We start from the raw sequence: 72,089 nt of genomic DNA on the forward strand, positions 1-72,089 counted from the left end.
CAGCGATATAAGCGGGAGATGCTCCGCAGTGCAAGATCTACTCGACGATCGTAGTTTTTTTGAAGGAAAATTCTATTTGATTCAATATCTTATGTATTTGTTAACGTCGAATCTCTATTGTAGATGTCGTATGACTTTTAATTAATGAAATATTTTTGCTATTAAAAAAAAAAAATTGTAAAAGTGTTTGATCTTATTTGGTTTCCGTTTTATACAATTTTTTTTTTTATAAAAATTTGAATTTAAATCTCATTATATTAGCTCATATGTAGTAACAGTATCATATTAGCTCATAGTAACAATATTATTAGAGCAAGATTAGCCCTGTCTTGTCTTAAGATTTTTTTCCCATGCCACATCAGATTTTAATAATTTTTAATATTTTATAATTATGTTAAGACTCTATAAGATTCAACTAAATTTAGATCTTCATTCCTCAGACCTATTTAAGATTACTCAAATATACATTCTATTTTTATTTTGTATAATTTTCAATGGTGTCGTAAATTACGTATCTTACATAGGCACATATTTGAAAAATAATATCAAACCACTAATAGATAAAATTATAAATAATAATGAAATAACTTGAATATTGTGATCGATATATATATACATATACCATAGCCAAAAAATTTACATTTTTTTATAATTTATTTGTTGATAAAAATAATAGCAAATATTAGAATACATTAGATTAAAATACGTATATGGACAAAATACAGTGTATAAAGTATGAACTGAGTCTTAAGTTGGGTCTTGAATTTTCAAGACTCCATTTAATTAAGACTTTGATAAGACTTTGCTTCATAAATGCATAAATTTTGTGAAGTCTTGTCTTAAGACAATTTAAAAGTGATTTGCTGATGTCATGTATAGTCTTAAGACCTAGGGCTAATCTTGCTCTTAGCTCATTACATTTTGCTAGTCCTGGTAAGTTTAACCCATTCAAATTGATTTATTTGAGGGGGTGTCTAATGTTCATCAAATTGGCTAATATATATCGAATTTAGGAATCTTAATTTACTTTGTCAGTCCATCAGCCATGAAAATGGATACTTGTTCACTTTAGACGATAATTGCAGTGGTGAATTTTCAATAACAATTGTTTGATGACTGACTTCAATCAACATGCATGGACATGAATATATATGAGAATTTTATACCAAAGATACATTCATTTCCACAAATATTTATTACTGTCTATATTTTCTAAAGACATTTTTACATGAAATAACATATTTATTGGGTTGATTCAAGCAAAAGTCTATCTTCCTCCAAAAAAAAGGCAAAAGTCCATCTTACATTTTTGAAAGTTTTTTTTTTTTTTTTGAAAGCATTATATATCATCAATATAATATCTAAACAGATGCCTTCATAAAAAAAAATGTATAAAATAAAATCTAAACAGATTTCATACTCAATAAATACATAGAAAAAAGACAAATATAAATAAATGACTATAGTTTCTAAGAAAAAGGCTTAGCCCATAAGGACTTGTGTCCTTATTTCACACATGCAAATCATATCAGTGTCTAACCAGTGCATTTTTTTTTTATTAAACTTAAATTTAGAATAAAAAAAGTTTACACTCATAAAAAATAAACGCAAACCATTATTGACTAGTCAAACCTCTACGATACACAATTTCCGTAGCTTTTAATTATAGTTATTAACTCATTGACCCCTATAAGTAGCACAAAAAATGAGCTTTAAACATGTAAAACAAGTAAATTAAAGAAAAGCAATCTAGAGATATTGCTTCTTACAAAGTTTATACCAAACACCAAAAAAAAAATGTTGAAGTTTTTACTAATCTTACTATTAACTTCAATTAGCATTAATCAACCCTTGGTGATGGGTTGGAGCTTCCTTAAAGCGCGCTATGTGGTACAAATTGATAATGGGTTAAGCAATGATACTCTTATGGCTCATTGCGGGGGTGGTGATAAATATGAAGATCTTGGAGTTCAAAACATTCCAAAAGGTGGTAATTTCAATTGGACATTCGAAAGTGTTATGTTGAAACAAATAAAATATAAATGTAATTTGACAAAGTCAAACCATGGTCATATTAATTTTATAGCTTTTGTTGACACCCCAATTTTTGTCGATGATGGTTGTGGCGGGCGTCACTGTTTTTGGAAAGCAGATGATGGTGCGTTATACTTGTATAATGTTAAAACTAAATATTCTAAGCGTGTGGGAACTTGGGATTATTAAACCCTCCCCTCTTATAATTGTTTCTCTATGAATCAAACTTAATTTAATAAGGGTATTTGTTACAAATTTATTTGTTGTTTCCTTTGTCTCTTTTATTGCACTCTAGCTCAACAAAATATGTTACGTACGTTTTCATCATAAATTGTGTATAGCTATTTTGATGATGAACATTGAAATAGAAAAGCAATTAGCTAGTCTTCTAGTTTTCAGACGTGAAGTCAGAGGTCGAATCTCACCAACCTCATTGTAGGATAGGTTCCCTATATAACCTCCCTCATAGGGTGGACCTTCTCCTTAATTGCCACAAAATAAAAGTTAAAATATATTGACTACAATAGTTGTTTTTCATATGAGTGTGATCTTAGCAATTTTATCACCACTTTATGGTTTTGATGTTTTTTTTTTTTTTAAAAAAAAATTATTGTTATTTATATATATATATTTTTTTATGGAACTTTTTTCATCTATTAATTTTTTCACTCTTTACCGTGATATGTTCTATTTAACTTTTAGATTTAGTTCTATTTAATCATATGGAAGAAAGCCCCAAATTCACTGGAGATTTAGAGAGATATAACTCTATTTGCAATTTATGTACAAATGTTGAATGATTAGATAGATACTTAAAAAAAAAACAAAAATAATCCCACTCTTGATTCAAGAATTCAGGAAGATACAATAGTTTGATGCGATATAATCTAAATGGAGTAGCAAATTACATGAATGCAATGTACTATAGTTTCAATGGGACACATACAACAATTTCCACACAAACACTCTGTTCTCTCTCCTTTAAAACAAAAACCCCTCCCCTTTGAAACCTAGAACTCACCGGAGAACCATGGTCGATTCTCTGGTGGGTTCCCCTTCCCTGTGTCTACTTTTTTTTAGTTCCTATACTAGCGGTGAAGTCGAATTGGAACCAGGCTCCTAAAAGGGCTTCTATCTCCGAAAAGTTGTGAAGGTGTTCTTATGAGTTTTTCAAAGTTTTTAAGTAGTAGTAGTGTTGTGGTTTGGGAACTAGGGTTGTACATCGGTCCAAACCCGAACCGGACTTGACCCGAATCTGAATCAGTGAATTTTGAGGACTGGGGACCGGACCTGATTCAACAGGTCCAGTTCCGGGTCAGACCAGAATAATCAGGTCCGGTCTGAGCTTGGACCTGAATAGACCTGATTCATGATTTTTTATTTTTTTATTTTTTTATTTTTTTCTTCTAATGAAAAACCTGTTGGACCTATTTGGACCGCATAGGATATTTTAGATCTGTTTCATAATTTAATAATTACATAGAATCTCAAATTCTCTATCACAAATTAAAACAACATAAATTTTATAAAATCCAAGTTTAAAAAAAAAAATTATGTAGATCCCAAACATTGTAAAACACATGACCGACTGACCAGAGCAAGGGTTGTCGCGCGGCAATGACTGAACCAGCGGTTGTCGTGAGGAGTGAGTGACTTCATGAGGGGGTTCGTTGGCTCGCGGTGCTGCGACTCAGGTAAGAGCAGGAGGCCACGAGTTGTCGCGTTGGTGGCATGGTGTAGGGGGGTTTTTGCGCTGGTGGGCAGTGGATGGTGTCTGGTACCTTGGTGAACGGTGGTCGCGTGGCTGAGGAGGCATGAGGGAGGTGAAGGTGAGGGGTGACTAGGTGAGGCCGTGAGGGAGTAATGGAGTCAGGGTTTCAAATGAAAACTAACTGATTTTCTGTTTTGATCTTTGAATAAAAGCTTTTTTTTTCTTCTGATTTTCTTTTTTTTTTTTAATTTAAAAAAACGCATTTTTACCGGGTTTCAGGTCTAGACCTGAAAACCCCGGGTTTGGACTAATCCGGACCGGGATCGGACTTGAATCTACAGCTCCGGGCCCGGTCGGTTTTCGTTGACAAAACAAGATTCCACGGCTAGCTCTAACGCCACCGACTATGGGTGATTGGAAAGATCGAGTTGGTAAAGTTAAAGTTAGGGTTAGGGTTTGTCAATTTCTTGTGTTGGGCTTTATTCTCGTGCCTTTCCTCCGTATTCTGTTTCGTATAAATCGGACCGACTTCGTTCCTCTTGGTTGCCGTGGCTGTGTTGAAGTTAGTCGAGTATTGGCCTTCAGGGTAAAGGCTGCAATAATCGGAGGTCAGTGTAAGTTGGTTGTTTTCTTGCTTATTTTATGGCCTTACTTATTTTTAACGGTTTGATTTAGTTTTCCATGCTTTTATGGGTCTTTGCTCTTAGTTTCATGGTCTTGGATGCGTTTCTCTTTGTTCTAATTGAGATTTGTCAAGTTTTTGGGGGATTTAAATGGGCGTGTTATGCTCTGAGTGCATCTCAGTGCATCGCTCCTATATATTTACAAAACATATAGGAGGGCAAAAATGTAAATTTGGCAAGCTTTTGGAAAAAGCTAACTCTATAGTGGTACATTATAATGTACCATTATACATGTATAATGTACTATTAAAGTATAATTTGTCTGAATAGTACTTTTTGTGTACTATTAATCTATTATGCATGTAGTGGCCAATCCCATGCTAATAATAAAAACGAGCTATTGCTAACAGTATGGACAGTTAAAGGCCGCAGCGGGACTACTTTTTACCATCCTATAGCTTAAATATTTTTCCCCAAAATACTTACTACCTGTCACCTATTATATATGTAATGGTATTTTCCAACCTATATATATGTTGGCTAAACCAATAGGAGCTATGCGCTAGGGGTTAATTGTTATGCTCCTGTTGATAAGAATTTTGGATATGCGAGTTTTTGTTTTGTGGGGAATTTGCCATCGTTGTGGTATGATTTGGTTGACAAGGTTGGTCAGGGCTTGTAGTTTGTTTGTAGTTTCCTCTTACAATTTTTTCGGTCGAAGGAGTTTTAGAAGGATGTCCCTTGATGTTCTTTGTTTGAACTTAGTAGTGGATTTTCAATCTATTACTTTGAAAAATACCTATCTTACCACTGCTCCCAAAATGAAATGTTTGGGGGCCTCCAAAAGACAATTTTGGAGGTTTATAGTATGTCAATGGTCTCTTCCTCTAAGAAGAGATCAATGGTACCCTTAGTTAAAGGTATCAAATCACTTGAATTGATGACTCGGTTTTTGTTGTGAGCTTTGACCGCTTTTTTTTTCCTACCCCATTTACTTAATGTCATAGGTGCTTGGTGTCTTTTTCTGCTTGTTAATATGTATGCCAGAATTTGTTTGTTCATCGTCGTCCTCCAAAGCATGCTCTAGTTCAATGGAAAGTGGAATACATAAATGAAATGGTGTGTTCCTCGTCACATGCTCGAAGACAAGTGATAGATTATTCAAAATGGCAAGATCAAACATGGAAGTACTTTGATTTAATATTTTCTCTTTGTAATAGAAGAGCTAGCAAGGCTCGTAGTTTTTAATTTTTTTTATGTCTATTTAAACCGTTGTCAAAATATATACTTCGTATATATATATATTGTGACAGATTATTAGAGCATATTTGTTAACCATTGTTTAAATTTAGTTGTTTATTTTAATGAAATAAATTTCTTATCTTCTACTCTTGTTATCTTCTATTCTTGTAGGCAGAAGATATAGATTATTGTTTGTGGGTGATCAAATAAAAGCAAAAATTGAATTTCTTAGATGTTAATTAAGTCATTTAATTGTAAATGAGTGATTTGTTACTCATTACACAATATTGGTAGAATCGCATTTTCTTTAGTTTGTTACATGTTTGTAAGCGACGCGTGTATGGCATGGTAACATACGTTGTCATTAAATGTAAAAAAATATAAAAATATAATTTTCTTTATAATATTCCTCCTGATTTTGAATACTTTCGACATTTGACTTTGCAATTATAATAAGATTCTGGTAGTACATGAAAAATGAATGGGAAAAATATTTTTAAGCTTATTTCATTTCTAAATAATCTATCCCCAATAGCTAGCTATGAATTCCTAAGTCAATAAGTAGTTGTATACCATTTTTTTTCTTTTCATTAAGCAAATCAGATATTCCTAAGTTAGATATCATGGCAAAGCTAATATCCTTGTTTGACAATTGATTATTTAACTTAATTGGTTTATTGATTGGCTGGTGTTAGCATTGGTCATTGGTCATAACTATGCAAAATGACCTTTAAAGACATTATTTTATGTACTTTTTTCAAGAAAAGTTATTATGTACAATTATTCATCTATATATTGGAATATTAGTAATTAATATAAAAATTTAATTAGGAAAGAATAATAATACTTAATTTCTTATTACTTATCAATTAATTTAAACCAAGACAAATTAATAAACCATTTATTGTTGTTAATTTATGATTTCTAATGATTTATATGGAGTTTTAATAAATTATTACTGTATATAAAAAGTAATTATTAATAAGAGTAAATTATTATAGTTATTAACTAATGATTATTAATTATTATTTTGATTAGATATATAAATTCAATAATAAAATAACAATTAATTTTTAATAACCAATTATTAATTAACGCTTAGTAAATATTAATAATTGCTAGTTAATTATTGATTATTGATTATTAATGAAAACTAATTTGAAAGGGGAAAAGCCAAAACCAATACTTCTTCTGTTTCGTGATAATCGTAAGAATTTCCATTTACATATGTTTCATGATAATTGCAACATTTTCTTATTTGATAAGGATCAACTACTGTTGTACTCCATATTATTAATCTCTCTTACAACTCCACATATATTACTTTTTTATTACTATAATTTTTCTCTCCAACTAACAATTAAATATATCTTACTAACTATACTTTATATTATGAAATTCTCCTTTTGGTCCTCACCTTATAGATATCCTACAACTTTGTGCAACACCAAATGTTACAAATGTTAAGAAATGGAGGGAGTACCAAATAGCTCGTAAGGTTGAGTTTTCGTTTTGGCGAAAAGGATTACTTTTCAGTAAGCAAAAAAGCTATTTGCCAATTAAACACTTTTTTAGCTGTTTGCAAAGATAAAAAATTTAAAACTGATGGTGAAAAATCAACTCAAAGACCATTTGCCAAACACCCCCAATATCTGATTCTAACTCCAATGGTTGAGACTTTTTATTAATTGTAAGCAAATTCGTACCTACCAATAATAGATAATTTGCAAATGGAGCTAACAAATAATTAATACTCCCTTCGTTTTTAAAATGCTACACTTGCCTTATTCAGCTGTATTTTTTTTTACACTTCCTCTTTTGGAAATCCCTTACATTTTAAGAATACTTCATTCGTGTTTTTTTTTTATTTTTTATTTTTATAATTATTACACCATATGTCTTTCACGGAAGTTTTTCAAATATTGCACTAAAACGATTTTCGAAAATAGAATATGGAAGTACATAACTTTACCCAACTATGGTCCCCACTCTCTCCTTTAATGCTCCCTACTCCCTTGCTCTCACCTCCTTTTACTTTTCAATAAAATAATAACCTACTATCTTTTCTTTCAAGTTTTTATTATATTTTACTCCACTTACATATGACTCGTAATTTATTATATCCTTTTTTATTCAACGGTTGAACATTAGTTAATGAAAGGAAGAGAAAGGAAAGAAAGAGAAGGGAAAGGAAAATGATTCTATTTTTTTGATGTTTGATCATTGTTAGGAAATGAGTGGAAGAGAAAGGAAACATCCTTTATTTTTCTCTTTCCTCTCAAATTCCTCCAATTTTGGGAGGAAAGGAAAGTGAAAATTTTGTAAAGTCTCTTTCTTTCCACTTCCTTTCCTTTATCATTTATCATACTAAGCATGGGAAAATAATAAAACTTACTTCCATTCTTTTCTAATCTGGCCAAATCCCATCAACCAAACAAAGCCTTAAAGTCAATAAGAACCCCTAAAACTACGTACATTCACAACTCTAGCATATTTGTTTTTTAAAAGGAGGGAGTGGTTTTTTTTCCCCTCTTATAAGTAATTTATACCTATTATATGAAAACACATCTATACCTTTTATATGAATATGAAAAAACAAATCGTATACACCACATGTTCTTCTTTTCTTCACCCTTTGAGTTTATTTTATTATTGAAAATTGTTATAATTCCTCTTGCCTTAACACTTCATTTTCTCCGTCCATCTCCAGAATTTAAATCCCTTGATCAACAGTCTTCAAATTGGATTTTTATATTAGTGTGAAACCTAATAACTCCACTAAAGAAGAACTAAATGTACAGTGAGATCTCTTACGTAAGTTTTTAAGTGCTTACTTATCTAAATGTATAATTAAACAAAAACATAAATTTTGAAATTTACACATCCCAACTCATAACTTTAACCATTAAACAATAATAAAAATCATAAACAGTCTTTTGTTTGAAATTGCACATCAAGATAAATCTAACATGCAGATGTTACCCACATAAATATGATTTTTCATAATTGTAGACCACTTAAATCATACTCAAAATAGAAAATACGTGTTTAAAGTTAGTTTTGATATTTTTTTTGAACAACTTAAACCAAACAGAAAAAATTAGAAATGAGATGAAAGAAAACACCCATATATAAAGGTGAAAGCTTTATTATTTTAATTCATGTTATTTAGTAAAAACATACGGACTCCAATATTGGTTTAATTAGGACTCTCCCAACTATAAACATGGTTATATATTTTCTTCTTATGATCATACAAAGAAACTCCCTCTTCATCTGCTTTCCAAATACATTCAGAACTCCCACAAAGCCCATCGACATAATGTGCATCATCAACAAATGCTTCATAGTCTAGATGGCCATGTAACCATGCTAAATGACAACCATAATGCGTGGATGTCCTAGCTTCATCTACGAATGTCCAATTAAAATTTTGGTGCTCCTCTATGTGTTGCAACCCCAGATCTTTTATATCTGGAGAATTTTTCCTACAATGAACATCGAGAGTTTGTGAATTTAATTCATTTTCTATTGTAACCCAAAAACGGCTTGGGTAGAGCCCCATACCGATTACACATGGTTGCTTTATGATTCCTTGAATGAAAATTATTATAGCTAGTAAAAGTTTCATCATTTTGAATTATGTTTGAAATTTTTTTTGGAAAAAGATAATTGCTAGGAGGACTATCTTGCTAGCTCCTTTTTCTCTTTCCTTACTCTAGCTTTTCTTTCTAAAGGTTTTAATTTATATTATTAGTACTCTGTAGTAAAAACTTGAATAAGAATGTAATTATCACCACATTTATGACAGTTCATAAATATAATGTTGAATGGTATCACGATGACATCATCACTCACAAGATTATTGTTGCAAAAACCATAATACTTTAATTACTATTATATCATGCTGATGGCATCATACTACTTAATTTATAGCTATTAACTTTTAAATTATGTGTGTATATACTTCTTTCGTTCTACGTACTATTGTTGCGACAATTGAACTTTAATTTGTAATATTCATTATTGTTGTTTAACCACACATTACATTGAGAAAAAACTAGTCATTTGGGGTCTTCTTAGATTCGCCTTGTAATATGCTTTTATAATATCAACTGCTTATGTACACCAAAAAAAAATTGATATCAATGGCTTATAATTTAAACTATTATATAATTATAGGTATTTAATATATGAATTTGGTTGGGGACGCGTAATTTTCTCCTTGCTGCAATATTAATGGAATATAGGAAGTATATGTTAATGTTATCACATTCACATGCTCTGTAAACAGTACTCAGATCAAAAATAAAATTAAAACTACTTTGGACATTTAATATTCAAACTTATTTCTTAAAATCATAAAGGATCTCAAAATTAATGTTAATAGCTAACAAACATTTTCAAGAAAAGTGGTTGAATGTGGGTTACTAACTACACATACATTTAATGTATGTGGACCCAATACACTCAATACATGTGATCTCAACATACATTATGAGTTGTCAATGCTTAATTAAGGTGTTGTTTGGTTGGAAGTCAATTTCCTCAGAAGTACTAAAATAAAATTGTGTTTGGCTAGAGAGAAATAAGGTAAGCATGGGAAATAGCAATCCAAATACAAATTCCAAGAAACCAATGAAAATTTACTCACCAACAATCGATCTCCTTGGTGAGTTGAATTTATAGGAAATGCAATTTCCCATAGTGGCAACCAAACAATTTTGCTTAATTTCTAGAAAAATGATAAGGGAAAAAATTTCCCATGAAGTATAAACTCTCATGGGAAGTAACTTTAATTTCCATAGCTTCAATTTCCATGTGAATTTAACAAGGCCTAAATGTAAAAGTGGTTCCTTATTTCTACTAAGTATAATTTCATTTGAAATTCAAATGAAATTTCGAACCGTTACAACTCAAATTTCAATTCCTTTTGTGGAACCCTATTCACAACTACTATGATAAACATTTTATAAAAATAATTTTTTTTGTTATACCCCTTTTTTCTTCTTATCTTCATTTTCTTATTAGCAAATAATTTTTTCACCTCTAATTTTCTATCATCTTAGTTGAGTATATATATTTTTTAAAATTAGTTTTAAACTTTTTTTGATTCAATATTTGTCAAGCTCGTCTTCTTACCCTAAATAATGAGAAAAGAGTTTGGCACGCAAAAAATTGAATTATTTTTTGTATGAATTATTTGTGCTAAAAATTCGATTTCGCGACATAAGGTTTGGATCAGTGCATTCGAAGTGAAAGTATATATGTTAGATACTTATAAGTTATTTATGATACTATACATCAAACATACAAGCGGGACAATATTAGTAGGCAATGCAAGACACAAAGTAGTGCATAACGTTTATTTATCAGAATTTTGATTTAGCGGCGTAACTAATAAACAACAAAACGTTATATATCGATTTAGGGAGAAAAAAAACTCATGATTAACATTCTTTTGACTGTAGAATGATATAAGTGAGTTTTATACTCATATTGAGAAACGTTTGGTGTTTCTCTAATAGCATTTAGTGGCAAAAGTTGTAAATGGTAGAAAAAATTTCAAGTATTTTATCATTCTTTTGGTTGCTGATACACAAAGACATTTAATGCTTTTTTGGCGTGAGCTTCCGTCTTCTTCTACATCTTTTTTTCTTTCTCCCTTCTCATTCTTCCTTTGTTATCAACAATGGTGGACAAACCACCAACTCAACAAAAATCATGTCAAACACCACGACAAACCCCAACCCCAACACTACGACAAAACACCACATTTTCTATTTAAAGAAAAATATAGAGATTAAGGACATGGTTAATTAACCTCTAGAGAGTAGGTGTTTTCTCGACCTCCATCTCTTTATAAAACCTCCATTGTTGCATAATTGATTATTCTTCAAATTCATATCTTTAGTCTTACCTTCAATTAACAACGTTTGCCCAACACTATTGACTAACTCATGGAATTACAATACTACCCCCACTTTCCTGCTTATTTGTATATTTTAATTACTACCTCCATTTGCAACTAATATTTTCTTTCCTTTTTAGATTGTCATCAATCTCTATCCCTCTCTCCATCACATGCATTCCTATTTTTCTCTCTCTATATTACACTCACAAACAAATTTTGTCTAGAAGTCTGTGCATCCTTCAAAGTTGCAAAAAATGTGAATTAGAGGTAGTATATTATCGTCTTGTATGTGTTGGTTTCTTTATTTTTGTTGTTTGGAGGAATGCTTCCCCATATGTTGGTTTGAAGTTACGAGGAGCGAGCTATGAAAGTGAAAAGGAGAAGGAGGTTTAGGTCTAGAGTGAGGAAGAGGATGGAAAGATTTGAAAGGAACCATCATCAATCTCACAAGAAGATTAAAATGAAAGAAGAAGAGGGAAGAAGCTAATAAGTCATCTTAGTTCCCTTACAGTCTAAATGGAGAATCGTAAAAGATTACTTACTCTAACATTACGTTTAAAAAAAGAGAAATGGAGAAAAGGAAGAGAAGAGGAAAGGAAGGATGCATTATCCTTTTATTTGGATATCTCTTGGAAGGAGGGAAGGGGAGGAAAAGGAAGATTCCACTTTCCTCCCCTTTCAATAAGATAATAATGGAAGTTCACATTCTCCCTTCCCTCTTTTCTGATCTCTTCCCCTCCTTTTCCATCCGTGACCATAGCCATGCCATGACCAATGACAAACATAGAAATTTCCATGATCATGTTTTTCAATGTAAGCAAAGAACTTATGATCTTCTTCGGGAGTCAATGGTCCTTTCTATAGACCAAGTTTATCATAGCAGGCTAGGGAGATCTTCTCATATTGGCATGTTTATCAAATAAAACCCCATGAAATCATACCCGTGAAACCTTCAAACACAACTAGCTAGGTGTCTTGCTTCCTTTCTTTCCGTAAACCAACCACCATAGCCACAAAGTTGCTGCTATTGCTAGATGAAGTCGACACCGAATTGAGTAGTTTTGATTATAATCGCTTAGATCTGAATGAGGTGGTAGGGGGTGAGAGTAAGCAAATCTAAAAGAGGAGAGAAAAAGATATGGGGAAAGATAAAGATGAAGATGGATTAGGGTTATTGATTTGGGAAGTGGTAGGGTAGAAGGATTAGATTAGGCGAATTATTTTGGGTTGGAATTATTAGTTTCGTTAAATTCTAATATAGAGTTGTAATTTAAATTAAGAAGTTTAAAGTAAGGACATTTTGGAGACTTTATTTTTAAAAATTTACTATAAATGAAAATTTTTGGAAAGGTTGCTCATAATAGGAAGCATCCCTATTTAGTAGAAGTTGCAGATAATACTATATCAGTTTTTAAAAAATATATTGGACTTTTTTTTCACTATTCATATATTAACTTTAACTGTAGTTAATACTAACATAATAAAAACATATTTTATCATAAATATATATTGTTAGATAGTATTAATCTAAAGTTTCTTAACATAACTTTTTTTTTTAAAAAAAAAAATTTCATTCATATTTAATTATATAAAAATAAGATCAAACTAGTGCATCGACATGCATGTGTGCAAATTCTATTTGACAAAAATTCTAGAACAGAGGTAAGAGGGAGTAAAATAAAGGAAATAGTTTGTACATAACTCTAATTACAAATTGTAAATAAGTGCAACACTTTTTGGTATAACCGCTAGTCCGCTACCGGAGAGGGTGAGATAGTGCTTTAGGGGTAAACCACTACTTGAGATAGCAATTTAGTGGTAAAACCACTAATGGGGATTTATCCTCTAATATACAATTTTGGACACCAAGTGGGAAACACCTAGATTTTCAAAATCCCAATGGAAGATTCGAAAAAACCAGGTATTCATTACAAACGCTTGGAATTTTTGGATCTTTCAAAGGGATTCGAAAAATCCAAGTGCTTCCCCCTTGGAGTTCCAAAATTTTCAAGCGTTTTTCTCGTAAAAAAAAAAATTACGATGTTAGGCTCGTACAATATGGTCCGACGAATTTTCATATGGTGTTGCAAAATCGTTGTCTTCCATCGTTCGATAACCGTGAAGAGAAATTACAGAATTTTTAAAAATATTTGAAATTTGCGATGTTTGTGGTGGGTCGGGACGATACGGTTGCACGTGGTAAAATATACTTCGTATGTGAATTGATAATTTTAAAGGAGATCATAAGGGAACATTTTATAAAGAGGGCAACTTCGTACATACATGTCAAAAAGGGAGCGTTATTTGTAAACGGGAGTGTGTTTTAGCGATTCACAATCCTTTAATGAACTAGCTTTGTCATAAGCAAGATTTTCCTCCCTCGTTGCTCACCCTCTCTCTCGTTCTCCTTTTTTCTCGCCGGAAAACAACCGCCGAACAACACTCACCCACCAGGTAAATGCCGTTCTTCCTCTTCCCTCCGACGACTCATTTCAATTAGAATTCATATAAAATACTGCTTCCGCCGCCGTCAGCTCGCCGGCGATGTAGCTTCCCATTGATTGATTAGCCTTCCTATAAAACCCTAATTATAAAACTTGACTTATGTATATATTTAGTTTTTACTTATCTATGTTTGCCAAGCAATTAAAAGAATTATTAATTATGATGTTTGTTTTTAGAATTTTAGATTCATGAGTTAGAGTTTATTTTCATTTTGAATTGCACTGTTTTGGGGTATATTAGCTGTATTTCCTTTCAATGCTTTGAAGGAGTAGTTGATTATAATATTGGAAAATTCGGTTTGATTACTGAAACATATAGTATAGTGAAGTTTATAAATGAGTTAATTTTAGTTTAAATATAAGTAACTTAAAAATCTTTAGTCTTGGCATAAGATTAACTTAGTTTCATGTCGTAGTAGTGTGAATTTATATGGTGGATTTTACAACTTGGAAGCTTTAGAAACATGTTCTAGGTGATGATTTCATTGTATGAAGGATTTAAGAACCTTGCTTACTTGACTTTATGCACGGTTTTAAAACTAGTCTTACTATGTTAAGTCTTTTCCGGCAATGTAGCTTAACTTTAGAGAAATACCGGCATAAGATTAACTTGGTTTCATGTTGTAGTGGTGTGAATTTATATGGTGGATTTCACAACTTGGAACCTTTTGAAACATATTCTAGGTGATGATTTCATTGTATGAAGGATTTGAGAACCTTGCTTACTTGACTTTATGCACGGTTTTAAAAGTAGTCTCATTGTGTAAAGTCTTTTCGGCAATGTAGCTAAGTTTAAAGAAGAAAACTATGGAGTAATAATTTATACTTGTATTATGATTCTATATGGGTTTTGTGAAGAAAGACTTATGTATTAAGTAGATCATTGTAGATTATGACATAGCAAACTCCTTAGTAGATATCGGGAAAATATGAGGCGTTGAGGTTTATTGTTGTCATGTTGTGGCAGGTTAATTTTAGTTTTGGCCTTAGCATTAACTCTTCAAGTAGGTGTGGCATTAATGTCCTAGGTTAATGTTTAGGATCATTGTTATGATCATGGATGGTTGTTTGGAAAAGGTTATATAAAGCTTTAATTAGTCCCTAATTGGGTTGTCCTATTTTCAAGGGGGGTTCTGCCTAATTTTCTTTTTATTGTATTGTTATTATAATTGTTATTGCTATTTTCTAAACCAGGGTGTCAAGTTTGGTTTGGTTGGTTGCATAGTTGCAGCTACAGTTTCTATCGGTTGTAAGGAAGATTGTTATAGTTTGACTGAATTTGGAAGCACAAGTCAATTTGAAGTAATTTGACAGAATAAGATATCAGAAATGGCTGAGGATGCACCTCCTCCCATAAGGTTGATGAATTTTGTGTCCCAAGAAGAGGTTGAATTTCAAACCCTAGTTTTTATTTTATTTATTTATTTATTTATTACTTCGTATTGTAATTATGAAATTTTCTATTACATAGTAGTATATTATAGTTTTTTTTTATGGATTTCGTTTTCACATTTCAAAGTACATATGAAGACCATTAATGTGGAAGTATATTGATTGACTGATGATTGCAGTGGCTGTGTTTGGTTGCTCTATCTTTAATTGCTTGTTGTGTTGTGATTGGCAGTTAGATATAGCAAAGAGTAGTCGGGGTGAAAGAGTGGATGACGGGACTGCACAAAGAGATCGTCCGCTCTTTGAGGTTTTGCAATTTCCGCTTTCTTTTTGTTTCTCACTTCATAGTATCTAATATGATTGTTTTTTTGGAAAATCTCTTGTTATTCCTTGACTTTATGATGTACACTTATTTGCTACAATATCGAAAGGATCAATAGAACACCAGTGTTTTGTCTTTTTATCTTATATTGACAAGCCTTTGCCAACTCTAGAGCTTTAGAACTAAAACTTTTTTTTTGGAGAATCGTTTGATACAAACTAAATGAATTAACCCTTTTTAGACTATCACAACATTTGAGATGTCCTAACCTATAGGAAACTCTGAACTTTTTTTTTTTTTAAATTTTTTTTTTTTTAATTTTAGGAAAGTAGGAAGCTACAAGCTAACTAACCAATAGGAAATCATTACAAGAGTTAGCTATTACAAAATATATCTAATTATCGTAATATAATGTTGTGACTGTTTTATGTTGCTGTTAGAAAGCTTCATAATATTCTAGCAATTAATTACATATGGTGGATTCCTCGGCTACACATTGGTTGTTTTGCTGTACTGAACTTGGTCTAGAAGTGTTTTTGCCCTTTATCTGCTGCTTAGGAGTACTCTGTCCAGTAATATACGAATAGGATTGATTTAACTTTAGGTAATCATAATCCTATTGCTTCTCTGTTCGCGGAGTATGCCCACTATCCTTCAAGGTTTTTCCATTTTAGGTACCTAGCCCTCCTTTTTTATGCTTTCCTCTGGAGTCTTTCTTATAAATTTTCTTATCAATAGTATTTTCTTTGTAGATTTTGAAGGAGAATAAAGATAAGCAAGATGCAGAATTCAATGAGCGGTTTAAGCATCGTATGTGCCTTGATTTATTTTCTCTTTCTCTTTGTTTGCATGAACAAGCCAAGCACTTTGACATTTGTTTTGTTGCAGGACCACCAAAGGCTTTGGACGAAGATGAGACTGAGTTCCTTGATAAATTGGAGACGGTGAGATTTTTTATTCGTGTATCATCTTAATTTCTTAGCTTTTCATGTCTATGCTGGGATCCTGGGAAGACCTCTTTCATACATATTTTGTTGTCCCCATAAAAATATTACTGTTAAAGACATTGGTACGCATGGTAGCTACAGTAGAAAGTTTGTGAGGTGAAAAGAATAACACCAGTGAGCAAGAGCACTGGAAGTACTTTTTGTTTGGTCAATCCATATATGATTTTTTTTTTTTTTATAAGGCAATATATATGGTTTTATAAACTTGTCAATTACAGCATTATGTTGTTGCTGCCTTTATTTTATTTATTTTTTTAGTAGTACTAAAAAATTACACCATATTATTTGTGAATACCCTAAAAAATTTTACCTGACCCCTTGTGATTCTAAACTGTCTTCCTCACTTAGTTATCAATAAAATTGTTGGTGGAAAATATCATGAAAAGAAACAACTAAGAATTCAGATGGAGCAGACTTCATTCCATGTGTGCACGAAAAATCTTTCTGCGGAATGCTGTTGGATCTGGGCTTATCCTAATGTTGGATCTGAAACTCTGACATGCTATTAGGACAGTCCCTCTGTTTTGCTTGAACCTAGAAAAAACTTCATGTACTTTAGGATGGATTTGCTCTCTTTGGACTTTTGGGTAGGTTCACAAGACGGTTGCCTTAGCAATTGGATTCTAGTCTAATCCTTAGGAAGCTATGGACGTCGTCAATTGCTGGAGTGGTGGTGAAGCTGGAAAGTCTACCTAAAGGACATGAACAATATAGACATAGCTCTCTCTGCCCATAGTGTTCAATGCCTTTTATTTGATAAAAATTGCCAATTAAACAAATTGTTCTGAATTTCTTCCCTTTTATTGTTAAGCTGTCAGTTTAATTGATATTAAGCTATTTTGATGTTCTTGTAGTCTCGAAAAGAATATGAACGACTGCTAGCTGATGAAGAAGCCCAACAGCTCAAGAGCTTTCAAGTAAGATATCTTATCCCATTTTTGTGGAATATATACAATTTCTTCGACTCGGTTATTTATATCTTCCTTACTTTTGTCTCCCTGTTTCCCTTGTAATTTGGTAACATTTGTGTTCTTGTTGGATGCCCTGTCTAAGACATTGCTTTTTGTTTGGGTAAAAGCTCTAATTGGTTGGAGACAATGTGTTACTGGCTTGCTTCTATTATTGCTCGGTTTTTTTTTTTTTATTTTTTTTTTTTTTTTTTTGCTTTAAGTGGATGAATTGTTACAAATGTTGTTACATTAACCCTGTAGTTCTAAACTATGTTAATTGATGCTAGGTTTAGTGTTCCTTTTTCCCTTTTTTTCTTAAAAAAAAACATAAAATTTAATTTCTGTGAAGTTGCTTCAATTGGATGAAATTTATATGCATCGGTACAAATGTTTGTTACATTGACCCCTCTATTTCTAAACTATATTATATGATGCTAGGTTTAGTGTTCCTTTTTCTTGATATTGTTTAGCCATAATTTGTTTTGACATAAGGAACCAAGGCATCTCACAGGCAAGATCATCAACAATACATATTTCCAAAAGGCAAAACTTTGATTTTAAGGAGTTCTAAACTTATTTCTGGATTGTTTCTTCACAGTGCATGCAATTACTTTTGCATGATGGAAACCACTTTTAGTGCTTTTCTCTACAAAGCTGATACAGTGCGTGGACCTTTAAGGGTCTCACTACTTCGTAGCAGATTCACCAGGCAACCTTAATAAATTACAAGCTATTTTTGGGTGTTTTTTGGTTAGGAATTTGAGTTTAAAATAGGAGACACATACTTAGTGATAATGATTAGGAGATTTCCCCAAAACCCAACAAATTCTTATTTATACATAGACGGGTTTTGAATTTGGGTTGGTGATGTTTATCGGCAGTGGAGGAGGCTAGTGATTGGCAATTTTGGGTATGGATAAAGGGATGCCAAATCTGTAGATTGGCTTTGGCATCGAGTTTTTCTCTTGTGCTTAGCTATAGCTGGCAATACAACACTAAATCCCTTTATTCTCCTCAATCCCATAAATCTGCTATATCCCACATTCCCACTGGAAGCAATTTTTGCATTAATTTTATTGCTGTCTGCTACCTATATGGTCTGAACAATTCGTTACTGTTTTTATGAATCTTTGTGCTTAGCATTTTTTTTATAGTCTGTGCTTATGAATATGCAGGCTGCTTTTGTTATTAGGATTTCCACAGTTCTTTTTTGTTTTTGAACCTTCTTCTTATTGAATGTAGGCAGCAGTGGCAGAACAATCTATGGTTGTACATGAGATTAAAGAAATATCTTCTGTGTCTGATGTCCAGGTGAGTGGAGAATTAGGAAAAGCTATTTTTGATGTGCTATTCTTGCAGGAATTTTTATATTATTTTCATGTGTCTTAACTTATTTGTATACTTGCGAGCATACATTGCGAGCTGTTTGAAGTTGTGTTTACAAAACTTTAATTTTGTTTCCTAATGAAGCTGGATTGTCGTTTAGATTTTCCAAACTGAAGGCTCTAAAAAAAATTTAACCTTTGGGAAATGAGCATTGTGTAAGGGGTTAGATAAGTGATGAAGTTGTGAAAAAAGAATCGAGAAAAGTTGCTCTCTTGGCCTTAAAGTCCATTTGAAACCCCACATCCGCCCCATTACCCACCCACAACCTGACATTGGGAATGAACAAAGTGGTTACTTGCAACATGATCTTCCATGGGCATGGATATGAAATGCCATAACAGCCAAAGCACAGAGGGGTGGTTGGTTTGTGCAGGGTAAATAGATTGGAATTTACCTGTAAATAGGATAGTTCAATCTGAAATTTGTCTCACAGCATTGTTTATGCGAACAAATCTTGCAGGTTGAAGGGCAGAGGTTATTTCTCTAAGCCTGGAACTAGATTTGAAATTTGTGTCTTGCCACAATTATGCTTTGTTCACTCAATATTGAATGTTACCTGCAGGAGAAAAAAGATGTTATGAAAAAGAAAAGTCGTCCTGTTCAGCCCTTGGGAATGATCATAAAAGCTAAGCCACAAAAGAAAGCTAAAGTGGAGCCCTCACCGGAACCAAAATCCAGAGCTGCTGAAAAGCCTTCTGCCGAGTTTCATAGGCATTCAGACCAGCAAAGAACATCTAGTATCAATGTAGAGAACCCTCAAGAGCAGTTAAAGAATTCTGAATCCAATGGGGTAAACATCCCTATTATGTTGAAGACTGGTCTTGTTTCGTACAGTGATGAGAGTGATGATGAGTAGTCTCCTTGCCTAAATGTTTTAGAAGGTTATACTAACATAGTAACATGCATTGGCTATTGTGAATTTTTTTTGGTGATTATTGCACAAAGTTGTAGCGGTATCTTATGTATATCTGTTTTTCATCAAATGTAGATGACATATCGCGGCATCTTAAATGCTGGTAAAATACAGTATCAGCTACGAGTAGCTTTTTGCAAGAAGTCTTTTTGTAGTCTCTTTGTAGTTTTGGACTTGGTAATTAGTGACAATTTTGTACATTGAAGGGATGGTATCATCTAATAAAAAAGCCTTATTAAAAATAGACAAGGAGACAGAAAACTACCTTTCTTAGCTTAGAACTATTTGTTATCTTGACATTTTGTATGACAGTGACAGGTTCTAGAGCCAAAGCACCTGCTAATTCCTGTAAAATAGGCTGAAGTAGTTGTGCTATTGGAATATCTGTTCAGCGATATGATGAAGATTACCAGAGTTTCATAAATTTAAAGGCACTGAGATTTCTGGCACAGTGACAAACTGACAATGGCAAAATATGGACATAGCATGTGAATTTCAAGTTGTTAATTACGATGATTAGGTATAGCTACTACAGAGTACTCCCTCCGTCCCTAAATTATATTCTTGTTTCTAGGATTTATTCCTCACATAAGAGAGGAAAACGGGAATGTAACTTGGGGACGGAGGCAGTATTTCGTATTATTTTTGGTAATTAACTATTGTTATCAAGTTATCAGAGCATCTGCAGGCCACAAAAAAACTAGCTACAAGGCCTACAACCCGTGATCAAGTCTAACTTCATGATATAGCTAGCTAAAATGTTTTATACTACATTACAACTACTACCTCCGTTTCTTATTACTCGCAACAAAGGGGTATTATTTGTGAGATATAAAATATTTATTTGTTGCAAGAAATAAGAAACGGAGGTAGTATTATAATTTAATTTCTCAATTGAGCCGGCCCCGTGGGCCGGGCTGCCCATGATCAAGTCTAACTTCATGATATCCACATTTTCGGTAGCTTATACTTGTACTTATGACTTCACAAAAACAAAAAAAGGAAAAAAAAAAGGTAAAAAAACTTGAATTTATGAGCATAGTATCTTAACAGATTTCATACTAAGGAAATGCATAAATAAAGGTAACTCATAATAAATGGCATAGTTTCCATGAAGGAGTCTATGGTCCTAATGACTTGTGTCCATTTTTTATGCATGCAATTCATGATACTGTATTAAGCTTAAACAATACTCCCTCCACTTTTAAATACTTGCTCCATTTCTTCATGCGCGAAGTTTTAGGAGAAATTGGAGAAAACAATAAAATATGGAGATAAGTGGCAGTTGAGAGAATTAAAAGTTGTAAAAAGCAAAAGCAGTGGAAGAATCGGAGGAGAGAAAATATTATGTTGGGTCCAGTAGGTGTGAGAAATGAATTAAATATTGTAAAAGCTTTCTAAAAAAGGAAATGGAGCAAGTAATTAAAAACGGCCGGAAATAAAAAGTGGAACAAGTATTTAAAAACGGAGGGAGTATGTATTTGCGGGAACTTGGGATTATTAAACTCTCCAATAAGTAATTTTCAATGAATCCAAATAAATTTTAATAAAATTATTGTTGAAATACTTGTACTCCATCTATTTTGTTGATTGCATGTTGATTGAGATCAGATATGATCAAAACAGTCTCATCAAATATTGGGTATAATAACACTGTCATGTTGATGGTTCGGTTTCAAGTAGGTTGAAATAATTTTGGGTTGAAACGGGTTCATTTGGCTGGAGGGTGGGGTTGGGTCGATGCTAATAATTATTAAGCTGATTTCGTTCGATTAATTTTAGACAATTTTAATTAAGGTCGTGTCATAATTGGTTCGAGTCATAATAGGGTTGGTATATGAAACGGGCAGGTTGGGAACGAGTCTACCCAACTAATTACGCTCAAAAACAAAAATAAGATAATCTTGTTTGAAGTGAAAATATGAAAAGGTGATACAAGTGTTTTGAAGAGGTACATTAAAACTAATCAAACATACGATTTTATATAGATATGATTTTTTAAAAAATATAAATCACCAACTAAGGGCTTGTTTGGCATCATTTTTGGTTTTCAGTTTTTTTTTTTTTTTTTAAAACTAAAAACCAAAAATAGGAAACAAGAAAAAGATGTTTCCACTTTTTTGTTGCCAGTTTTCAAAAATATTATGATTTTAATAAGTTTATATAATTTTTGATTCATTAATGGCATATATCATATACTTTCATATAGCAAAAAACAAAAAAACAGAAAACCACAGCAATGCCAAACGAACCCTAATAAAAAGGATTTTTTGACATTTGCTACCACTAAAAACGCCTCTCTTCAGATTCGGTACCAATTTTTTTTAAATTTTTACTTTGCTACCACCAAAATAAGACTTTGTTAAAAATCACTACCACTTGTCTTCAACTGTTACTATTTCCGTTACCACTACCCAACCACCGTCCAGCCACCACTCCTTCCCACCCACTGCCTAATCCACCACCACTATTCAACATCAAACCCACCGCAACCACCACCCAACCACCAGCCCTTCCTCACCCACGGACCCACCGGCTACCCAAGCCACCTCCACCGTCGCCTAGAAGCCCCCTGCCCGCGAATTCGGCCACCTAGCCCCCGTGTCGGCGCCGGCGTCGTGATCCTCCCCTAAAAACGCCTTTCCAACCTCGATCCCAACCTCGTTCTCAGCCCCCCTCCCCTTGAAAACCCGATCCAAACCCCTTCCCCTCGAAACCCGATTCCACGGTTTGGGTTTAGTGGTTTCGGTGGTCTGGGTTCGTGGGTATTGGGTTCGTGGGTATAGGGTTCGTGGGTATTGGGTTGTCGGGGGTGGTGGGGCTGGGTTCGTGGGTATATGTTGTCGGTGGTGGTGGTCTGGGTTTAGGGTTAGGGTGGTGTCGTGGTGGTGGTGAGATCTGGGTTCGTGGGTTTTGGGAATAGGGTTGTCGGTGGTGGTGGTCTAGGTTTGGGGGTTAGGGTGGTGTTGTGGTGGGTCGTGGGTGAGGTCGCCGGCGCCGGCCCGACTCTTTTGGCGCCGGCCGCCGTCAGGTGGGAGGGGGAGGGGTGGGTGGCAGTTTAGGGGAGGGGGTGGCAATGGGGTGGCTGGGTTTTTTTTTTTTTTTTTTTCCTTAAATATTTTTTTAATTTTTTTTTTTTAATTAAACTTAACGGAAATCCTAACGGATTCCGTTAAGTGGTAGTTGTTTTTAACAAAATCTGATTTTGATGGTAGCAAAGTAAAATTTCAAAAAAAATTGGTACCGAATCTGAAGAGAGGCGTTTTTAGTGGTAGCAAATGTCAAAAAATCCTAATAAAAATATAAAAGTCAAATTAGAGAGTGTGAATAAAGTAAAATGCAAAATTTGGCAAGTTAAATAAATGGAGATGATATGAGAGATGTAAACCCGGTTCTAATTTTAATTCAATGTTAATTAACTTAAACCAAATAAAAACAAACAGACAAAATAAAAGAGTCATATACCATATATATTGAAAGTCTTTATTTCAATTCATGTCAATTAGACAATTATTTATTGACTTACAAACTTTGATTAGTTTATTTAGGAGGCACGACCCAATCATATATATGGTTATATCTCTTCTTTCTATGATCATACAAAGCAAGTCCTTCTTCATCTGCTTTCCAAGTACATTCAGGACTCCCACAAAGTCCATCAACAAATTCCGGAGTATCAACAAATGCTTCATAGTCTAAATGGCCATGACCCCATGACAAATGGCATTCATAATGTGTTGATGTCCAAGTTTCATCTACGAATGTCCAATTGAAATTTTCATGCTCCTCTATACTTTGCAGCCCTAGATCTTCCATTCTTGGAGCAGTTTCCCTACAATGAACATCAAGAGTTTGTACGTTTAATTCATTTACTATTGTCAACCAATAACGGTTTGGGTAAAGCCCCCTACCTGTCACACATGGTTGCTCTATGATTCCTAGAATCAAGAATATTATAGTAGCTAGTAAAATTTTCAACATATTTTTGTTATGTTTGTGATTATTTTTTTTTTCCGGAAAAGATAAAAGCTAGGTAGATTATCTTTCTCCGTTTTTTCTTTCTTTGCTCTAGCTTTTGGGTTCTTTTTGGAGGTCTTAATTTATAGTTGTAAGTAATTGAAATTATGCATCTGAAAAGAAGAAAATATCAGCACATTTTGTTGTTATCATACTACATAACTTGCGTTGACTCAAAAACATAAAATCATAACTATTTTTAACATTTAATATTTGTATATTGTTCCAAAAATCATAAGGGACCTTGAAGTTATTGTTTAATTTGCATGAAGGTGTGTAATCATTAAATAGTTTTCGAATGTAATTAGGGGTGATCTCAATCCGGTTTAATTAGTGCAGTTTTGGGCTTAGTCCAAACCAAATTGTTAAAGTACAGTTTTTCTAAATCAAACTCAAATCATATTAATATATTATATGTCAAACTGAACCAAACCAAGCTGTGTTAAATGTGTACAGTGTTATTTGGTTTGCATCACATTTTTTTTATGAAGATAATTGTATCATTAAGAAAGTTTGTATGAAAAAGGTTTAAGTAGAAAAATAAAAAAACTTAGTCAACATATTAGCAAAATAAAATACATTAAGCTACACATAATCACATATAAATATGAAATACTTCATAAGTATATGACAATACGAACTCGTTTTATGCACAAACCAATTCATTACATTTTGATTTAAAACGATTCATTACATTTTGCTTTAAATTTAACACCAAACCAAACTTATGGTCAATTTGACAAAAAATTCTATAACCAAATCATAATTTTAAAATCGTAATATAAACTAAATCAACCACAAATAACGATTTGGTTTACAGTTTGATATGATTGATGCAAACATATGGATATTTATAGCTTTACCAGTTTTCTTTTTTTTTTTTTTTTAATTTTTATTTTTTTTGAAAGGGTCACATTCTTTACTTGTCAAAAAACAAATTTTTTTTTTTTTTTGTAAAGGTTTACTTGTCAATTAAACATAGTAACAGTCGTGATAAGTTTAACCCATTTAAATAAATACATATCGAATTTAGGAATCTTAATTAACTCCGCACGTGACCAATCAGTCCATCATCCATGAAAAATTGAAAATGGATCACTTGTTCACTTTAGACGATAAATTCAGTTGTAAAATTTCAATAACAATTGTTTGTTGACTGACTTCAATCAACATGTATGGACATGAAAATGAGAATTTTCTACCAAAGAAATATATATTCATTTCCACTAATATTTGTTACTGTCTATATTTTCTAAAGATATTTTTACATGTTTATCAACCCCTTAAATAACGTATTCTTGGTACTAGATTCAAGCAAAAGTTTCCCTTAAAAAAAAAAAGAGTCCATCTTCCTTGGAAAAAAAAAAGGCAAAAGTCCATCTTACATTTTTCAAAGCTTTATATATTCATCAACATAATATCTATAATAATAAATGACTATAGTTTCTAAGAAAAAGTCTTTCCCCGTATTGACTTGTGCCCATATTTTACACATGCAAAGCCTATTGGTGGCTAATCGGAGCATTATTATTGGCACTAGATACCGGCTGGATAAACTTAATGAATTTTATCAATACAAATAAAATTAAAATCTAAAATAAAAAGAGATTACACTCATTTAAAATAAACGCAAATCATTATTGACTAGTCAAACCTCTATAAGACTAATCCACAATTTCTGTAGCTTTTAATTATACTTATTATTACTCCCTCCATTTCATAATATTAGTCTTATTACTCACTCATTAACCACTATAAATAGCATTAAAATTGAGCTTTAAACATGTATAACAAGAAAATTAAAGAAAAGTAGGCTAGAGTTACGAAGTTTATACCAACACCAAAAAGAAAATGTTGAAGTTTTTACTAATCTTACTATTAACTTTAATTACCATAGATCAACCCTTGGTGATGGGTTGGAGCTTACTTAAAGCACGCTATTGGGTACAAATTGATAATGGATTAAGCAATGAAATTCTTACGGCTCATTGCGCGGGTGGTGATAAATATGAAGATCTTGGAGTTCAAGACATTCCCAAAAGTGGTAATTTCAATTGGTCATTCAAAAGTAGTTTTATGGAACAAGTAAAATATAAGTGTAATTTGACAAAACCAGACCATGGCCATATCAATTTTATAGCTATTGTTGACACCCCAATTTTTGTCGATGATGGTTGTGGCGGGCGTCACTGTTTTTGGAAAGCACTTGATGATGGGTTATATTTGTATAATATTAAAACTAAACAATCTAAGCGTGTGGGAACTTGGGATTATTAAACCCTCTTATGGTTATTTCTCTATGTAATAAACTTAATCTAATAAAGGTATTTGTTACAAATATATTTGTTGCTTCCTTTGTCTCTTTTATTGCACCCTAGCTTAGTATAATGATGACAATGAACATTGAAATAGAAGGCTAAAGTAATTGACTAAGTCTCCTTGCCTAAATGTATTAGAAGCTTATACTAACATAGTATCATGCATTGGCTATAATAGTTCATTGAGAACATGGCAGGATCTATAATAGTTCATTGTTCCGTGCTTCCATTCATATTATCATTTTTGTTGATCAGAGGTTTGGAACAGGTCAACTTATTACACGTCTGTTGCCTGTTGCTCTATAATCAACGCTAGTCTATAATTCTCTATGATCAATCCAAAACTGTGAAGAGACGAGCAATCTTGTTCACGTCTATTGAAGGAGCATGCGCGAGTGCAATTTAAATGAACCGTCACATACTAATACGAATGAAAATTAAGCAGAACTTTTACTTTGATAAGAGGCCACCGTATTGTCCATTTGTCCATATACACAATCGCAGCTGCTAGGGAGACCGATTGCCAATCACTCAATTTGCTGCAGTCTTGCAGAAATTCTTGTAATATTCTTCCAGATTATGAGTGGAATATAGTATATTACGCTATACATGAGATCCAATCTTATTAACTATATGGGATACAAAAGATCCAGTATACATGCACACATCATAAAACCTTAAAGATCCCCTAGCTTTCCAACTCAATTGACAACATCATGGAAAACAGGATTGGCTTGTAACTCTGCTGCAAATTTCTCGAGAATCTGCCTCAAAAGATCCCCCAGTTCGTTTTTCGTCATATCCTTGGCTCTCATTTTGTTATCTATGTCAGAAAATATTGCATCATACAGAAGAATAACTGTTTCATTGGCTTCTAAAGGAGGTAATCCTAACTCATTCCCGTTCTTCTCGAGGTAGCTCCTAATTACTTCTGCACAACCTTGCTCTTTCTGACAATCACTGGTTTGCTGATACATCTTCTCCGTTACATCATCTAATTGGTTCTTGTCGGCTAAGAGCTGCAATGTTAACTCAAACTTTTCAGATTACCAAGCAATTAGGCCTTTGGATGGAGAAACAATAAATAGATAAAAGGATAAGCTTTTCTTCCACTCAGAACCCTATCCATTATCGTCATATTGGGAATCATTACTGAGAAGCTCTGAACCACGAATGTCCAGTTTAGACTTAACAGTAACATCTTTGATATTTGGACAACAAACATTTCAATTCATTAAGTCATGTTTGCCAAAACATACTTTTAAATGTTAACATCTTTGATATTTGGGAAACAAACATTGAGATAATCTAATAAGACCCCACATGACTTTGTTTTTCCTTAACACTTAATCACAAAAGGAAGTCAAAGTAAGTTATGTAAACAGTGCACAAAGTCAAAATGTGTCAATTAAAAAGAAACGGAGGAAGTATGTTTTTGTATTCACTAGGGTAACAAGGAAGAAAAATAGGAAGACAAAATGCATAGAATCATTATCCTTTTTTGGACCATTCATAGTCGTATATGTTGCTTCAATGCAAACTGTTAATTCTGATTTTGCCCTTGCATGTTCAGAGGGAGTGACGGACTGATGGCAGGTGTCATAGTTGGATCGGGTTTGTTGGCCTTTTAAAATAGAGAGTATGTAGTACAGAATGTAGATGGACTATTAGATGACATCCCTTTCTTTTACCCCTTTTTAAAAAAGATGACTGATGAAGTTAGCTAGTCAGAAAGGCCAAATGATCTCTTCCTTATCAAGTGTCTAACAATGTCATGTACCGTTGAAGGGCAAGGTCAGTAGGCCACATAGAAACAGGGAGAAATGACTTGATAGTATTTATCTGCCCACTCTACTCGGTAATTAGTGACAATTTTTTGGACAGTACACTGAAGGGATGGTATCATCTAATAAAATACCTTATTAAAAATAGACAAGGAGACAGAAAACTACCTTTCTTAGCTTAGAACCATTTGTTATCTTGACATTTTGTATGACAGTGACAGGTTCTAGAGCCAAAGCATCTGCCAATTCCTGTAAAATAGGCTGAAGTAGTTGTGCAAATTGTGCTTGGCCTAATTTTTCCTCTCCTTCAGCTCCATGTTTCTTCAATATGTCATTTGCCATCGGAAAATCTGTTAAGCGATATGATGAAGATTACCAGACAGTTTAAAAAAATTTAAAGGCACAGAGATTTCTGGCACAGTGACAAACTGACAATGGCAAAAAATGGAGACATAGCATGTTAATCTGATATATCAGTGGAAATAAAAAAGAGACAAATAAATCTGGTATGGATACTGTAATTGTTGTTTTACAGCATATGATGTCCTTGTAGACATGGACATATGGAGTACAGCAATTCAAATTTTTTACTACCTCCAATTTTATTTTAGCTGAAATGTATTCCTTTTAAGAAATTTTCATTTTAGTGGGTATGTTTCCTTTTTCTATAGCTTTTACTCCTTACATATCCATTTGTACCTTTTTTTTACCCACTTGGTTTTGCGTTCTCCCTTCTCTACTTAAATTGTGTGCCTATTTCTAATAGTCAGCTATAATGAAACAATGGATATTTCTAATAATGCATGATTTAGATTGCAACAGAATATAAGAAGATGTGCATTCTTATCATCAGCAACAAACTATAGTTGAGTAAGCAAGCATTATAGAGGAGCCTCCAAGAAAACTTATTTTAAGTATGTGCCGTTTTTAAATTCTTTCAAAACTATTTTCTTGAAATCGATTTTTAAACTACCCCACATGAGTAAACTTACCAAGATGTTTCTATTATAAGGAAGTTTCTTTCAATATACGTTATTTGCAATACTTTGATGTATCGAAGATGTCAAAAGATATACTTCTTCCATTTCTTATAAGTTGACACACTTTGACTTTGACACTATTTAAATAATTCACCTTGACTTCATTTTGTGATTTATACTTAAGAAAAAGTCAGTCATATAGGGTCTTGTTTCATTCAACTTGTATATATTTTAATTTTCAGATATCAACAATTTGTAATATTTGCCTATTAATAATTGAAAATATCGACGTTTAAAATCACACCTTGGCAAACATATCACTAATATGAAATAGAGGGAGTAGACCATTAGCTAAAATAAGTACAATTCAACATACACAGAAACACTGAACACTTACACCAGGTCATTCTTAAGGGCATATGGCACCAAACCCTGCTGATGAATAAGATGTCAACTAAAACCTTGACATTCTTTTTAGGTTCATGGTATATAAATATGAATATCACGAAATTTTGATTCCATGGTGGAATACAGAAACATAGTTACTTACATGCGGATGGATGGATTGGATGCACAAAGCTAAAGATAATATACCAGGCCAAACATATAATGCAGCTATCACATAATACAAATGTCGAAAGCTTCTAAAAAAGTAAGCTGAATTATTTTGCTAAGGGATAAACACAGACCTGAAAGTGGAGGAACACCCATCTCAACTCCCATATTAACTAAGGCATTCCGTATTTCACTCTTGCTTAGCTTCCCCTCATCTTCTGCATCCAAGTCGGTGAACAGATTCTCAGCCAACATAGCAAAATCATCTTCATCCTCTAAAAAGAGACGAATGGTGTTTCCATCCAGAACTGATACTACAATTGGATCATCTGCACAGATAAAAGAGAAACTCAATCATCTGATAAGAAACATGGAAAAAATAATAGAAAAAAATGAAGTGTAGGATAATCACCAGTAGTAATGTACATGAAAAGACTCAAGCCAAGTATCAGAATTATTGTGCTTGTTTATTGAAATTTTAATCAAACACTGGCAATGTTCAATTTTCAACTAGAACATTTCAAACTTAATAATAAAAAACAGCGATTATAGAAATCACTAGTTAGACAGATAGTCCCAAGCTGGCAAGCTCTCAACCAAATTACTCCGTAACAAGTATGAGAAAAAAATGATGAGAATGCTAATATAATTCTAGACTGCAAAGAATTGACAGAAGACTAAATCAATTAAATTATACAATAAACATTAGAATTACATCGAATTAAATATTGGAGGTAAAGTGCAGTGTTGTTCAAGCTTGGCTCCAATGTACGAGTTGGAAATCGTCTTTTATGTTTGTTTATTTGCTTAGCAAATGAGTTTTGACTAAATCATGTTTGACTTCTAGATATCATGTGTGTAATAGCACATTGGATCATTTACACCCTAAATAATCATCCATGTGCAATCGAACATTATAAAAACTCGATACATGAGAAATCTAACTAATCCAATAGGATTTACTGATGATTACAAGCACATTCTATCATTTTAATCATTTTATACTCAAACATCATATAACACACTAAAATCAGTCCAATCCTTAGTATTTAGTATAAACTTCATTGAGGCTAAAATTCAGATCCGAAAAAAACGAATAACAGACGTTAACTCGATATTTAACAGATGATTACAAGCCAATTATATGATTTATCCTCAAACATCATATAACACACTAAAATCACAGTCCAATCCTTAGTAATTCCGTATAAACTTCATTGAAGCTAAAATTCAGATCCGATAAAACGAATAACAAACCGTAACATTATTATAACTCGATATTTCACTGCAACAATCATTAATTGATAAAAATGCGGCATGGCGTGTGATCATGAAAATCTGGAAAACAAAATATTAATCAAATTTTTGCAATGTCGGACTTAGTCAATGGTCATTTTGAGTATAATGGAATTCAATTTCCTCAATTTAAGGAGCATTATAATGCTGACCGATTTAATTGCAATTTTCAATCAAATTGCTATCTATTATATTTTATGCCAAAATGTTTAATTCAATTCAAGTTTTAGTCAACTTTGGTTTATTTCTCAATGAAAAAAAAAAATATAATAAAATCAAATACAAGCAAAAGATTTTTAAAAAAATGCATTTTAAAACTGAAAAATGTAAATCCGGAAATCATTGTTATCATTTCGATATTTAAACTGTTATTTTAAAATTTTAATAGCTACTAAAAAAAAAAAAAATCAAAATCAAGCAGAAAGCGAATTTCAAACGATCTACTTAATCAAACAACCAATTTTGAACTGATCAAAAGTTAGAATTGAACAATTAATCACAAAAAAATGAAAAAAAAAAAATACCTCGCAATTCATCGGCGATCGCAGAGATGTAATCACGAAGAAGACGCTGAGCTGTTGCACTATCAATCACTTGACCTCGAACATCATAATCAAGTCGTTTAAGAGCAGAAGATTTGAGAAACTCCGGCAATGAGAGAGAGTATAGACAATCGGAAGCTCTGGAGTCAGCGAGTTGAAGAACACGATCGGCGGCGATGTCGCCGGAAAATTCTTCCGGCAACGAAGTGTCGGCGGCGAGGAGGTGAGTGCCGTCGAGAACTTGTAAAGCTCCTTCGGACATTGTTGAGGAGAGAGAAAGTAAGGGAGTAGAGGAAGGAAGGAAAGTGGTGGACTGACTGATGAAGAAAAGTAGGAGAAGATTTTGTGAGAAAGGGGGGAAAAGGGAGTGAATATGTAAGGGATATCTTGTTTGATTTTTGACAAGGGGTTTTGGTACTTTTTGTAGGGCGTAACGTATGTGGTACGTCTAGGTTATGTGACGCGGTTTTCGTGATTACTTTGATACGTTTGGGAGCTGGTTATAAATTGACAAATTGTGATTACTTCCTTCGTTCTTTTTTATTTGACCTGCTTTACTTTTACACTATTTTAGTATTCATCACCCTTTTTTTTTTACCATCTTTTGTAAATTGCTATAGTTAAGTAAAAATATATTTATGGGGGATCTTATTAGATTCATCTCAATAAGTAATATACTACTATCATAATATATAATTTCAATAATTTTTACTTATTAAGAATTTAAGTTATTAGTCGTTAAGGTTTTGCATTGACAAATGTGATAAAAAAAACCTAGTCAAGTAAAAAAGAACGGAGGAAGTACATTCATTTACTAATTAATTAAGGAAATGAGTTTAAATGTAGTTTGATAAGTAGAATACTAGAATGATATACAGTGACTAGCATTATACTTAAGTTTGCCGCCCCTCGTTTGCATAAATTAATAAATAAACATAATTTTGGGTTTTAGTTTAAGGATGATAATTTGTTACCGGTCTTACCACCCAATACCACTTCCATATGAATATTTTGGTTTTCAAGATTAAATCACTATGTTAATGTGTTAAAAACGTGTTTTTTCGAAATAATTTGCAATTGTAAGGCGTTAAATGGTATGTGAATGTTTCGTGTGAAGCAACCTAATTAATGAAAATATCAAGGTACTATCAACACACCAACTTACCAAGAAGAGATTTATGAGTTATGCTTGATTTATTTGACTTGATTTATACAAAATCAATTTAAATACCGAGTTTTTTCTCAAAAAAAAATAAATAAACAAAATTTAATACCGAGTATGTTTATAAAAAATTCAGAAATGTTAAACTTCATAATGAAAATGAGTTTAAAATATTTGGATCAAATTCAATTCAAGATAATTTTGGATCGAGACAATTTTCGGGTTAGGTTAACTTTGGTTTTGGTAACTTTAGTATGGGTTGGTTTCGGGTCAGGTCAATTTGGGTTTAGGTTGGACTATTTGGCTTTAGATAGAAGTTGAGTTTGAACTTTTTTGGGCTGAATTTAATTTAAAACGGTTAATTCAAGCTATGACTCAACTTAATTTAGATTTAAGATCATCACTAGTTTATAAGCTTGGGCGATGCCCCGAGTTACCGCATTATTTCATGATTGAAATCCATATTTATTTATAATTTTGGTAGAATGACATGTTATATGGTGATAGCTTAATGGCTAACACTTTAGTTTTTAAACTTTAGGTTGTGGGTTCAAATTATGTACAATCCATATATATAAGCATTAAAGCACGTAATATAAAGGCTCGAATCACTCGATTAATTAGTCTTGTTTGGGAACACCTAGTCTTTTGGTCGAGTGGATGACAATTTTTTAGGTACATCCATTTTTAGAATTAGAAATTCAAATTTTAAATTAGAAAACGTCAAGACTTTTTATTTTTTTTAAAATTTTTTATTATTAGAATAGAAAGAAATCAATTTGTTATGAAAAAAAAAAAAAAAAAAAAAACACCAGCCCCCAATTTAACAGAGTAGTGTTTCCAGAGATTTCCTGACATGCAAACCATTTTACTTCTTTTAGAAAACTTGCTCTTCTCCGGCGATATTGTAGAAATCCCGAATTCCTTAAATTGCAGTTATGATCAAAAGGTCAGATTTTTTTCTCAATTCATTTCATTTTTTTTTTGTTGCCTTCCTATTTTACTGTTTTATTTGCTAAATATGCTACTTTAATGGTTATAATTTCGCCCATTTTTGTGTTTTTTTTATTCGGAAATTGTCAATCATATGTTTTTATTGATCTGGTTGTTGGGCATCCCGCAAATTATTTACGAAGTATTTAACAGTATGACCCGGAATTGAGAAGGTGTAATTGTGCAAATTGACAATTTTTTTTTTTTTCCTGTTGTTGTAAGGTTGATGATACGTGTATAAAATTGTGATTGTAAAATTTGACATTTGGTTAAATCTTGATAGTGTAAATTACTTGTTATCAATAAGAATAATTATGATAATTTTAATTTTAGTGGGCAAAGGGAACAAATTTTAACCTTATTGAAATGATCCTACAATTTTAAAATGCAGGGATTATTGGGTATTGCAAGACTCCCATTTATGCTTTAGAATTGGCTGTTGATTGAATTTAAACTGAATTGCTATGATATAGGCCATGTAATAAAGGAAAGAAACAGGTGACACAAGAATTTACGTGGTTGAGTCGATGAGAACTAGTCCACACGTAGCCGAGTGGGGGGTTTGAGAGCTTTTAGTCTTACATGGAGTCTTTCTAATGTGGCTTAATTTGATGATCATGGCTCCTTTTATAATACTAGTATATTCCTTTATGGAATTTCTATTAGTACCCTAAATTATTTCCCAAGGTATAATCTAGTACGGAGTAGCTAATAATGTTGTAGCTCACAACATGAGCAAGCCGTAAAAATAGGAAACAGAACAAAATTAACAAAACCGTATTGAGGAAATGCATATGCGTTGCCATTGGCAAGGTTCGGCTAGCTCTGGGCAAGGTGTGGGCGAGCCACAGTTAATAACCATCCTCGCACTCACTGGTGTTGTAACTTGGGTAGTTGGGTTAGCTTGAATGAGTTTCTCCACCTGTATCGCCAATGCCACTAGCATTCTCCTCTTCTTCTCATGATACAAGGCACGCACATAACAATGAGTTGGATATAATTTCTTCCTTCATACCCTGTGGAAGGGCGGATCATGAATAAAGCGTTAGTCTTACTGCATGTTATATTTTGATTCATAGATTGTAATGCATACTGATTGTATCACAAAAGGTTGGGTGAAAGTGAAAATTGGAATGATTTTGAACAGCATAAATTGGATTATAGTCACATTTGTGTAGATATAGCTTCTACTAGGAGCTTATCCTCTTTTACAACAGAAGGACGAGCTTTTTTTTTTGACAAATCGAAATATATAGTGAGCTGTTGTGGATTTAGATTTATGTAGGAGAAAGCTTCTACTAGGAGCTTATCCTAACATGGCTTCAAGACATGGCTGACTTGTTTATTTCTGAATATGCTTATTAGTTAAATTCATCATTATCTACTCATCTTCTCCTTCATGTTATTAGCCTGTGCTACCTTATGTTGATAAATTAGAGTGTCTCATCATATGAGCCAAATAAGTTGGACATAAAGTTCAAATAGAAACCAGTCTTTCTTTATTTATTTATTCATTTATTTTGGTAACAATTGTTTAGTGAGAGATTAAAAATAACGAATGATTTATGTTCTTGAAGACGAAACATTGGTGACTTAGGTCTAGTGAGAAGCATATGCTGTTTTACTTAATGTAATTCAAAGCTATTTAAGAACATCCTCACCTAACCATAACCCATTTATGCATACATATCCCACACTCCTATTAAGCCTCGATCTATGATTTTTTCTTGTGCTGCTGTAAGGCACTTATTCATTTTAGCTTTAGTTTTGAGGTTATTTTCAGTCAAATGCGGTCAGCATTGTTACTAAATACTAAGTATAAGATAGTTAATGCCTGCAAAAGGTTTATTGTCTTATCTGGTAAGTGAGTATCAACTATCAAGCATTTGATGTTGGTGTTGCTCTTAGGATGATGGTTTCTAGAATAGCTGTGTCTAGTAATCTACTAGTGAAAAATGAGCTATCCCTCTTCAAGCTTCCCTTTACATAGCAATAAACCAAACATATACACTTTATATCATAGAAATAAAAATATTCCAAAGGCAAAAGTTTAGCAGGAGAATGGTTTCTGGGACGGATCGATTGCTTCGGTTGGGAGAGCTTGATAATATTGAGAGGCATTCATGTTGGTGTTTGTGTAATATAGACTGTGTGCGTCTAGCATGCTTTTGACCTGGATTCATCCATTGTATCAATATCTATTTCACCTCACAATAAGAGACAGTGATAGGTGTTTTGGAAATTTGAAATTGTTAGTGGAGAAATTTCATTTGGACAATATGATATTTGGACAATAAGATCCTTGTCACTTATCTCATCTTTTTGTAATTTGTATACAATACATAGGTGTTCCATGTTGTTTTAGTACAACTGTGGTGAAGTCCATAAATGTAATATAATGGTTTTGGGATCTAAAGACTAGCGGTACAAGCTTTGCCATCAAAGAGTTTCTGCCCCTGTTCTTTCATTGGACTGAACTCCACAAATTTTATGCTGATCCATCAATATTCTAATATTGTTAGGGGCTACTTAATCTTTGAAATAAGTTGTTAAAAAGTGAGTGGAAAATTGGATTTTTAAGCTTCAATGTTATGAGTATTTCCAGTAAGATTCATTTGCTTTTGGATGTGAGTCATTTTTTTTTTTTTAAGATGGTGTTTTTTTTGGTGTTAACGAAAATTTAAAAATTATCTATGATAAGATTTTCCTTACTTCGGACATGATCATACCAATTGAGAGGTTTTATTTTTGTAAAAAAGATTGTTGGGCTAGCAAGATGATAACTAGTATGAAAAGGCATATCAGAATGACAATGTTGGATTTTATCTTTGTTTATTTATACTAGCCATGTGTACCCTTAACCTTTTTAAAAGACTCTGAATCACTTATTGTTTACTCTTTCATAGAGTGATGCCTTACATATGATGTAGTAGTTGGACCTACTATTGTTGAAGAATTTCCCCTTCTTTTCCTTGCAAAGTTGCATCATAAAACACCTGAATGGAATTGTGAAACAACAATAATCAACTAAGGTGTGCATTCCTTGCTTTAGGATGCAGGAATTATAAAACCATCCCCTTGTTTGAAAAGTAAATTAAAATATGTTTGGAAATATATTGTTGTAGACGCGTCAGGTGGATGTACCTTACATCTAATATCAAAGTGGATTGGAATAGCTTAGAAGGTTAACAAATGTACTAAGCATTGTATATTCAAGTAATTGACTTCTTATTCATGAATCTAGGATGTTTTACGATTCTAAATCAACTGACTACAAAGTATTAACAAAGACTTGGACTGATAATTTGATTGAAACTAATGCTTGTTTTATGGTCATTGGCAGGACTTTTAACTCTATACCGAGAGATTATTCTGCGTGCTGGAAACTGGAATATATTTTACAAGCCAACCAATGGGCCAACTGATTGCAGCAATTGCTATGCATGCACTCCATTGACCCCAGTTCAACCTCTCAGTACCTGCAAATTTCTTGAGGAATTCCACCATCACCACTTGAAGGAGAATAGTCATTCCAACTATCCCCAGAAATAACCTATTCTTATGAATACCTTCAAATATGTTCTTCTTCTCCAGCTTTCTTGCATTGAACTCGTTGAATACTTGGCAGAGCACGAAACAGTTGAAAATGAGGGTGTCCTTCAGTCTCTCCCCTACTCCAAATATTGACTGGCCCTTAAACTGTAGGGTTAACAAGACAGCCATCTGATAAACTGCTTGTGCAATGAGGTTTCGCCACATGACTTTGGTTATGAGTGGCTCGGTTCTTCCGACTGGTTTTTTCTTCATGAGATCGTTAGTTGGCTCTTCAGTAGCCAAAGCTAATGCTCCCAAGGTATCCATGATCAAGTTCACCCAGAGCAGTTGGACTGCAGTTAGAGGAACATTCCCTGAAGAAACTGCAGCGACAAAATTGATTACAAGGGCAGCAACATTTACTGTGAGCTGGAACTGAATGAACTTCTGGATATTATTGTACACACATCGACCCCACCTCAAGACAGTGACAACAGAAGCAAAGTTGTCATCTAGGATGACAATATCGGAACTCTCTTTTGCAACTTCAGTGCCCTGGATACCCATTGATAATCCAATATTGGCTTCTTTAAGGGCAGGAGCATCATTTGTACCATCACCTGTCACAGCCACTACATGGCCTTTCTGCTTCAGGCATTGGACCATGAGGAGCTTGTCAAACGGGGATGATCTTGCCATTACTCGAATGTTGTCAATTTTAGCCATTCTTTCTTCAGGTGAGTAATTTCTGAACTCTACACCTTCTATGACAGCTTCTTCATGTAGTTGGTCGTCTGGTTTAAGGATACCGCATTCTGTAGCTATCGCTTTTGCAGTGAAGATATTATCTCCTGTGATCATTTTGACACTTACTCCTGCTTTCCTGCATGATTCTACTGCTTCTAGAACACCAGGTCGACATGGGTCCTTCAATCCAACTATACCCAACAAAGTGAGCCCACTATCATCGAGCTGCTGCATGACACCGTCTTCCTCCCCTTGTTTGTGAGCAAAAGCAATGCATCTTAGGCTTTGAGCCGCCATATTGTGAATCATTTTGCAGAAATATTCTTTATCTTCTTCCTCCAACATCACAGGCATCCCTTCTTGGTTGTAATAGCTCGAACACATGGCTAGTATCATCTCCGCTGCTCCCTTCCAATGTATATGCACTCTTTTGCTACTCATCATCTTAGCCATAACCCCGCTTCTCTTTTTTTCTGAGTTGAATGTCTCAACTTTCAGAACCTCAAAGCTTTTGTTCAGCAAGGCCATATCCATCCCCAAATCGCAAACAGCCCATTTAAGGATTGCTTTTTCTGTGGGACTGCCAGATATCTCAGGAATTGATTCTGAAGGTGTTTGACAGACACTTCCTGTTGTGTTCAAGCCAACAGCTTGATGAAGTAATTCATGAACATTCTTCGACAAAGAAAAGGGCCTTTGTACAACTTCTTTTCCCTGCCAGAATTCAGTGACACTCATTTGGTTAAGAGTTAGAGTACCAGTTTTATCGGTACATATGGTAGTGGCTGACCCCATTGTCTCACAAGCTGAGAGTTTCCTAACCATGGCATTGTCTCCCATCATCTTCTTCATTGAATATGCGAGGGTAAGTGTCACAGCTAAAGGGAGACCTTCAGGAATGGCAACGACTATAATGGTTACCGCAGCAGAAACAATACCTATGACTGCATTCATTACATCATTTGTTCTTGTTTTCCTTCCATTGTATTCTCTATTTCCATGTTCATCTCTAGTATGTCCTGTGAAGTAGCGAATCAACAGGACGAGAAGAACTAGTGATGCAACAAGAAGACCGACCTTACCAATGTACGAGGTGAGCTTGTTAAGGCGTTTCTGTAATGGAGTCTCTTCTTCCAAATTCTGACTTATGGAACTCATCATCTCACCCCATGTAGTGTTCATACCCACTGAAGTAACCAGCATCCTCCCATAACCATCTGTGACCTTTGTACCAGAGAACAAGAACGGGTTATTTTTGTCATTTACCTCAACATGGTCACTTTCTCCTGTCATGCTTGACTCGTCCACCTTCAGGGAGTGGCCATCCAAGAATAACCCATCAGCCGGGATTTGATCCCCTATCTTCATAAAGACGATATCACCCACAACCACTTCAGAGATGGATACATGCTGGCGACGACCATCTCTCAACACTTCAACCTGTATGTCGTTGCTAACGCTTGAGAGCTTTTCAAACTGTCGGCTCTGCTTGAAGTTGCTGATGGCAGAAACAGAAACAACGAGAAATATGGCAATAATGATGCTTCCGCCATCATACCACCCTTCTTTGGGGCCATGCTGTTTAATGCCAAATCCAAGGGAAAGGCATGCACAAAGAAATAGTATGATGATTGTGGTGTCTTTCAATGCTTCAATAACAAAGCTTAAAAAGCCTTTTTTTGGTGGTTTTTGGAAAACATTAGACCCATATACAGTCTTTCTGTGTAAAAGTTGAGTAGTGTTGGTGCTACTTACACCAAGTGCATTGTTGGCTCCTAAAGTAAAAGCAAGATGCTTTACACCACCAAGTTTCGAAAGAGATTCGACGTCTTTTTCCCTTGTCATGGACGTGAGAATCTTTTGGTCTACTGTAGGTAATGGAAAAGACGACGTTGCTTGAACGTCATCATGGATAGAAGAAGTAGAATCAGATTCAACATCAACAACAATGTAGGACCGAGAACGGGTAGCAACCCTTGTGGTGTGTTGGGTGTTATTAGCAAGGATGATTTTTTTGGATAGTGCAACAATGAAGTAAACCGTGTTGCATGGCAAATTCCATAATTTTTTAGGTTTCGGAATGAATGGCACGTCATCTTCGATATGGTTGGTGTCGATATGGTTGGTGTGGTTTGCGGTTTTACGTTGGTGTAATTCCATGGCTATGAAATGAAAAAAGGATAAACTGAGGGAGATGAATGATCTTAGGAAGTTTGTGTTTTGGTTTGATTTTCTATGGTAGATTGATGCGTTATGTTTATATACTTATATGCATGATACTTAGATATCTGTAGTAAGTCAGTTGTTGGAAACGTTCTTGGAAAATTCAACGTAGTTTCTCACTTTTTCCCTAAAAGTTACTACGTATTTTATATAACTCGACTTTGAATGCTTAATTTCATAATTCAACATATTAATTACCATTTACTTGGTGTGATATATATAGATTTCAATTAATTACTTTATACATTACCGTGTATCTTTATACTGAATATATTCTTATGTATATATAGTGAAGTACAAGCAACTACTTTAGCTATTACTCCCTACTTTCTTAGGATCTTTCATGGGGTAACTTCCTAACACTTTCTTTCTTTATGTTTTGATATCAATAGAAAAATGATTCTCCGTCCTTTATTTAGTTGTCATATTGACTCAATCTTTTATTATTATAATAGATAATAAATCATTAATTGGTTTCGTTATATACTCAGTATAAATGTTTGATATCTTCTCATTTCACAACCTTTATTTAAGTAGGATCATAAATGGACTTACTCCTTTCTTCCCTCTTATTGATGATATTGTCTCTCTTTCTTTGTCCTTTGATACTTTTGTTTGTTCTCATGTAAAACGGACAGGCAATACTTTAGCTCATATGGTAGCTAGGTGGGCACGAGAGATTGCGATGAGTTTTAAAGTTGTAAGGTTGTGTTTAGTACATCTTATTTAAATATATATCTTATTACTATTTCATATCAGATTAGAAAAATAAGATTTAAATCTAATTATTTTGATAGATTTAGCTCAGGTATCACTTAATTGTTTTATTTGCTACTTTCTAATGCTAAATACTTTTAATTTCGTGTTAAAAATTTATGAAAATTACATATAAGTATTAGGATAATGCATATTGGTACAAATCTAATACTGTAAATCTGTAATAAGACCTGGTTGATTTTTTTTTTTTCTTTATGGATTAGCGTAAATATAAGATTAAAATGTAGTCAAATCAGACAATAGTTGTATTATTGTTATTGTTAAGAATTTATTTTTGTTATTGTTTTTTGTTTTCAATTTTTAAAAAATAGAAAAACCAAAAAAGAAAGCAAGAAAAAGTTATTTTCACTTTTTTGCTATCAGTTTTTTAAATGATTATAATTCCACTATGTTTGACTAATTTTTAAATCTTTATATGACATATATGATATACCATTATATCATATGGCTTTCAAAAACAAAAAAACCAAAAACTGAAAATTAATGATGTAAAGCAAGCCCTAAGCTAAGGCTGCATTACCTTTACCTAAAGCCAAATCTGTTCACCTTATTTTCACTTATATTTAAATAAGTTTAGAGTAGTTCAATTAAGGGCCTGTTCACATCTACTGGGCTGAGCTGAACTCAACTAAATTGAACTTATTGGAGCTGAACTGAATTGAACTAAACAGATTGAAAATGAATTGAAGTGAACTGAAATTAAGTAAATGTGAACAGACTCCTTAAGTTCAAAAATTAAAAATTTAGGAAAATAAACTCTAATTAGGGCTACTAAAATTCAAATTACAAATAAAATAAAATTTAATTACTTATCTAAACTTATCTCATCTTACCATAATTTTTTTTTTCCTGTCAAGAAAAGAAAAATAATTCTGGTAAGATGAGATAAGTTTAGATAAGTAAAATCAGGTGAATAGAGCATATTACAAATTGGTCATCATGAATTTGTTTGAACTAAACTTATTTGAACTGACTGAATACTGAATTGAGCTGAACTGAACTGATTGGAGCTGAACTGAACTGAACTGATTGGAACTGAACTGAGCTGAACTGAACTGAATTGAGCTGAAATGAATATTTTATGTGAGAGGGAAATTAAGAGCTGAACTGAACTGAACTGAACTGAACTGATTAGAGCTGAACTAAACTGAACTGAAATTAAGTAAATGTGAACAGGCCTTAAATTGAAACTTATTAGACTAGATTGGACCAATTTAAAATTATCATAAACCTTTTAACCACCACCACCATCATTATATAATTCATGGCTCAATCTTCTCTTAATTAAATATGTAGTAAATTTCATTTGGATTACTTTTAAATTAATGAATTAGTATAGATTCTTGAATTTATAATTTACCAAATTGGGTCAGCCCTTTTATATTAACTAACCAATAAGATGAGGCATTAGGAGTTTAGGACTAACAAACAGCAACAAATTTCCTGCGAATATACTAGGACTTCGTGACATAGTTGTTTGACTTGTTTCGATGTCATTTGATATGAAGAAAGCACTAGCCATGAAGGAAAATCATATGGTAATCATTTTTAATGTATTAGTATTGACTTGTGAATCTTTATTTAAAATTCTTGGATGAGGATTAGTAAATGATCCTAAAAGGCCAGGCTATGAATATTACAACCTCACAAGCAAAGGATGATTGACTATGGTCTTTTAATTACTCGTACCTTTAATTTCTTTTTTTTTTTGACAAAGAGAACTAATAAACTAAAGAAGACTAAAAAGTATAAAAAAGTAAACGTCTGCAACGGGCAGCTGTAGCCAAAGAATGCGCTTCCGAAACCAGAGGCCGATCAACCTTGCAAATCTGGCAGGTAGAAAAGAAAGAAATAAGACTAAGAATCTCGTGCAGGATCCAAATAACAGAAATATCCGGTGTGCCGCTCTCCGGAACAATCTGCAAAATTCTGATGCAGTCAGTATGTAAACAGATACTAGTAAAACCCCGTTGCTTAGCGTGCCTAAGCCCATAGGAACAGGCTAATTAAGAGCTCCGAATGAAGAGCAGAACTAGCCATGCAGGCCCTTGCACCTCCTCCCAATTCCCAGGATGAAGAAGCTTCCCGAAAACACCAACCAGCACCAGCGTTACAGGATTTCTGGTCCCAAGCACCATCAAAAGAAGTAAAACCTCACAAGTAGCAGACGAGGCCCCCCGAACAATCCTCCTACAAACAGAAATAGGAAAGCCAGGAGGAACCGTCGGCCCCAAGGGCACAACCAAACGAGCTTTAGTACTGCGGGAGTACCAGTCAGAGGCCAACTCAAGAACAGAAGAAGGAGAATACACTGCAGATCTAAATCTAGCCCCGTTCCGAGTTAACCAAAGCGCCCAGCAAGTGGCAAAGAAACGGTCAAGACGACACCAATTCTTGGAAGATACGAAAAAGGAAATTACATCAGAAAACCAAACTGAGAAGGAGATAGGGGAAACCAAAGTAGGGCCAGAATCCCATGGGAAAGAGTCCCAAATAAGACGAGCAAAGGAACAATCCCGAAAAAGATGTGGCGTTGATTCTTCAGCCAATCGACAGAAAACACAAAGAGAATTAACCGGGAGACCCCGAAGAACAAGTAAACTAGCACAAGGAAGAGCATTATGCAAAACTTTCCAAGTCAACACCTTCCATTTCTGAAGAATAGGTAATCCCCACAGACGTTTCCACTAAGCAGGGGGCAGAATGACAGAGTTCTGAAAAGAATTCCGCGACACAACAAGGGTATAAGCAGATTTGGTGGAAAGAACACCATCCCTCGTGAACTTCCAGTAAACATAGTCATCAAAACGCTGAATCGGACGATCCAACCCAAGAATCGCAGACGCAACCGACTCAGGAAAGAGATATCTAACAAGAGAACTATTCCAAGAAGAAGAATGAGGAAGCATCAAGTCTGAAACAAAGGCAGGGCGATCATGCTGAGGGATTGAATCCTTAAACTTAACCTCAATCATAGGAAGCCAGTGGTCAAGAGAGATACTGATCTTAGAGCCTGAACCAACTTTCCAGGCAAGACCAGCAGAAACAACTTTATTCCCTTCAAGCAGACCACGACTTCCCCAAGAAGGGCGAGCACATGAAAGGGAAGGAGAATTCATAAGAAGAGAAGGATAACGGGCTTTTAGAACACGAGAGGCCAAAAGCTGCGGATTAAACTTCAATCGCTAAGCCTGTTTAGCTAACAAGGCCACATTAAAAGCCTTAAGCTGGCGAATCCCCAACCCTCCCATACCTTTAGGAAGATGCAAGATATTGGAAGAGGTCAAAGCAAGGCCTCTGGAAGCTGTACCAGAAGACCACCAGAAACGAGCCAGCAATGAGTCAATCTTATCACAAATAGTCGAGGGAATCTTGAAAACTGAAAGAACATGATTGAACATTGCCACCAAAATAGAGTTAATAACCACCAGTTTGGCTGCAGGAGATAAGTGTAATGAAGCAAAGGACGAAAGGCGTTGGACAACCTTATCCACCATAAACCGAAACCCCTTGCATTTACTACGACCCAAATCAACAGGAAGACCCAAATAATCTCCAATAGAGGACCGAGCGGTCATACGCAAACTAGAGGCCAAATAATCTCGGTAATCATCCGGAGTATTGGAGCTAAATTTCACAAAGGATTTCTGTAAATTAATAATCTGACCTGAAACCGAGCAAAATTCATTGGTAACCGCAAGAATGTTGTCACACGCCGAGGGGGAAACACGGAAGAAAAGTAAAGCATCATCCGCAAAAAAGAGATGCAAAATGGAAGGGCCTCGCCGGGAAATACGAAGACCCTGAAATAGCCCCCGTTTTTCATCCCGACGAAGCATTAACGAGAAGATTTCCATGTAGAGGACAAAGAGATACGGAGATAAAGGATCGCCTTGACGCAAACCACACTTCGGAATGAAGGGCTGGGAGGGAGACCCATTAACCAGGATCTGATAAGACACTGTAGTAACACATTGTTGTAAAATGTGAATCCAGTGTGGAGGAAAACCAAAACACCGGAGAGTGTCCCAAAGGAAGTCCCAATTAACCCTATCATAAGCTTTATTCATATCAAGCTTCAGAGCCGCTGAACAGAATTTCGTCGGAGAAGTACACATATAAGACAGCAGCTCATGAGCTAACAACCCATTGTCCGCCATAATTCTGCCCGGAACAAAAGCATTCTGAGTATCAGAAACCAAGGAAGGGAGAACACAGCGAAGACGGTTGGTTAGGCATTTTGCGATACACTTATACAGAACATTGCATAAACCTATCGGGCGAAACTGGGATGGAGTATCAGGATGTTCAACCTTGGGAAGAAGAACTAAATAGGTGCGATTCCACTCCTTCAACAGATAACCATGAGCAAAAAAGTATTGTACTCACCTTTAATTTCTTGATACCATGAATCCATCATATGTAAAATTGTTCGTAAATCTAATGCAACTAGGTCAATCAATACGCCGTGTGCACTTGAATTTCTCAATTCTATGAATCATCAAATTACATGGGATTTTGTCACATTATAGTCTGGTGGAGGGGTGGATGAGATTCTAACCCGTGACCTTTGTGTCACGTTAGATCCGATACCATGTCGGTGGACCATCTAAAGTATTCTCAACCAAAAGCTTAAACTGTTGGTTGAGGCCCAAGAATATATATTTTATACTCTATCATTTACCCCCTTTCCGTTTTATTATTATCTCTTTCTTTTCCAATGGTTCCCATTCAAATCTACTGCTCCCTCCGTCTCTTTATTAATGTCCACTTTCTATCATTTATTACTCACATAATAAAGAGAAAGTGAATATTAATAAAGCGACAGAGGGAGTACTTTATACTTTTTATATTTCTTTGTTTTTTTAATTGACACGTTTAGTTTATTAGTTACATCTGGCAACACATAATTTTAACAATTAATATCCCTATTTATCAACATTGTATATTAAAATAGATATAATTATCAATAATAAGTAAATTGAATATAAATAAACTATTCATCGTTAAAAGTGAATTACATGAATAATGCAAAAGGTCAAAACATCTCACTTACAAAAAAACGAAGGGAGTATGTTTTATCGTAGCTAGGCTAAGTATATTTAGTGAATAATGTCAAAAGTCTCAACACGTACCAACTAATTAAGAAAAAAGAAGAAGTATCGTCCATTTTCCTCTTAACATTTCTTACTTATTTAATAAAATGATCTTGCTAACAAATGCCCTCATGGCGTTGGATAAGCATTTAAAATATTACCTAAAGAGGTATTAATTTGGAAAAACATGACAAAATTACGCGTCGTCGATCGGTGTCATTAATGTTAATTTTAATTTAATCTTTCTACTTTTAGCTAGTTTATTCAACGCCCCCGTGGCGTTCGTTAGCTTTTGCCTTAATTTTTTGATACCCTAATTACCTTCGCTTACATCTTTTTCATCACAGTTAATGAATTTACCTAAATATATGTGCCGGTTAAAATACTCTCTCCGTCCCCTTTTTTACATTCCTGGTTCCCTTTTTGGGTATTCCAAAATTACATTTCTCTTTTCCTTTTTTAATAAGTACTCCCTCCGTCCCTAAATTACATTCCTCTTTGGAAATTTACACGGGAATTAAGGAGGGAAGAATTAGACAAATAACAATAATTAGATAATGCAATGGAAAATACAAAGATAGATTAGTTATTACTCATGACAAGTCATCAATCCTTTGCAAAAAAAAAAAGGACCAATCACATGCTCCTAATTAAAAAATTTTAACCAATCATATTCATTGTAATTTGGCACAAGGATTATGAGTAAGATTAGGTAAGGATGAATGGGAAAGCATTAAATATAAAACAGAAAAAGAGAGTTGATTTACTAAAAAAAACTTACCAAAAATAGAAAGGAGGAATGTAATTTAGGGACGGAGGGAGTATCTTTTTTTCCTAAATATCCCAAATTATCCCTCTTTTTCCGTTTTGTAATTAATGCTCACTCTTACTTTTCAATTCTCAATCTTATTTTCTCCCTCCTCCTTTGGAATCCTTGTGCCTAAATTTAGATGAATATGATTAGTTCTTTATTTTCCATTAAGAGCATGTTATTGGTTTTTTTATTTTTTATTTTTTATTTTTGCAAAGGATGGATGACATAAAATCATTAAATATTAATATATCTTTGTTTATTCAAAGACATCATTTAATGTTTTGTACTTCCCATTGTGTTTTGTTTTCTTGTTTTCTTGTTTTATTCTTAGTTTCTTAATTCTCGTGTAATTTTACAAACGGAAATGTAAAAAAGGGACGGAGGGAGTATAACATTTTATGAAAACCGAAGGTAATATATATTTTTGAAAGAATCTTCGGCTTTTTCTCTGTGTGAATTTCTTGGAAGGGTTAAATTGTTGAGTGATACGGAATAATACAGTCGCATGAAATATCTTCTGCGAAACTGAACCCAAGGAATAAGTGCATGCATCATTTTCTATAAGTATTGAACAAGGAATTGAATAATCGTACTCATTAGAACTTTAGAAGTAAGGAATGAATTGAACCTTCACTTAGCATAAAAGTTAAGACTTTATTCCATGAAATGCAAACTCGTTTTCTTTTTGAACGACGTGACATGATTATTTTACACGTAAACTTGTTGCTGAAGCTTGTTTCTTTAGAGAAAATTTGGTTTCGTCAAAAAAAAAAAAAAAAAAGGCAAAATAATTCTAAGTATAGGTGATCTGAGTAGGTGATGATAAACTGATAATGTGCATACAAAATAATCCCTAGCTAATAGAGAACTATTGTTTTACAACAGTAGTTCAAAATTTAGGTTAGGAAGAACTTGGAGTAAGTTTACTTTATTAGTTCAGTGCATAAAATTAAAGTAGAGCTATCAAATTCAAATAAGGTTATACTAAAACTTATAAGTTATAACCTTAAATAATTCAAGTTCATATGAATTTAAAAGCTTTAAGCTAGTGAACCAATAATCATCAATAACCAAGATGATTAAAAATGAGATTATGACCTTATGATTAAGACAAAGACTGTATACGATTGATTGCAGGTTAGATATCCATTTATAATTTGTATGGAGAATTTTCATTGTGGCTCATTCGGATTTAAAATAGTAAAAAACCTCCAAGCAAACTTTACTATAAACATATTATTTTATATTCATTTTTAATAAAAAGATTGATTAATTAACAAAATTTCATACTACATTTACGTACAAAGAAATTGATTAAATATTAGTAGTAAAATATTATAAAAGAAATGATTAAATGTTATAGTCAAGAGCTTTATCTAAATCTACTTTTTTTTTTATTTAATTGTGGACAATCTTGCATTGTCAATGAAGCAATTATAAATATATCAAAGATTCATCAATTGCGAGATAAATCACATAATAGATTATTGAACGTTTTATACTTTTAAGAAATTTTTAGTTAAGTTTGGTCTTTCTTTTATATAATCAATTCTATCTAGCTATAGCTAGTATCTACCACAATCTCTAGAAATAATTTTTTATGCAACTAATACTAATATATTGGCTGAACACATTCAATGGGACTCAACCCAAACCGCGCGACCTAAAACATATCAATTCAGATCTTAACTTGCATGGACACATTTATTTAGCATGTGTTAAATTTTGAAGCAATATGAAATGGGCCTGGGTAACCCGAACAAGGAGGAGGAGATTTAGGTCCACAAAAAAGGCTTTGGAGCTTCCATACTAAAACCAATTGGCAATAGTAGGAGGTACTCCTCTACGGCTCTACCTTATAAAATGAAATCATCTCTCCTTTTTCTCCAATGTGAAACACTCATAAGTGGGCTACAATGGGTTTCAACACTCCCCCTCACTAATGAGTGTCCTTCAGGATTTCAGAGCTAACTGGATAAGGCCAGATCAATAATCCTCTTAGGGGCTGGACATCTTGTCGAGGTAAATCCTTATCCGGTAGCGATTAAATACCCAGTTTAGAAAAGACCCGCAACTCGGGCTCTGATACCATGTTAAATTTCGAAACAATATGAAATGGGCCTGGGTAACCCGAACAAGGAGGTGGAGAGTTAGGTCCACAAACAAGGTTTTGGAGCTTCCATACTAAAATCAATTGGCAATAGTAGAAGGTACTCCTCTACCTTATAAAGTGAAACCATCTCTCCTCTTTCTCCAATGTGTGACACTCATAAGTGGGATACAATGGGTTTCAACAGCATGCCTCAATTTTAAAAATTGACTCGATTTGATCTGATCTCATCAAACCCGATCCGGTCACCCAAATTGACATCTCTAATTGACAGTCTTTTTATAAGTGTTGCTAATGTCGTCTGTTATTGGTGGTACTAAAAAATCATGCAGATACTTTTTGTAACTTTACTACGAAATAGTTTTGATAGAAAACACAACGACCATTACCTATTCATAGTCTTGTGATGAGATCATGCATGCATTTTGGTCTTCAATGAAATTTCAGACAGATTTATTAATACTATACGTCCATACGTACATATAATGTTTAAAAATGTTTCCTCTCCAAAAGTGTAGTCAATAGAGACGATGCCCTTTACTTGACGTCATGTACATATCTAGCGATGATGCCATCAAACTGGGAAAATGTTTATTAAAGACCCAAGTTGGCCAAGTATACTTATAATTAAAACGTATGCCCAAAGAATAACTAAACTAGGTTTGAATTTTAATTAAAGATGTAATCTACTCCGTATCTATTAACCTATACTAAAAGCAAACCTAAAATGACACTTGTCATTGCCTTATAAAAATTTTTCCCGCCCATTTCATTTTTTTTTTGGTACAATTCTTTAAGTAAATTATTTATACCTTATGTATTTTCTTTAAGTTTCACAATCATATTCCATATATGCCTAAATGAATTATAATCTGAATATTTTTTTTAGTATTTTATACTTCGTATTTTGTAATATTATTATCAAAAATATTTAACAACCGTGCATTGCATGGGATTTTAACTTAGTTGGTTTTATAAATGAAAAAATTGTCTGGAATAATCCCACATTTGGGGTGTTCGCTAAAAATAATCCCACCTTTCCAATCCGCTCAAAATGATACAAATCGGTCATTTTACTTACAAATTACCAAACACGTAGCGGCCTGTGACTGGTCGAAAAAAATAAAAATAAAATAAAATACTTTTTTTTTTTTTTTAGAAAAGTTCAATTTTTTGTTTAAAGAAAAAATAAATCTAAAAAATCAAAACGCCACCCACCAGCCACCCGTCGTCCCCACGCAGCTCCGGCTAGCCCACCCCCTACGCACGTCGTCCCCTATCCCTTTTCTGGCCACACCAACCTTCCTTGTTCCTCATTCCAACCGCACCTTTCTCCCCTGACCTCAATTCAGGTCGATTTGGTAGGTTTTCGATTTTTTGAAGGTGGTTTTGGGTTTGGTGGGTGTATTTTTTTTTTCGAAAGTGGTTTTGGGGTTGGGTTGGTTGGGGTGGGATCTCGGTCGATTTATATTGCGTGGCGGTGGTTTCGGGTTTGGGTGGGGTGGTGGTTCGTTCCGAGGCCTGGGTTTGGGTGGTGTTGGGGATGGTGGTGGCTGTGGTGTGGTGTGGCTTAGGTAGTGGTGGCAGTTTTTTTTTTAATTTGTTTTTACTTTATTTTTATTTTTTTAATTTTTTATTTTGGATAGATCAAGTTGTGACACGTGTAAATTAAACTTAATATGAAGTAAAAAAAAAAAAACCATCTCTTCAACCGTTTACTGCCTTACTGGTCTCCCGGGACCAATTTAAGCGGATTAGGTTTAAAAAATTACCCAAAGGTGAAATTAATTTAACAGCCGCCCCAAATATGAAAATTGTTCTGGACATTTTTTTCGTTATTAATTGCAATATGAGCTTAAGGGTCTGTTCTCATTGACTGAACTCAGATGAACTGAACTAAACTTATTAGAGCTGAACAGAACTGAACTTATTAGATCTGAACTGAAATGAATTTTTTATAAGAGAAGGAAATTAGAAGCTAAAATGAATTAAACTAAATTGAACTTATTAGAGCTGAACTGAATTGAACTGTACTCAAGTGATTAGAGATGAACTGAACTGAACTGAAAATAAACGTATTAAAACGGGCCCTAAGATGCTATTCAATTAACAAAAAAGTGATGAATGTTGCACGACCTGGCTCTTTGCTGAATGGAAAAGCTATAAGCCTATAATGACAAAGCTATAAAAGAAAAGTGATGCATAATTAATAAATAAAAAGTCATGGCGATAGTTACTATTGAAAGTATAACTTGACATTTTGATGTGATAATAAATGTGCTTTTGTAAAAGCTCAATTGGATGATAAAATAAATCATATAGGATAGTACGATTGTGCTTCAATTTGATCGGTATATATGTCATAGTGGCACTTTAATTAATTATATATTTAATTATCAATATAAAAAGTTAATATTCAAAAATCATACATTAAGATGAATATAACAAATACCCACATAATAACATGGCTGTAAGCCTGTAACATAATCTACAAATATTGGTCAAAATAAACAACTCAACAAGTAAACATACTAAACAACACTATAATCCTATTAATAAATAAAAAATTAATTAAAGCATAATTCGTGTGAATTGTTAGCTGGTTTCTTAATACTTTGTAGATTATTGCTCGATACGACTTGGTATTAGTATTAATGAAGTACTCGTATAAGTCTATCACTCGGAATTAGTTGATTGATTTGAATTTAATAATTTATACTGTAGGAATTAGTGATCGTACATTATCTCGCTCCTTTCTCATCGTCGCTTGAATTCAAACCATTGTAACATTTGTAATTAAGCTTAATAAAAAAAAATAAAAATAAAAAAAAATTGGATGACGATATTACAATTAAACCTTAAAAAAGTTTAAAATTTACTACTCGTACAATTGTACTTTTCTCATAATATCCAGGTGCAAGAAACTGCACAGAAAGTATTCAAAGCATGAAAGCAGCACATTAAAAAAGAAAAGAAGGAAAAATTAAACAAAAAACCTTTTAATTATAATACATGTATTACTTGATAAAAATGTACAGCACAGAAAGTGTCTCTTTAAAACTCTAAAGTTGCAACTGGATTGTTCAGTTTCAAATCAAGTCTATTTGGGTTTAGACATTTTTGGGTAAGACCTAAGACTTGGAGCTTGGGTTGATTTTGAGCTCGGATTGATTAGGTTTAGTTTAGATAGAGAGTCAATTTAATTTGAATCTATTGCCAATATTTTAATTAAATAACAATCATTATTGAATATTAAATCGTTTTGGTTTGAGCTAAGTCGATCAATAAAAATTGGAAAAAAAAAATTGAATTGAGTTCGGTTTTTAAATTATTATGGATCAAGTAATTGATTGTGTATGGTTCAGTTTTGTTCAAGTCAATATAGTCTGTACTTTCTAATTAATATGACGGCGATAGAGTTATATACGGAAGCACTTTAGGGTTTATTTAGGGTTCTCTTATGTAATATAAGGACCCCTTATGTGATCATTTTTTTTTAATGTCCAGTAGTCAAATTCTTGACTCACTTATTCTCGACGCTTTTTAACAGTGTCGAAAGATATTTTTGCAACACTTTTCTATGTAGAAAAAAAGGATTAAAAACATCTAAAAAGCACGCTTTTTGTAGTAGTGGTAGTTTTAAGTTGTTAAGGATTAAAAATAATCCTTGTATATTCATCTTGTTTTTTTTTTCTCCATTATAGTGAAGAGAAGTTCTCAAATGCCCTAGACCCTATAGAGTAGGTTTAATTGATCGAACCATATAAATCCTTACGTTTCTTGTAAATCTTCTTGCTTTCTCGTTTTATTATTTTGTGGATTATTGTTATACACAAATTAAATACAACACCACCTATTTCACATTTAAGAGGAATAAGGCCCTGTTTGATTCACCTTAATTTTGCTGAACTGAAATTATTTTTACTGAACTGAACTTATTTTTACTGAACTTAACTTTACTGAACTGAAATTATTTTCACTGAAATTAAATTTTTTTTGCTGAATTGAAAATATTTTTACAGATTTTCTATTATAATTTTTCTTTAAGAAAACTGAATTTTACTGAATTGAAATTATTTTTACTGAACTGAAATTAATTTTACTGAACTGAACTTATTTTTACTGAACTGAAATTACTTTATATTATTTTTTTAAGGTGAAAAGAACAGGGCCTAAATTAATTTTGCTTTCTCATTTTATCATTTCTTCAATTATTGTTACACACTAATCAAATACAACCCCACCTGCTATTTCACATTCAAATGGAATAAATTTATTATAATTAACCCGGATTTAATTAAATAATCTATTTTTCACCTTCAACGACTTATGCGGCCCTTTTATCTTCACTTTATTTTTGCTGAACTAAAATTATTTTTATTGAAACAAAATTATTTTTGCTGAACTTACTGAACTTAATTTAACTTTACTGAACTGAAATTATTTTTGCTGATATGAAATTATTTTGACTGATTTTCTATTAAATTTTTCTTTAAAAAAACTGAATATTACTTAACTGAACTTATTTTTACTGAACTAAACTAAATTTACAGAACTGAAATTAATATTATTTTTTTTAAGGTGACGAGAATAGCGTCTTAGACGGATACAACATAAAGAAGATAGTTTCATCACAACTTATGTTTTTTGGGAAGCTATGGTTCGTAATACTGATAACGTCATCTAATGACTGCAACACCTTCGTCATTAAATGGAAAACTATAACTATATGGGCCTATGGCGAGTTGGCGACCTTTAAAGCTCTTACTTGACTTGTTGACTTATTGCCTTATGACTTGGCAGTCGCTGATCGATCATATTTTATACTACGTAACTTTTAAAAGTCTATATATACACCTGTATATTAACTATAAAGGGATCCAATAATATACAGTTATTATAATTATTTTTTTATCTACACCTTATCTAATAAAGATAAGAAATGGGTAGAGAGTTGCCCCACAAAGAAAGTGTTAGGAAACTACTCCATTCAAAAAGTAGTTACTTCACAACAAACATTATCACAACAAACATTAAATATAAGAAGTTACCTAAGGAATAACCCCCAAATCGATAGATACATCCGTTACAACAAATACATATTCCGTACATATGTAATAACTTTGTGTAACTAGTAACCACACATTGATAAAAATCAACATACATAGTCCACAATATCAAAAAGAGTAAAAAAAGGGATGAATGCCATGAATCTAAACTCTAAATGAAATTTACATGAAATTACACCCATACTCCTATAGGAGTCGAGTTTACTCATCATCACTCTATATAATATGGAGTAAAATCTTTCTAAATAATCTCAATACATAGTTTCAACTTCCAAAAATCATACACTTTCATAACCATGGAGTTACACCAACGCAACACTGCTACAAATAATGCTACAAACTCCGATCACAATCAACCCTTTCCGGTTAAAACTTCGAGTCGATGGAGTTTACCGTGCAAAGCAGTTTACTTCATTGTTACACTCTCCAAAAAAGTTAACAAAAACACACATCTCTACAAAAGAGTACTTGTCCGTTCTCCGTCATATGTCATCCTTGATGTTAATAATACTGATTCTGTTTCATCTACTCATGATAATTTACAAGAATCGTCGTTGTTGTCGTTGTCATCGTTGTCATCGTTGTCCTTTCCTATTAGCCAACAAACCCTCACTTCCATTACAAGAGAAAAGAATCTTGAATCACTTTCGCAACTTGGCGGTGTAAAGCATCTTGCTTTAACACTAGGAACCAACAATGCACTTGGTGTTGACAGCACTAACACTCCTGATATTTTGCATCGAAAGAGTGTTTTCGGGTCTAATTGTTTCCGAAAACAGCCTAATAAAACCTTCATTAGTTTCGTAGTTGAAGCATCAAAAGACACCACAATCATAATACTTTTCATATGTGCAACCCTCTCTTTGGGGTTTGGTATGAAGCAGAATGGCCTAAAAGAGGGGTGGTATGATGGTGGAAGCATCATTATTGCTATATTTCTCGTTGTTTCGGTTTCTGCCATCAGTAACTTCAAGCAGAGTAGACAGTTTGAAAAGCTCTCCAACATTAGCAGTGACATACAAGTTGAAGTATTGAGAGATGGTCGCCGCCAATATACATCCATCTTTGAAGTTGTTGTGGGAGATATTGTGTATTTGAACATTGGAGATCAAATTCCGGCTGATGGGTTGTTCTTGGATGGATACTCCTTGAAGGTGGATGAATCAAGCATGACCGGCGAAAGTGATAATGTTGAAGTAGATGAAAGGAGTAGCCCTTTTTTGTTCTCTGGCACAAAAGTGACAGATGGTTATGGAAGGATGTTGGTTACTTCAGTGGGGATGAACACTACATGGGGTGAAATGATGGGTTCGATTACTCGAAGCATGGATGAAGAGACTCCATTACAAAAACGGCTTAATAAACTCACTGCATATATTGGTAAGGTTGGGGTTCTTGTGGCATCACTTGTTTTTATTGTACTGTTAATTCGGTATTTTACAGGACACACTTTAGATGAACATGGAAAACGTGAATTTAATGGATCGAAAACGAGTACTAATGATGTAATGAATGCAGTGATAAACATTGTTTCTGCAGCGGTTACCATTATTGTTGTAGCCATTCCAGAGGGTCTCCCCTTAGCCGTGACTTTAACTCTGGCTTATTCGATGAAGAAGATGATGGGAGATAATGCCATGGTGAGGAAGCTCTCTGCTTGCGAAACTATGGGTTCGGCTACTACTATATGCACTGACAAAACAGGTACACTCACTCTTAACCAAATGAGTGTCACTGAATTTTGGCAGGGCAGAGAAGTGGTTCAAAATCCCTTATTTTTATCGAAGTCTGTTCTCGAGTTGCTTCATCAAGCAGTTGGGTTGAACACAAGTGGAAGTGTCTGTCAATTGGGTTCTGTAACAGTTCCTGAGATATCGGGAAGTCCGACTGAGAAAGCAATCCTAAGATGGGCTATATGTGATTTGAAGATGCAGATTGAAAAATTGAATGAATATTTTGAGGTTCTGAAAGTTGAGGCCTTCAACTCTGAGAAAAAGCGAAGTGGGGTTATGGTTAGGATGATGAGTGATAACAAAGTAGTGCAAGTGCATTGGAAGGGAGCAGCAGAGATGATTTTGGATATGTGTTCGAGTTATTATGATCAAGGAGGGATGCTTGTGAGGTTGGAGGAAGAAGATAGTAAATATTTCCGGGGAATTATTCAAAATATGGCAACACAAAGCCTAAGATGCATTGCTTTTGCTCACAAACAAGGAAACGAAGGCGATGCTTTACATCAGCTTGATGAAAGTGGCCTAACTTTGTTGGGTATAGTTGGGTTGAAGGATCCATGTCGGCCTGGTGTCCGAGAAGCAGTAGAATCATGCAGGAAAGCAGGAGTTAGTGTGAAAATGATTACCGGGGACAACATTTTTACTGCGAAAGCCATTGCTGCAGAATGCGGCTTCCTCAAACAAGATGATCATTTATTACATGAAGAAGCTGTCATAGAAGGTATTCAGTTCAGAAATTACTCTCCTGAACAAAGAATGGCTAAAATTGACCACATTCGAGTAATGGCAAGATCATCCCCATTTGATAAGCTTCTCATGGTCCAGTGCCTAAAAGAAAAAGGCCATGTAGTGGCAGTAACAGGTGATGGCACAAATGATGCCCCTGCTCTAAAAGAAGCCGATATTGGGTTGTCAATGGGCATCCAAGGAACTGAAGTTGCAAAAGAGAGCTCCGATATAGTTATCCTAGATGACAACTTTGCTTCAGTTGTCACGGTCTTAAGATGGGGTAGATGTGTTTACAACAACATCCAGAAATTCATTCAGTTTCAACTGACAGTAAATGTGGCCGCGCTTGTAATCAATTTTGTTGCTGCAGTTTCTTCAGGAAATGTTCCTTTGACAGCAGTCCAACTGTTGTGGGTGAACTTGATCATGGATACTTTAGGAGCATTAGCTTTGGCAACCGAAGAACCAACTAATGATCTTATGGAAAAAACTCCTGTAGGAAGAACTGAGCCACTCATAACCAAAGTCATGTGGCGAAACCTCATTGCACAAGCCTTTTATCAAATGACCATCTTGCTGATCCTACAGTTTAAGGGTCAGTCAATCTTCGGAGTAGGGGAAAAGGCGAAGGACACACTCATCTTCAACTGTTTCGTGCTATGTCAAGTATTTAACGAGTTTAATGCAAGAAAGCTGGAGAAAAAGAACATTTTTAAAGGTATTCTTAAAAACAGATTGTTTCTAGGAATAGTTGGGATTACTGTTCTTCTTCAAGTGGCAATGGTAGAATTCCTCAAGAAATTTGCAGGTACTGAAAGGTTGAATTGGGTTCAATGGTGCGTATGCATAGCACTTGCTGCGATCAGCTGGCCCATCGGTTGGCTCGTAAAATGTATTCAGGTTTCTGAGACGTAGAATTCCTGCCATTGACCATAAAACAAACATCAGTGTCAATCTGACTCATGATAAAAGAAAAAGTTTTTGCTGATATTAATCTGAGTCATTGCATATACTTTTTAGTCAGTGGATCTAGAATTGTACAAATTAAGACTTTATGGAATAGTTTGTTAATAATGAAATGCTTTTATTAAACTGCAACTTTATAGCAAATCTACATCAATATGCAATTAACTATTATCAATCCAGGCAAGAAAGTGAGTTTTTTTTCCTTACACCCTAAAGCATGTATGCATATCATTATGTCAAGAGTTGAGTATTGTAATTTTAAACTTTCACTCTATTTTTTTAAGCAATAGTGTTTACTTTTGAGTCTTACAAAAAAATAATATTAGGCTGGCCCATCTATTTCATTTAGTCTTTTTTGAAAAAAACACACCCTTCCCCTGTTTTTTCTTCTAATTAATTCAATATTCTTGTTTTTTCATCCACCTATTGCAAGTAAAGAAACAAAGGGGAAAAGAGAAGGAAAACAAAGAGGTGGCTTAAGGGCAGGGTGAACTCGAGCAGGGCCGGTGCTTATAGAGTAAAACATATGGTTCCAAGCTTCCAAGTTTGATGTATAAATCATACTGGACTTGTATTAGAAAATAAGCCTAAAATCCAAACACATCAATAAACGAAAATAATAATTTTGTTGAGTTTAACCTTTAAGGTAGAAACTCTTTGATGCTGAACTTGAGCCCCAAGTCATCAGATAATGTAACCAATGCTTTCACCTCTTTGGTAAGACAATCTAGACTTATATGACATACAAAAAACAAATATCTAAAGAAAATTTTACAGGGTCCTTTAACAAAAATTCCACCTCCACAAGTTTCAAAGACCCTTTTATCATATTTTGACATGAAATAGTGCATTTACATAATCTACCATGTATACAGTATACATCTAGGTGAACTTAAAGGTATTCTAATGTCTAAATATTAGCAAGCTCTCCTCTTCATAATCCGAACTCCTGTAACAATTTTGGCATAATTTAGGCTTCATAGAATGTTGGAGAATAAGTCAAAACGTGACATTGCATATAGGTGTTTACTTCTCAAGCTCACCTCTGAGTCTCAAGTGTTGTCAAGGAAGATATTTTCGAGGACTGGATCATCAACTCCAAACTCGAGCTCTGTTGTTGGGGTGCAGAAGCCTGCATTGGGTACTGATGGATTACAATTTTCGCAAATCCGTCAATGGTCATCAGTCGTGCACAATCAGATATCTAGAACCACACCATTGAAGTCATCATCATCGCGCAATGTTTTCACATTAGCAGGAGTTCATGCGCCTCTACTTTGGAGGATTGTCAAGAGGTGTATCAAGTAGGTGTGGGAAGTTCCCAGCAAGCACTTATAAGGCCTTTCGCAGCCATCCTGGTTGACTTGCTTAGCTAATCTGCTGTCCTGTCCTTTGTTGTTTCTTTTGATTTTAGTTGTACGGTTGATAATGCTCCTTAGAAGGAAGGTATTAGGCAATAATGTCATTAATGTCAAATTACCAAATATGAGTAAATGTGAAATTATTCTCATTACTTGAAATAATTAGCTCATTACTCATCATTATTAAGTAAATCTTGAAGAGGTATTAGGCACTTAAAATTGTTCTTCCAATGAATATAGTAAATGTAAATTATCCCTTTGGTGGTTGTTTTCTCTAAATGACACCCTCAGCTCCATCTTTTGGATACATGTGCTGTGCCAAGTCCAACGAGTTCAATGCCAGATATCTGAAAGAACATACGACATTTAAGGTCTCTTGGCCTGCAATTAGAGCCTACTAAGTGCTGCCAGGGAACAAGAGAACAGCAATAGTCTTGGTTAGCTCATGCTGGCAAAAATTATTTGTAAATAACAATCATAGACAATGTTAAGGCTTCTCAATCAGGTAATTTAGAGTAATACACTTTTCTAGGATTGTTATGTTTTCACAAACAAGAGTACAAATACTACTTTCCTGCACCTTAAAAGCAAGAAATGAATAGCAAGAGCGGATTATTGCTTGTTGTTTCCCACTGGGGGTTATACATTACATCTTTCTGCTTGAATTTTCAGTAGCCAAAAGATTGATAATGTTTTGCTGGAGAAACCACTTTTCAATTAAAAAAAAAAATACTAATTAAAACAGCAGGTTCCAACATACTCTACCATAATTGTTGTTCCCATATCAATCTACAAAATCATCTGATGTCTGATGTCTGATGTCTCTCTTCTAGATTTTATAAAATATAGCAGTCAACTGAGGGAGATTCTCCAGTACATCTTAAATTTTTCCATGATGCATGGTGTACCTTTCCTACTAACTTTTTGCATGACATACTCTTCAAATTCCATACAATTCTCTGAAAGATCCTCATCACAGTACAACAGCCAGAGCATGAAGGCCTATACACCTTTATCAAGTTTTGTATCGTATACTCTTGTTATTTGCAACTCAGCAATATGTCTTAACATGCTCTCGCAATATGGTTCATAAGTTTGCTTGATTATAGCTATATAACATCTTTCTTCTATAATTGTTGTGCTTAAATTCAATCATTTAATAACTCACACTCTTGGTATAGTTGCAGTAGAAAATCTATGTCTTTGTGATGAATTAATCGCGAGTAAATAATTCTTATACTAAACTGCACTTTAGATACTCATTCACCTCTCTAGCACAGACCTATTGTGAGAGTAATTAAGGACCTATTGTGAGAGTAATTAAGGACCACAGCAGAGTATTTTCTGTCAAAAAGATTGCTTTTCCATTTGTATCTTGTACATGTGAGGATAACCCTTTGTTATATGTCCATGGGGCTTATGTTTGTTATATGTGAGAGAATATTTAACTTTCACAATCACCAAACTTCACTAAAATATCATAAAGTCCCTCTGTTTTTAAATACTTTTTTTTTTTTTGAAATAAAATTGATTTATAAATAAAGTCATACGACATTTACAAAGAGATTTAAATTTAATGAATACATAATAATTGAATCAAATAAAAACATTCCGTAAGCAAAGCTACGATCGTTGTTGCAAATCGTACATTTTTCATATTCTCTCTTTTATATCGCTGTGATTTACAGCTTTCATCAGCGAGGGGGTCTATCGATCTGTTGTAGCCGCGTGGAAAATTTCCGTCTGATACGCTATATTGTAATCGAAATACTCCCTCCGTTTTTAAATACTTGCTCCACTTTCCTTTTCCGGGCGTTTTAAAATACTTGCTCCATAACCTTGTTTGGAAAGCTTTTACAATTTAATTCATTCTCACACTTAGTGGACCCAACATAATCCTCTCTCTCCTCCTATTCTTCCACTATTTTTGCTTTTTACAATTTTTTTTTTATTTTTTCAACTAACCTACTACCTTCATATTTTATTAATTTCTCCTAAAACTCCGCGCATGGAGAAATGGAGCAAGTATTTAAAAACGGAGGGAGCATCAACCTTTTTTTCGATCCCGTACAAAATTTTACCCATGAAACAACTTTATAGCATTCCATGAAATAAAAATGCAAATCCTCCCTCAAAAGAGAGAAGAAAATCCCGGTCTTTCGAAAGAGCCAAATCTTCATAATGAAGAAAAAAAAACTGTCTTTCGAGGTAGAAATGTTCCTCCTAAAAGAGGAAAAATTATTATAAACCTAAAACAATAGTAAAAGCAAATAAAAACAAATAATTGCCAAAATTTAACAATGGATGCTAGGGTTTTAGTCCCTCCATTTTCAAATACTATTAAGCAGTCAAGTACTTCATTGTATTAAAAAAAAAAAAGAAAAAAAAGAACTTCAACTAATATTCAGCATAGTACCCAAAGTGTATGGCATATATGATATATCAATATATGCCTCTTCCAATCAATCAATACTCATACTTTATAAGTTCCTTTTAAATGATTCATATGCATGTTTAAATCAAACAAATGAAAAAGTAATACTCCGTACAACATTCCGTACCAATTAAATGATTCATTTCTTTTTTTTTCCTCGTTTGTTTCCTTTCCACTCCATTTTCAATATTTAAACTAAACACCCCTTTAATCAGTTCACTGTTAAACCTATAGATATACCACAACCCCACCCACACGGCCACACACCCTCTCATCCCCTATCCATTTCTTTCTTAACTCAGAAGCCGCTTCAATGGACAGGAGAAAGCTCAGAAACTGCTTCTACCAAAACCCCCGTCTCCACCCACTTGTACCTCCCGAGGTATTTTTATTTTGTCTCTGTTTCTGTTTCTGGTAGTTTCTGTGTGATGTTGTTGAATTGTCGAAATGTTTACAAAACTGGGAATGTTGGTGGTGTTCCGGGTGAGTTCCGATACCGAGATGTCTTGGGGTTGGTAAAGGTTTACCGTCCAATTCGATACCTGCACAGTCAAAACAGATGATCTAGCCCGGGGGTTATCCGGGAATAACCGCTCCGATGCTAAAGTTAGTGATCTGAGAAGGAAAGTTTTAAGAGAGAGAAGGAGTGTATATAGAGAGAGAAAGAGAGATTGTACCTTGAACAGGAAAATGTGGCTGGGTATATATAGAATGATAACCAAGCAGGTGCCACATACCTCTATAGGTGGCGCACCGACCTTATAGGTGGCGCACCGACCTTATAGGTGGCAGGTGCCTGCGTGGTTTTAAGCTACTTTCCACGTGGCCGAGAAACCGGCTATTGTGGATGTTTAAGCTAGTTTTCTAATTGTATATGTAATTTACAAAATAAGGTACTTATCGGCCAAAAAGCTATGCTGTCGGTACCATCCCGTACAACTAGCCCCCCAAGTGGGGACGTTTGACAAGTAGTCAACGTTCGCACTTTAACGGCAAATTGCCATGTGCAAACTTAAAAAACGTCTCACTTGCTTCCAAATTGAGTATCGACCCGATAGTGTCATGCTGAAAAAATAAGTGGTTTTTGGATAAAAAACCTTCGTTTACTCGCAAAGTGAGCAAAAACCGATAATACGTACGCTGAACCCGAAAATAGGTGCTTGGAGATAAAAAGTTTCCGATTTAGCTCCTTAGTGAGCTAGGTCCCGATAGGCAACATAGCTTAATACAAAGATAAGTGTTTGGAGATATAAAATCTCCTAATTACCCCCTAAGTGAGCTGAGTACCGACAGGCTACTTAGCTCAATACGGAAACAAGTATTTGGAGATGTAAAATCTCCGATTTACGCCCAAAGTGAGCTAAATACCGACAGGCTACTTAGCTCAATACAAAAACAAGCGTTTGGAGATGTAAAATCTCCAATATACCCCCGAAGTATGCTTTTATTAGGATATTGCAATGGGCGGGAAAAATTGAAAATAATCAAAAAGCACATGGGCACGTGTCAAACGTTTAGCGATATTTGATGAAGAGGTGCTTTAATCCTGGTCGTTGGATTTCATGCACCAAATGTCAAATCAAATTACTGTTCATAGGGGGTATATATAAGGAAGTCGAACAGTTTCTCATTTCATCTTGCGTTTGCGAAAAAATTGTTCGAAAAATTCCCAAAAAAATTTTTCAAAAATTTCCAAAAAATTGCTCTGTTGCTACTTCAAGTGTTTGTTAGTGCGAAGATTTTCTCGGGTCATACGCTGGTAGACGCAATTTAGCCACTGTGAAGACCTAGTTGCTCCGCCCTACTTCTGCGAATTGTCGAAGTTGTTCACTTCGTGTAGAGGTAAAAATCCTGAAATTTCTCTTTTTTTTTTTAAATTTGTTGTTCGATATTTGTGGCTTGTATAATGTGGGTTTTTATATGTGGTTGTGTTGGGTGGGTTATGCGTGATTCCATACAAAATTCTATTGCGGGTGAGGCCTGTGAGGCTGACCCGTTTGTGCACTTGTCCTCAGCGTCAGAAAAGGAAGCTGAAAAGTCTTCTCAGCTTGTTAACATTGATATATTAGAAGACATTGATCTTGTTGAACTTGAATCTATCAGTGTTATTGAGGACACTGAAACATATATCTTCTTCGACGAATACGGGTCTAATCTTGGTAAAATCGGCGTCCAGAAAATGCCGAGAACAAAACGTCCTAGCGTTGGTTCTAATCAGTCCGAGAGCGCTGATAGAAGACCTGGTAAAGAGCCCCTTGTTGATCCTGAGGCTGAAGCGTCAGGTCCCAATGAAGAAGACATGGGATCTACCGAACCCAGCGCGGCATCAGATGGGGATGAGAGATTTCAGATGAGGAAGGTGGAGGTAGTCAAAATCAGAGAGAGGAAGAAGAAGCTGGCGGAAGTGGGTCTGATAATTCAGAGACTGACTCCGATATAAATGAAGACATTAACATAGGCGAACAAATCATTTCCGAGGAAGCCTTAGACGAAGGTTACAACTCGGAAGAAGATGATGAGCAACACCGACGACCTTTAGTGATTGCTAATACGCTAAAGGTAAAGACTATTGTTATTGACGACAAATGGTTGGCAACTGCTGCCGAGAAGGATTATTGCGGTGTTGGAAAGAGGTTTTTCGGGCTTCCTGATGACTATGTTCTTACTCTACCACCTTCCGGTAGTACTGTGTTTGACTGCCCAGCTGGGCATATTGCCGTGTATGCCAAACATCTGGAGTTCGGACTCCGCTTTCCGCTTCATCATTTTATCGAAAAAATGTTTAGGGCCTGGAATATTTGCATTGCCCAGTTAACTCCTCCTGCCATTCAGAATATTGTATCTCTGGTATGGACGATGATTTATATGGATTTTCCGTTAACTCTGAATCTTGTTCGTAAGATTCATCGTCTTAAAAAAGACAGTCAATCATCTGGTTGGTGGTCTCTTGTCACTACCAATGGTAGAATTACAGTATGGCCGAAACTGACCAGCTGTAAGAATTGGCAGAATCAATTTTATTTTCTTAAGGTTCTTGACAGCTTTGCTTTGCGAAGGACCTTCTATCCTCCTCATACTTGGTTTGATACACTTAGGGATAGAAGTTTAGGCAAGCTTGAACGAAAAGCTTTTCGGTTTTTTGAGTGTATTTACATTAATGAGGGTAAACAAGTTAAGGCCGTTCCAAGGGAGTGGCTGCCCAACTGTAACTATATTCTGGGCAACGCTCCCCTGTCTCATGTCGGTCTCTGCTTAGCGTTGTGAATTTGGACGAGGATGATGTCGACTTGTCGTCCTTGCAGCCGCCCCGTTCTGAAGCCGAGAAGGTTGTTACTGTTACCAAGGTAACAACCCAGGCTAATGTCGGCTAATCTGGAGCCCAGAACGCCTTTGTTCCTGCCTCTGCCTCGGAGTTTATTGAGGTACCACATGTAAAAATTCCGCAAGAGGTAGCAGATGAGCTCTCGGCATTCCCAGCTGGTAGTGCTAGTGAGCCTTGGCGCCCGACACTGACGGTGAACAGAGGTGAGTCTGTTCATTTTGATGACCCGTCATCTGGGGGTAGCCTTGGCTGGCGAATGCTGAAGGATCTTCCCACTCCTGCCGATAGGCTTACTGGTCGTGTTGTGGCTCCTTGTGGCGAAATGATGAACAGCCTATTGAAGGTATGTCACTTAAGTTTATTTCTTTCTTCTTTCTTATTTATTTATTGAATAGCAGAATAATGTAAGTAATTTTTCTTTTTTTTTTTTTTTGAAAGACCGTCAACTCTGTTGTTAAGGTCGTTCATATGTATAGGCACTATCAAAGGCAGGCAGACAAGGCGGAGCTTGTTCTGAAAAAGGCCGATAACGAACGCCGGGCCCACAATGCTGAGGTTGAAGGTTATAAGGGCAAGCTGAAGCTGATGGAGAGCAAAGCCACTGACCGTGATGAGCTTTTCAAGCAGCTTGAGGATCAAACTCAGCTAAAGGCTCGAATTGCTGATCTTGAGCAGCAATTGGAAGCCGAGAAGAGCGGCAGGAAGAGGGCCGAGGATAGCCTTGAACTACTGCGTTCGGAAAAGTCGGCCATAAAGCGTAGAGCTGTCAATCGGTTCTTGCAGTCGGACTTGTACCGTAACAAGTTGGTCGATCGCTATACCGGTGGCTGGGTTGCTGCGCATCGATGCATTTGCAAGGCCGAGGAGTGGGGTGAGGAGAAATGGCAGGCAGTGGAGGATGCGTACGGTTCTGACCGACATCTATCCCCCACTAGCTATGAACAAGAATATTTTGATGACCCTCCCAGCCTTGCTACCATGAAGAATCTCGACCCTCGCGGCCTTCGTGAAGAGGAGTTTGATGACGGCCTTCTTGCTACTCCCCCTCATGACGACGAGAACTGAAGTATTTGGGCCGTCATCTATCTTTGTGTTTCAATCCCTGTTACTAAAAAACTTATGTTTGTATAATTTATGTCCGATATGGGACTTACTGAAGTTTTTTTTTGCTTTTCTAACTGTTTAGCATACTTGTCAATTACTATCGGCTTTATATAGTAATCCGCTCCATTTTGATGGTTGTCCTTATATTCCTGTCTGTGATATTTTTGTTTGTGTATGATAACTGCTTATATTTTTGTTAGTTGTTACTTTTGTTTGTTTACTTATAATACACAATACACAATACACTTGCCCCGCAGTTTTACGGGTAAATGCCTTAGCATTTAATTGGGAAACTTATTATTGTCCTTAAACAATAAACTGTCATGAACAATTGGAAGAGAACGAAAGTTCGTCATTCCTCTTGAATAAAGTCTGCTGCGACCTTTAGCAGGCTGAGTAACGACAGTGGATCAGACCGTCTATTCAACTCACCTTTAGGTGCATAGTTATCCAACCATCTCGACACTTGAATGGCCGTTTACGACTAGCAAGGCCGATTACGAGTCCATATCGAAAGTGGGCAGATGGTTCTTTAGTATTGCTGACTATTTCACATTTCTTATTAACGGCTTTCTGCCAAAATAAAATTTGCGTACAACGTAATCCTTATAAAGGACTGATATAACACACTTACAGAATAGTTATGCCGATATCTGAGCTAATACAATATTGTTACAAAATTCAGATCAGCTTTAGCTAACTTGGTGCCAAATACATAGGATTTAAGCGTAATACTTTTTTAGGACAGTTGCGTTCTAAACATTTTTCAATTGGGCTCCCTCTAGGGTCATTAGACGATCGGAGCCTTGGCGTATTGTTTCGTATATTTGATACGGACCTTCCCAGTTTGCTGTAAATTTAACATCGGCATTTCCTTTTCCCGTCGCAGCTGTTCTACGCAATACCAAATCTCCATCCTCTAACGGCCTATGGTTGACGCGCTTGTTGTAGGCCTGGCTCATTCTATTTTTATAGGCTGCGGACTTTATAGAAGCCGTTAGCCTTACTTCTGGTAAGAAATCTAACTGCTGACGTAACAGCAAATCATTTTGGTCCTCGCAGAAGTGTTGAATTCGAAATGTCGGTAATCTTACTTCTGCAGGGATGACTGCCTCCGACCCAAACGCTAAATTGAAAGGTGATTCTCCTGTCGTCTCTTTTGTTGTTGTCCGGTTAGCCCATAGGATTTCCGGTACCAAGTCCGCCCATAGTCCTTTGGCGTCGTCAATCTTCTTCTTCAGTGCTGTCAGTATTTGTTTGTTAGCGGCTTCAGCTTGGCCATTGGATTGAGGGTGGCAAACCGCGGCATATGCGAACTTCACTTTATATATGCTGAGAAAATTTTTGACCGGATTACAGTCAAATTGCGAACCGTGATCAAACACCATTGCTATTGGCAACCCAAACCTGGTGAAAATGTTTTTCCAGATAAACTTCTTCACCTCGGTAGCAGTTATCTTTGCAACCGGTTCCGCTTCGATCCACTTCGTGAAGTAGTCGATTCCTACAATCAGAAATTTACGGCCTCCCGTGGCGGAAGTGAAAGGTCCGACAATATCCATTCCCCATTGGGCGAATGGGATTGGGTTGAGAATAGGTGTTAGGTCGTTAGGTGGTTGGTTTATTACTGGACCAAATTTCTGACACTTATCACATTTCTTGGCGTAGGATATAGTGTCGGAGCTCATTGTCGGCCAATAATACCCCCTTTTCATCGCTTCTAAGGACATGGATCTGCCGCCTGAATGGTTACCGCAATCACCCTCGTGTATTTCTTCTATTAATCTCGCAGACTCATATGCCGTTAAGCATCTTCGCAAAGGTAATGAGAAGCCTCTTTTGTACAGCATACCCCGAAACATAATAAACCAGACGCTGTCTTTCTTGATTTTTTGTGCCTCGCTTTTATTTGTTGGAAGTACACCCTGCAGTTTATATGCCAGAATGTCATCGAACCACTCTCGGCCTTGTGTTACACAATTTACTTGTTTCTGCTCTTTTCCTTCTATACTTTTGTGTTCCAGAACCTCAACCATCACTGTTCGTTGTAAGTTATTAAGACATGAACTTGCCAATTTGGCCAATGCATCTGCCTGAGTGTTTTTCCCACGTGGTATTAAATTGATCACAAACTGATCAAGTGTTGCTGTCGTATTTTTGAGTTTTTCCAAGTAAGCCATCATTGTCGGCTCACGTGCTTCATATGTCCCGTCGAAATGGCTTGCTACCAACTGTGAATCCGTGGAAAGCTCCACTTTCTTTGCTTCTTCCGCTATGCATAATTGAACCCCGGCCAGTGCCGCTTCGTACTCAGCCTCGTTATTGGAGGCTTTAAACTTGAATCTAATTGCATATTCGAAGATATCTCCCTGTGGGGAAGTAAGGATTATACCGGCCCCTGATCCGGTTGCGGCTGAGGAGCCGTCAACGGAAACTTTCCAGATGCCGAGCTCTTCCTCCTCTTCATTGTAGGATGTCTCGACTATGAAATCTGACAAGGCTTGGGCCTTGATTGACACCCTTGGTTTATAGACCAGAGCATATTCCGACAACTCAATTGCCCATTTAAGAAGACGGCCAGAGGTTTCCATCTTTTGAAGAGATTTTTCCAGTGGCTGATTTGTTAAAATCTCGATTGTATGTGCATCAAAATACGGCCGCAGTTTTCTTGCCGCTATTACAACTGCATATGCAATTTTTTCTACTAGGGGATATCGGCGTTCTGCAGCGTTTAACACATGGCTTACAAAATATATAGGTGTCTGTGTTTTCTTCCGTTCCACCAATAATACTGCAGCCACTGTTTTTGGGGATGCCGAGATATAAAGTTGTAGTGTTTCTCCCGTTTCCGGCCTTGCTATTGTCGGTAATGATCGTAGATGATTTTTAACAGCTTCTAACGCCTTAACCTGTTCTGGTCCCCAAACAAAGGTTTTGTTTTGCCGCAGAATTATGAAAAATGGTAGGGCCTTGTCGGCAGATTTACTGATAAATCTTGTTAACGCCGCCATTCGGCCCGTTAACTTCTGTATATCTTTAATTGATCTCGGCTGTGGAAGACTGAGAATAGCTTCTACCTTGTCGGGGTTAGCGTCTATTCCTCTTTCGCTAACCATGAAGCCCAAGAATTTTCCGGACTTGACCCCAAACACGCATTTTTCGGGATTCAGCTTCATCCTATATTGCCGCAAGGTACTGAACGTTTCCCTCAAGTCGTCAATATGATCTGCAGCTAGACGGCTTTTCACAATGGAGTCGTCAACATAAACTTCGACATTTCTTCCTTTTTGGTTGGCGAAGACTTTGTCCACCAATTTTTGGTAGGTTGCTCCTGCGTTCCTCAGCCCAAAAGGCATGGCCTTATAGCAAAAAACTCCGGCATCTATGATAAATGCCGCCTTGTTTCGGTCTGGCTGATAGAGGCTGACTTGGTGGTATCCAGAAAAGGCATCCATAAAACTTAAGAGTGCATGCCCTGACGTTGAGTCAACCAGCCGATCTATTCTTGGCAGCGGATAGCAGTCTTTCGGACAAGCCTTGTTCAAATCAGTGAAATCGACACACATTCTCCACTTTCATGACGGCTTTCTAACCATGACGACATTGGCTAACCACTCCGGATATGTACACGGCTCAATGAAGCCTGCCGCTAGTAACTTATTGACTTCCGCTTGTATCGCTTCGATTTTTTCTGTTGAGAAGTTTCTTTTCTTCTGTCGTACCGGTCTAGCTCGCCTATCAACATTTAATTTATGCACCATTATGTCTGGGTGAATTCCTGGCATTTCATCAGCTGAGAATGCGAAAACATCTGCATTTTCCCTTAAGAGCTCAATTAAGTGGCATTGCATGTCACTACTCATATCAGAGCCTATCTTTACTGTTCGATTGATGACTCTGGGCTGTAACTCGATGTCAATCGTTTCTCCTCCCGGCAACGGTCTTGGCACAGTTATCGGCCTTGTATCAAAATTCGTCATTGCCAAATCTTGGGCGGAAGGGGATCGCTCTCTTTTCTGATTGTGCGGGTTCACTTAACTTTGTCGGCCAGGTTGCTTTAATGCCGATACATAGCATTCTCTGGCCATTGTCTGACTGCCTCGGATACGCTCTGTTTTGCCGATGTTGGACACATAAACCATGGTGAGGTGATAAGTCGATACCACTGCTTGCACATCATGGATCAATGGTCTACCAACGATAACATTGTATGCTGACGGCACATCTACAATAAGGAATTCTGTCATCACATCCCTTGCCATTGATCCTTCTCCAATTCTTACTTGCAGTACTATGCTTCCCTCAAGCCTGACTGTGGATCCGTTAAAACCAATAACTAGGTACGACACTGGAGTTAAGTACTTCCGACCTATCATCATTGCATCAAACACTCTTGCGAACAAAATGTTGGCCGAGCTGCCCCCGTCTACCAACGCACGTTTGACGTCACACCCATTGATTGCTAATATCAATACCAACGGATCATCATGAGGAAAAACTATACCCTTTGCATCGTCTTCGGAGAAGGATACACACGGCATCGCTGCAGGTCGAGGTCGTTCATCCACACCTAAAGCGTTCACCACATGCTTGAATTCCGACAAACTTTTCTTTGCGCCGCTAACAGAGCCCCCATGTACAAGCCCTCCGGTAATTACTTCTATGGTTATCTTGCGTCCGGGAGGCGCAGCACCTTGCCGATACGAATCAGTATGGCCTGGACGATAGGTATCGTCTTGCGTTGGCTGGTCACTTTGCTTCCGATATTCGGTTTGTCGGGCTGTCAGTGCGGGCTGTCGGCTTGTTCCTCCCTGAAACCGGTATTGGGAAAGGTGTCCCTTTCTGATAAGGTCTTCAATGTTTTCCTTCAGCTGGATACATTCTTCGGTGTAATGGCCGACATCTTTGTGGAACATGCAGTATTTCTTTATATCCCGACCCTTCGTTACCATTGGTGCCGGTCGGGTCCAATCCTCCTTGTGCTGATTTATCGAATAAATAGCGGCCCTTGGTGTGTTTAATTGAGTATAGTTATTGTATCGTCCCAGACTTCTGTTTGGTCTATTCGCTTTCTGTGGGTTCTGCCTTTGAACCCCTTCCGTTGGGGTTTCTACTGATACGTATGTGTTTTGTCGCCGAGACGGTTCCGCCGAAATCGTCTGGTTGCCTGCTTTCAAAAGTTCTTCGCTTTTGATATACTCATGAGCCTTGCTGAACGCTATCCCCAGGTTGGGGAAAGATTTTCGCGCCATGTATCTCTTAAAATCACTGTCGGCCAGACCACTCATCAAGGCCATGACGGCTATTTCTTGTTGTAATTTTGGAATGGTGTTAGCTTCATTATTGAAACGCCGAATGAAATCTCTCAGTGATTCGTCCCGTCTTTGTCTGATAGACATGAGTTCCCTTGAGGTTCTCTGTCTCGCACTGTTGCTCACATACTGACTTGTGAACATCTCAACAAGGGTCTCAAAACAGTCAATAGACCCGGGTGGAAGATTAGTGAACCAATCTGAGGCAGTCCCTATAAGTGTTGTAGGAAAAACTTTGCACCATACCGCATCCGTATCGGTATACAACATCATATGGCTTTCAAAAGCCGCTACATACCTCTTTGGGTCACCCTTGCCGTCATAAGTACATGCCGGCATTTTTATTTTTTCCATTTGCTGATCAAGGACCTCTTGTGTAAAGGGAGACGTCCTTGGTCGGATGATGGCCCTGGCTAAGTGCCTCGGCGGCCCACTACTGGCCTCCTGTCGGTATGATTCTGATTCCCCCCTTTGTGCACTTCTTGTGACCTGTCGTTCAGAGGGTATCACCATTTCGCGCGGTGGTGGTCGTGGCTGAGGCTGATGCTCGGCCTGATTGAATTGATCTTCAAGGTTGACAATTACAGGCGGTGTCGGCCCCCTTTGTGGTTCTCTCAAGGCCGTTATCCCAGCCTCCTTCCTTTTCCGAGACATGGCCTGCATGACTTTAGCCGTTATCTCCAATTCTTCCGGTGTGAACTCTCCCCAGGGATCCGGGGTAGCTTGGGTTCTTTCCGGTGTCGGCGGTACGTTTACCGTGTCTTTATAAAGGTGGATTTCATCCTCCACCGTTATTTCCGGTATGGTGCTTGCGGCCCTGTTACCGTCAGTGGCCAGGATGCCGCTATCAAAATTTCGGTTTTCTGACTCTGGAATGGGTGTAGTTAGGGTATTTCCTTCCATGACTGTGGGAGGTCTTTTTTGGACGATAGAAGTTATTACTGCCCCTCCCTCTAGCGCCAATTGTTCCGGGTGAATTCCGATACCGAGATGTCTTGGGGTTGGTAAAGGTTTACCGTCCAATTCGATACCTGCACAGTCAAAACAGATGATCTAGCCCGGGGGTTATCCGGGAATAACCGCTCCGATGCTAAAGTTAGTGATCTGAGAAGG

At 35.3% G+C, this 72,089-nt stretch overlaps 5 protein-coding genes and 1 pseudogene across 5 annotated transcripts; 2 read left to right on the forward strand and 4 right to left on the reverse strand.

Annotated features, from left to right (window-relative positions):
* Positions 1 to 15,203: 15,203 nt before the first annotated feature.
* LOC145605726 (uncharacterized) lies at positions 15,204 to 20,241 on the forward strand. Its single transcript, XM_081661795.1, has 7 exons — positions 15,204 to 15,414; positions 15,653 to 15,727; positions 16,495 to 16,552; positions 16,631 to 16,686; positions 17,604 to 17,666; positions 18,942 to 19,010; positions 19,648 to 20,241. Exons 1-7 carry the CDS (start codon positions 15,358 to 15,360, stop codon positions 19,939 to 19,941), a joined length of 672 nt encoding a protein of 223 aa, XP_081517921.1. The 5' UTR covers positions 15,204 to 15,357; the 3' UTR covers positions 19,942 to 20,241.
* A 3,297-nt stretch (positions 20,242 to 23,538) lies between these two features.
* On the reverse strand, positions 23,539 to 23,979 carry LOC145603918 (self-incompatibility protein S1-like). Its single transcript, XM_081659887.1, has one exon. It carries the CDS (start codon positions 23,977 to 23,979, stop codon positions 23,539 to 23,541), a length of 441 nt encoding a protein of 146 aa, XP_081516013.1.
* Positions 23,980 to 26,931: 2,952 nt separating this feature from the next.
* LOC145605620 (uncharacterized) lies at positions 26,932 to 31,825 on the reverse strand. Its single transcript, XM_081661691.1, has 4 exons — positions 31,473 to 31,825; positions 29,787 to 29,981; positions 28,286 to 28,467; positions 26,932 to 27,352 (listed from the first exon to the last, which is right to left on the reverse strand). The coding sequence occupies exons 1-4, from the start codon at positions 31,750 to 31,752 to the stop codon at positions 27,035 to 27,037; spliced, it is 975 nt and encodes a 324-aa protein (XP_081517817.1). The 5' UTR covers positions 31,753 to 31,825; the 3' UTR covers positions 26,932 to 27,034.
* A 5,059-nt stretch (positions 31,826 to 36,884) lies between these two features.
* On the reverse strand, positions 36,885 to 39,771 carry LOC145603808 (calcium-transporting ATPase 12, plasma membrane-type-like). The gene has a single exon (XM_081659796.1). It carries the CDS (start codon positions 39,769 to 39,771, stop codon positions 37,000 to 37,002), a length of 2,772 nt encoding a protein of 923 aa, XP_081515922.1. The 3' UTR covers positions 36,885 to 36,999.
* Positions 39,772 to 54,296: 14,525 nt separating this feature from the next.
* LOC145605114 (putative calcium-transporting ATPase 13, plasma membrane-type pseudogene) lies at positions 54,297 to 57,575 on the forward strand (annotated as a pseudogene).
* Positions 57,576 to 69,698: 12,123 nt separating this feature from the next.
* LOC145603919 (uncharacterized) lies at positions 69,699 to 71,879 on the reverse strand. The gene has a single exon (XM_081659888.1). The coding sequence runs from the start codon at positions 71,877 to 71,879 to the stop codon at positions 69,699 to 69,701; it is 2,181 nt and encodes a 726-aa protein (XP_081516014.1).
* Between the last annotated feature and the right edge of the window lie 210 nt (positions 71,880 to 72,089).

The sequence above is a fragment of the Chenopodium album genome, chromosome 22 (genome assembly GCF_948465745.1).
Source record: "Chenopodium album chromosome 22, dcCheAlbu1.1, whole genome shotgun sequence".
Classification (NCBI taxonomy): domain Eukaryota; kingdom Viridiplantae; phylum Streptophyta; class Magnoliopsida; order Caryophyllales; family Amaranthaceae; genus Chenopodium; species Chenopodium album.

Excerpts from the sequence above, each read along its gene's own strand:
- LOC145605726 (XM_081661795.1), top strand. The coding sequence starts at position 15,358 with ATGGCTGAGGATGCACCTCCTCCCATAAGGTTGATGAATTTTGTGTCC. Across the intron at positions 15,728-16,494 it reads GAGATCGTCCGCTCTTTGAG|ATTTTGAAGGAGAATAAAGA; the intron begins GTTTTGCAATTT and ends TTTTCTTTGTAG. Across the intron at positions 16,553-16,630 it reads CAATGAGCGGTTTAAGCATC|GACCACCAAAGGCTTTGGAC; the intron begins GTATGTGCCTTG and ends GTTTTGTTGCAG.
- LOC145603918 (XM_081659887.1), bottom strand. The coding sequence starts at position 23,979 with ATGTTGAAAATTTTACTAGCTACTATAATATTCTTGATTCTAGGAATC.
- LOC145605620 (XM_081661691.1), bottom strand. The coding sequence starts at position 31,752 with ATGTCCGAAGGAGCTTTACAAGTTCTCGACGGCACTCACCTCCTCGCC. Across the intron at positions 29,982-31,472 it reads GATCGCCGATGAATTGCGAG|ATGATCCAATTGTAGTATCA; the intron begins GTATTTTTTTTT and ends TTATCTGTGCAG. Across the intron at positions 28,468-29,786 it reads GGGTGTTCCTCCACTTTCAG|ATTTTCCGATGGCAAATGAC; the intron begins GTCTGTGTTTAT and ends ATCGCTTAACAG.
- LOC145603808 (XM_081659796.1), bottom strand. The coding sequence starts at position 39,771 with ATGACAAGGGAAAAAGACGTCGAATCTCTTTCGAAACTTGGTGGTGTA.
- LOC145603919 (XM_081659888.1), bottom strand. The coding sequence starts at position 71,879 with ATGGAAGGAAATACCCTAACTACACCCATTCCAGAGTCAGAAAACCGA.